Source organism: Symphodus melops (genome assembly GCF_947650265.1).
Source record: "Symphodus melops genome assembly, chromosome: 16".
Lineage (NCBI taxonomy): Eukaryota > Metazoa > Chordata > Actinopteri > Labriformes > Labridae > Symphodus > Symphodus melops.
The window spans coordinates 22753832-22821802 of NC_136706.1; the positions used below are offsets into that span (position 1 = coordinate 22753832).

The following is a 67971-nucleotide window of genomic DNA, read 5'->3' on the forward strand; positions in this document are numbered from 1 at the left end:
GGAAGGCGGACACGCTGGTCTTCCCGTGCATCCTCAGCGCCCTCCAGTGGATCACGCAGGGCAGGGACTCGGTGCTGGCGGACCCCGCCAAGGCCGTCCCGCCGGTAAAACCCAGCGTCAAAAACAAGGCGGCCCCGCTCTGTGACGCAGCGGAGATCCACGTGCTCATCACGGGAAGCCTCCACCTGGTGGGCGGAGCTCTGAAACACCTGGACACGGCGTCCTCCAAGTAGAAGGATGGCGAACGGTTAGAGCGGATTAATAGACGGTTTAAACACCGCAGGGAAGAAGAAGAATAATGTCTGCCTGTTAAGAGGAGGTTTTAGATTGTAGGTCTGCACGGAGGTACCGTCATCGCCGGCGTCTCGGTGGCCTTCCTTCAGTGGCAGCCGGCGAGCTCAGATCAAGGCAGCTTCTCAACGCCAATAAAGCGCGGCCGTAACTTCACCCAGAGCCTTAAAGACGACACACGGCCAATCGGTGGCGCTTGAGTCTTAAGTCTTAAGTCTGACGCCAAAACACGTTTACACGAACTGCAGCAGCTGCGAGCGTGCTACGCGGACCTCCTTGGTGCTTGAAATAATTTAACGTTGTTTTGTTTTTTTATCTGTTTTCAACACGCTCTGTGTTAGTTCTCTCATGTCCGCACTTCAACGCCAACCTGTGAACCCGTTTAAAAAAACAAAAAAAAAAACAAGAGAGAGAGACGACAGGAGAAGCATCTCGTGGGAAGGATGCGCCTCATCTACGTCTCCATGGTAACCAAACAATGACAACTTCAGTGACAGACAGTAACTATAAAAAGGTCCTTCTCATTTCAAACACGCCGAAGTGTACCGCCTTCGTCCCGGCGTGCTGACACGGAGAGTGGGTGTCAGCACGCCACACCCTGAAGAATACTATTGTGTTGTTTTTTCCTCCTCTTGTTGTAAACGTGTCGTTTTCAGGTCACCGTGGAGACGTAACGCTCTTCTTCTGAATCTACAACAGAACAGTCTGCATTAAATTGATTTAGCAAAACAAATTAGCATCGTCCACTGACGATCGGGTCACAACGGGTGCATCCGGCGATTTAAGCTTTCTATTTTTCTCACGCAGGTTAAATCACGTCTGCTCAGAACAAACAGAGAAGTGGATTTACATGTCAGTCAGCGAGCTTTTCTGAGGGAGTCGATCCTGCTCCTCTGGTGCGCCCGGCTGCAGCTTCACCTCTCACAGCCTGCTTTTTTATTTGAAAGAGTTTTTGCACATGTTCTCCTTTTATTATTATTTTGTATTTTATTTGTTCGTCTTGGACGTTCTGCTGAACACACACACGAGAGGAACGATGTGTAAATATTCAAACTCTCGTGTTGGCATCACATGAAATCATGCGACTGTCAATCAAACTCTAAATTAATCTGGTGAACACTGGAAATAAATAAATATTTGAACGGTCCGTTATTTAAATGAGCATTAACTGACATGACGTCACTGTGCGTTTGTGAGACACGTGACGGTGAACGAGGACGACGGTGTATAAAATACACGCGACCACGTTGATCAGCACGATGATGTCATCAGCGTCCGATCAGTGGTTCGGCCTCATTGGTTCATCGTGTGACCTCCTGGTGATTTAAAAAGTTCAACTTGAGGTCATCAAATTGTCGTGAGGATGAAGTAATGAAATAATTTCTTAAAATTGTGAGTCAATAAAAAAAAGCTGAAGTTGGGACGATCTTTTTGTCTTTTTTGGCTTCTGATTCCTTTTTATTGAGCGAACTGAAAGCAAAAGATTAATTTATTTGAGCGTGTGTAAAAGTTAGCTTAAATCTGACTTTAATGTGTACATAATAAATTGTTCCTCTCGCTGCTTCATCGGCAGCACGTGATGCGTTCAGGTGCTTCTCGGAAGGACGGAGTTTTCCAGTTGAGAAAAGTTAAAATGTAACAATTAAAAAAAAAAACCCAGCGAGGATGCCACGAAGAAGAAGAAGGTTTGAATGTCTCTGTTCTGAGTTATATTTGAGCAAAAAGGTTGATGTGCAGTACGTGAATTCAAAACAAGTCTCTTAAATTTAATATTTCAAGTGCACACTAATTACATCTTTATTCACAAAAAAAGTTTATGACTCTTAACTGCAACAAAAATCCCCCAAAAAAGAAAACAAACCTGAGGGAGCATCAAGGTGCAGGGTGAGATGACCACGATGAAGAGCACGATGAAGAGCACACGGCCAGCGGTTAAGTTCACCTTCATACTGCGAGTGTTGCTGCAGCTGTTTTGGACCTTCACAGGAACACGGGTGAAGAAAAGGACACCTGAAACTAAACACACAGACACACAGGTGAAGTTCAATCAAACAGACGGGACATGGAACAGGTGTATAATATTTCGTCCTCACAGAGCGTCCCTCCTCTCTGTGCTGGATCCTGTTCAAACCTACAGGAGGCAAATATTTGTTCCTACTTCGTCTGATTAATTCAAGGTGGAAGTGCACCTGAACCGGACACGTCTGTCCTCTGTACGAAGGTTTCACAGAATCTGTCATATAAAATGTATCTGAAATGTCTTAGAATACGACATGCACAGCATATCAGGTGTTTTGTGTCCCATCATTTTGTTCCCTTTATTCTGTTTCTCTCCAAGATGACCACTTGGATTCACGCCAGCCACTGCCGCCTCTTCACTGGAGAGCCCAGTAGCCGCCCCTAATCCAGCCCCATAATGACTCTGAGGTGTTCAGAGCGTTCCTGTGTGGCCACCATTGGAGCCGTTGCCTTTACCATCTTGTGCCTCCCCTTGTGGGGGTCCCTTTGGGGAGACCCTGTCCATGCGTCTCCCTCCAAAGGTGAAAACACAAAACATTCAGGGGAGCTGCATAGTTTGTGGATTATTGCCCCATACCACTCCTAACGGCTTGCTGATTCCTTATCACGCCTCAGTACACGTTTCCACTTTGTTTTCCTACTGTGGAAAAGCAACCACACTCAACCGTTTCACTGGAAAAGAAATCAGACTCAGACTCTGACTCTTACCCCCCGGAGTAAGAATGTAACGGAAGTTATTCTGTTCTTCGTGATCCTCACACCTTCACTGCACCGACTAATGCTTTTTGTGTTCGATCTCGATCAGAGTACATGTAAAAAAAAAAAAAAAAAAGGTCTCAACCTCTTTGTTAACCCTTCTGTCTGTATTACTCGTCAAGACCCCAAAGGCACATATTTGGGTCCCACTGCAGGATGTAATATCCCTCTTAATGACTCCTGCTCTTTCTTTCTTCCTTCTATGATAAATTTGCTGTTTATTGAAGTTGTGCTGCTGATTTTGTTTTTCTCTTGTTGTGTTATTCCTGCACCAGAGCTCAGAGAATCAAACTGTTCAATATCAACTCCTTTCAATGACTTCCCCTGTTATTAAGAATTGTGAGAGTCCAGCAGCGACAGTGATGATGAAGAAGACTATAATCCGTAAATATTGATATGCTGTACCTTTATGAAGTTTTGAAGTGGTTACACATTGTCATTGGAAGTACGGGTGTTTGGTTTGCTGTGACTGCACACACATTTAAGAACATTTCCCAAGTATCATATGGTGTGATTAACATGTAATCAAAAGGGAGGAATGTTATGGAAGATTTTACTCCATTTGTACTACGAAGGTCTCATAGAATCTGTCATATAAAATGTATGTGAAATGTCTTAGGATACGACATGCATACCATGCCTTTAAGGAGAGCGATCAAGAGGTCGGTTGTTTGGGCGGGGTCATCGTCACCAACATTCCCACGGAGCTCTGGAGCTCCCACGCAAAAGAGTAGTTTGTGAGATTTGAAGACAGTGACATGAGTAATATGAAATGAATAGAGAGAGAGAAGAGTTTAAGATGTCAGGTTCCCAGGTAATCAGACAGCAGCTTAACTCTGAGCTGGACCTGTGCCAGCAGCGCCTGATACCTGAAGGCCCTGCCTCCCATAGTACATGTACAAACTGGAGGTACCAGGAGCAGGTCTGCATTCTGGGAATGTAATGTTCTTACTTAATGAACGTAAGGATTTTAAATTCTAGATTTTTTAGGGAGTCAGTGGAGAGAAACCAATACAGGAGGAACGTGGTCCATTTTTTCCTAGTTCTAGTCAGAACACGAGCTGCAGCGTTTTGGACCAGCTAGAGATTTACCAGAACACCTTGCTAAAAGAGAATTACAGTAATCCAACCTGGAGGTAGAAAAAAAAAAAGCATGAACTAGCTTTTCTGCTTGGACAGGATGTGCCTGATCTTAGAGCTAAATGAATGTGAAGGGACATCTTTATCAAACAGAAGACAGCTGGAGTCCTAACAGTGGTGCAAGAGGCAACGCTGGAGCCATTAAATAAACAAAAAATATTGTTATTATTATCATTAGTATTATTCTGGATCTCTATGCATCATTGTGCAGCAACGTTGACGCCAGGAGGCGCGGTTGTTTTAAACTTCATCGTTATGGTTCGAGGATTATTTGTGATAAACACGTGGAAAAAGTCTGAATTTATGGGAATAATGTCCTCGCTGTAAGAGCATGTCGTCGTTCCCACCACCAAAGACAGAAAGGTAAACGTAGCAGATCTTCATGTCGGGGTTAAAGGAAGGTTATATAGGAGCACAATGATGAGTTTCATGTAAGAGCTGGCAGAACCTGCAGCTACAGTTCTACTATCAGAGAACACATCAACACATGTTGACGTTCTGAGTGGTGTGTGTGTGTGTGTGTGTGTGTGTGTGTGTGTGTGTGTGTGCGTGTGTGTAACCGAGCGGTTCAAACGTATTTTCTTTCATCAAACACACCGTAGGATCCATTCAGGCAGCAGGGTGGAGTCACAGATCAGATCAGCAGGTTATTAAAGAGGATGCATCTCTGACAGAAGAGACTGCAGAAGATCTCAGCATGGAGCAGGACGGAGGAGTCTTTACAGAGCAGGACGGAGGAGTCTTTACAGAGCAGGACGGAGGAGTCTTTACAGAGCAGGACGGAGGAGTCTTTACAGAGCAGGACGGAGGAGTCTTTACAGAGCAGGACGGAGGAGTCTTTACAGAGCAGGTGATGTGTGACCTCTTCCTTCTTTCACAGGTGCTCCACACTGCCCTTCAGCTTTCATCTTATTGGCTCCTGTGTTATTTTTGCTCCTGTGTTATTATTGATGAGTCCATCCAAAAGAAAAGGAGAAAAAATACATTCACAAACGAACCAAGGACTCAGACAATGTAGATGGATCAAATCAGGGACATGGAGTTTGTGTGAAAAGCTTTTTCTGTTTGTTATTTCTATCTTAAAAAAAAGTGACTCAGTAGAGCAGGAACTTCTAGTAGAGCGTCACTTTTTAGTCACTCAGCGTCTGTGCCCAGGGACACGCGCCTGTCTTCATGTGCCGCCTTCGGAGACAGTAACAGGATCGACTGAGCCCGCATCGGAGAAGAGCACTTTGGTGTGTGTGTGTGTGTGTGTGTGTGTGTGTGTGTGTGTGTGAAGCTCCCACTAAGTCATGCTCTTAAAAATGTACAAACTTGGACTCAAATATAACACCACATTAAATCAATATGAACGATGACAGCTGAGCTTTGTGTAACTGAATTTGTGTGTTTGTCTCAAGGCAGCACCTTGGGGTGGCCAATCATATTTCAGGGAGGGGGCACCATGACACCCCGTCCAGAGACGCCCCTGGTTAAAACAGTGGATTAGAGTTCAGTTTTAATGGATGCAAACATTTCAAGCGTTGCTCTTTCTGCAGGATGTGTTTCACGCTCTGAACACCCTCCCACGTGAGACCAGCCCTCTGGACCAGGGACTCCGGGACCTGCTGCTCCTGAAAATGGAGAAGTTCATGGAGAGGGTCGGCCTCTCGGTGAGTCAGCAGCTCACAACAGTGAATGTTGTTCTGTCCTTTTTATCTCATTTTGTGGTTTCGTGTTTGTCACAGGTGGAGGATTTAGACCGTCTCAACATCATCCATGTGACGGGAACGAAGGGGAAGGTGAGCTGATGAGACACAGAAACGGCTTCAATCATTTTTCATTTCATCTTAAAATGTATTTGGAACGATTGATCTTATTTACAGATAGCTAATAAAAATCATGTCAGGACATTTGGGAAAAATCATAATTATTTGAGATTCTTCATAATTTTTAAAGTGACACAGGATTTTTGAATATTAAGATATTTGGGTTGTTGGTTCTTTTTGAATACAAAGTCACTATTTTAAGAAGGACTTTATAATGTTATGTCCTTAAAAAAACTGAGGGCAGGTTTTTTGAACTTGTTCCAACATGAAACCAAAACGCAGCGACACACCTCAAACACCGAAGAAGATAAGAAAAACATCTCGCCTTATTTAACCACAGAGTGTAAGCGGTGGAAAAACTTGTTCGTCCTTATCTCGAGCTGTGATCACCTGTGTCCTGCATTGTTGTGTTAGCGTGCTACTGTTTGTGCTCTTTAGTTAGCTGCTAGCTTCATGTAAACTGACACAGAATAATCTAAAGATTCTTCATCCTAATAATCAGTGAGTATGTTCTTCTTCTTCTTGACTCAAGCAGCTTTTATACACAAGGGGGAGGAGCCATGTAAACACAGCTCTGACAACAACACAGCCAGCAGGACTCCAGCTTCTCCCTCACTGGAGACAGTCAGGACTCACATTTACACAGGACACACTGGAGTTATGAGATAATGATGTAAAACCTGTTGCACATTCTGGCTTTAATTACAAATCATTAATTTGTTTGTTGGGCTTTTTCTTTAAGGATAGAAACGCTGACGAGATCCAGGACATGTTAGGATTAGCACGAGAGACGGCTCTCCCTTTATGTCAACATTTTCCTTCTCCTCCGTTTCCTCCTTCCTCTCCTCCTCGCTGCTCTCCCCTTCTCGAAGCGGACCATTAACTACCCAGCCAAGTAAAGTTCGTATTGCATATGGGCCATTGTCTCAGCTGTTGATGACCTCCCATGGTTCCAATACCTTAGGGGTGTTCGTGCCAATCAACAGTTCAACATCAGCATCAATGCATGGGATCTGTACACCAGAGAGATATGGCCATTTCTGCAGTTCTCCCTGTGTGATAATGTTGCTGGTGGTCACAGGCATTTTATTTTGTGTGAGCACTTCTGGGAGACTGTAGAAGCGGTTACTGCCAAGACCAGCCACCTCCAACCCATTCAGGGTGCTTGCTGAAACGACCCTTTCCTGTCCCATAGTGCGCAGAAGGAAACTAGTTCTCCTACCAGTAATATTCAGCCTTTGCATAAGTTGCTCTGAGCAGAAAGTAGCTGTACTCCCAGGATCCAGGAATGCATACGTTTGTATTATCCGACTTCCCTTGATGGATTTAACTTGAACTGGCACAATAGACAAAATGCTATTCTCCTTTCCGGCCCCTGTGTGACCACAAGTTTCTGATGAAGGTTGTTTAACATGTGCTGGCTCTTATCTTTCCAGAGATATGAAGCACCGTAGGATGAATCTTTGCAAGTTACGCGCCTGTCGCAGTACTTGCTCCTGTGTCCACTACACAGGCAGCCAAAACACATCCCCCTTTTCCATCAAAAAATCAATTTTGTCCCGATGCTTCTTCTCCTTTAGTTTTGGACACTCCTCCAGTCTGTGCCACTGAGAGCAGCAAACACATGGTTCTTGAATGCTTCCCTTTAAATCCGGCTTTTGCGTGACTGAGCTTGAAGTTTCACATTCCTGAGCTGCATCACTTACAGTAACTGTGACGAAGCTGTTACCTCTGATGTTGCTGAATTTTGAGTGTAGTTTGAACTCGTCAACACCTTTTACTGCAGGTCCCCCACATACCATGTCTTGGATGTTCCCAAAAAGTGGATCAGAAATTATCTTGACCTGGCGTTCAATAAATGAGACCATATCTTTAAAGCAAGCTCTGAGATTAGACCTTTCTAGTATTTCATGTGCCCGTATCCTCCATTTTCCTCTGTACTTATATGGCAACTTTGTCATGATTGCTCTCATGTTTGTTGGCATGTCCAGCTCTTGCACATATTGAAGTTCCTCCATTACGTTGCAACAACTTCGCAGAAACAGTGAAAAGGCTTGAAGGGCTACCACATCCTCTGTCTTCACTGCAGGCCAAGCCAAAGCCTTTTCTATATAGGCTGCACCAATCCTATATTGGTTTCCAAAGTGTTCTTGGAGAAGCTCTTTAGCCTGTTGGTAACCTCTGTCAGGACTCATGTGCTGGCAACTCCTGACCAATTCTCTGGGCTGCCCTCTTGTAAATTGTTCTAAAAAATAAAGGCAGTCAGCTTTGCTTGCTTTTGATTCCACAGTATGTTCAAATGCTCTTATGAAGGTTTTATACTGAAGAGGATCACCATCGAATGCTGTAATGTCCCGAGAAGGCAAGGACATTAGGTTCTGTTGTTGAACTAGAGCCGCTGTGATTTCATTTTGTCGGTGCATTATGGTGCACAGGTCTCCTTGTACTGGTACAGAATATAGATGCTGTTGTTCCACTGATGCAGGCTGTATATTGTGGACTGGCAGAGAGGGGCTTTGTTGTGTGTTTCCATACTGCTTCATTCCAGATGTTTCCGGTTTCCATTTTGTTTCATATTTGGATCCAAGGGTTTGCTGTGGGTTTCCCTCTGCAGAGTGTGTGTTACGTCCACTTGAATCCTTTTGGGCTACTGTGAAGCGGTCCTTTGGCAGTGCACTCCATGTGTGTGGTTTAAATGAGTTTGCTGCAGGATTAAGTCCTTTTGAATTTGGGGTTTGTTCTTTATTCCTTTGCAAGTAAGAATTCATTCCATCAGAAGGTGCTTGTGATTTACTGGAACATTCTGTGGCAGCTTGAAAAACTGCTAACTTTGCAGTGGATGCAGCTATTTCAGCATCAATCTCGAGCTGCTCTCTTTGTCTTCTCAGTTGCTCTTCCTGGGCCTCTAAAGCATGCTTTCCTTTTAAAGCTGCAGCTCTAGCGAGAAGTGCAGCCCTTTCTGCTTCCACTTTAAGGCGGGATGAAGCTGTAGATTTGCCACTTTTATTACTGCTTTTACCACTTTTGTTACTTTCTTTACCACTACCTATGCTTTTCCAATGAGAATGTCTACTGGCAACATTTGATATGCTGTCATCAGGGTTAACATCATCATCTTCACCACCATGATCATGTACCAACCATTTTTCAACCTCAGAAATGAAACCACTTTCAACAATCATTTTTGCAGCAAACCAAGTGTCTTGTTTGTCCCTTTCTTCAATGGACATTAAAGGCAACAGAGCCACATGAGCATCTTTAGCTTCCCCACACAAAAGCCCAATGTGTGTTTTATCTATTTGTATTGCCACTCTGCATAAGCTCTTGAGTTACATTTCTCAGGTTTTTAATCTTACTTAATTTATCTTTTCTTACATTTTGTAACTTTTCCACCTTTGCAACAAGAGCTTTGTGTGTTAATGTAATAGACCTTTTACTTTTTACAGTTTCTATCTCATTAACATCTCTCTCTTCCACAGAGGCTGCATCAGCCACTGGCTGCGCAGCCGCCGCGTCTGTTTTACCGTCCATAATGTCTTTAATGTCTTTAATTCACACCGCAACGCACCTCAGAGATGAAAGCAACGAGTTACAGTTCAGTTTACCAGTGTTAGTTTAGCGACCAATGCATTGGATTTACACTCGCAACAGCGTCCAGCGTCGCGTCTTCCTCCATGAACGATAGCAAACTAATCGAACTAGCTGAAGCGCAGTTTTTGACTTGTGTTGTGACTTGATTTCACTGAAACTAACAAGAAAAGAAACCTAAGCCACAGTGAGGGGCTGCTACCGGGAAATTCGTAGTTGACACGTCGTCCTTCGGCTGCTTCACGTTTTACATCACACATCTGCGGATTTGTTCAAGATGTATTTATTTAACACCACCAATAAAGTCACTGTTTACACGCACTTTGATTACCAACGAAAGGAAACGAACAAAAGAAAAGGTTCAATTATTTGCCTCCAAACGGCGGTCAAAAACTGTGTGCTTCTCCCCGGTAAGCAGCACACCTGAGGAACAATTACCTCTTCTTCTATTTATCCCCTTTCCATGTTACTGCTGTCCAATACGCCACCTACTGTGGCAATCGGGAAATGACCAGAACACACTGTACAAAATGGCTCTAACAATTTTAATGCACAATGGCTTTCCACAGCAGCCTCTACCATCAGTGTGTGAATCAAAGTCTTTAAAGCTCGTTCAGCCTCAGTTGGAGGTGAATCAGAGACTCTGAGCTCCTCCTCCTCCTCCTCCTCCTCCTCCTCCTCTTCCTCCTCCTCCTCTTCCTCCTCCTCCTCCTCTTCCTCCTCCTCCTCCTCCTCCTCCTCCTCCTCCTCCTCCTCCTCCTGCACCGTGACGACTCCACGACAGACTGTGATTCTCTTTCAGGGCTCCACTTGTGCGTACACCGAGCAGATCCTGAGAAGTTCTGGTTTCCGCACAGGATTTTTCAGGTAAAGCTGCGGTCTTGTGATACACAGGCATGATGTCGCTTTTAGGGTTGGCAAACATTTTCATTTGATTTATTGCCTCATGCTTCCAATGCAACGAACAGAATAGATCCGAAGCTTCTGCCAAAGGTTGCAGTTTGCCAAAACCTCCAACAAAACAAACAACACAGCAGACTTACTGGTTTTCTTTTCCCACCTAAACCGCCTCAGGCACAAGTTCATATGTGTGCAGATGATGATCAGTGTCATGTGGATTGAGAGAGAGCCACGCTGTGATTGGGCTTCTTGTGCTCTGAGAGCAGCAGGTGCTCTAAAGCGTACCAGCCGAGGCCTCAGGAGACGGACCAAACTAGTGATAGCCATTAAGGCAGCGACACATTGGATAATATGTCAGGCCGAAGCTGCACATCAAGTCGGCCTCGTTACCATGTGATCTGCATGATAAGAAGAAGGCCACCATCTCACCTTTGTGCTACTCACTGTTCTTGACATGTGTGTGTGTGTTCCTATATTGAACAGTGAGGGTTGTCTGCGTGTTTTGGTTGCAGTTCTCCTCATTTGGTCGACATCAAGGAGAGGATTCGCATCAACGGGCAGCCGGCCAATAAGGAGCTCTTCTGTAAACACTGCTCGCACGTTTACCGCCGCCTCAATGACACCAAGGTATGAGACATCCAACTGTTAGTACTGAACCACGCAGCTCCCAGAATGACATGTTTGAACGTTAATGTTACATAAGCATGTGTCCGTCTCTCACAGGAGGCCTGTGATTGGACGATGCCGACGTACTTTGGTTTTTTCACCCTCGTGGCCTTTCGTGTGTTTCTCGAGGAAAACGTAAGCGTGAGCACAGATCGATGTTTCGACCTTCTAAATCCTCACCGCTGTGATTCTTCTCCAGGTGGATTTAGCGATCATTGAAGTTGGGATCGGGGGACAATATGACAGCACCAATGTTATACGGTGAGACACTGAACATGCATGTGGAGGGTTGTCATGTGGAGACTGTAAAGTGGGGTCACCGACTTTATCAGGATACGCTGACCAACCGATGTCCGTACGTCTCTGTGTCATCAGGAGGCCGTGGGTGTGTGGCGTCTCCTCTCTGGGCGTCGACCACGTTCAGACTCTCGGAGACACCGTGGAAAAGATCGCCTGGCACAAAGGAGGAATCTTTAAGGTGGGACACATCGATCGGTGGAATCACGGGCGGGTTTTTAATGAACGCTGAGAAACCTGATCATCCAAAGACTACGAGACTGTGTGTGTGTGTGTGTGTGTGTGTGTGTGTGTGTGTGTGTGTGTCTGTGTGTGTGTGTGTGTGTGTGTGTGTGTGTCTCCAGCCCGGGGTTCCTGCATTCACAGTCAAACAGCCCGGAGATGCGATGTCTGTACTCGAGGACCGGGCCAAAGAGAGACGAGTAAGACGCCAGTGTCAGCTGTGTTTGTTGAGATGTCCTCTCAGGCTGCACAGGTTGATGTTCTCCTGCCTGACCTGTCCTCGTAGTGTCCTCTGTGGGTGTGTCCAGACCTGGACGACTACCAGACTCATGGTGGACCTTTGCGTCCGAGCCTCTCAGGCCAGCACCAGCACCCCAACGCCTCCCTGGCTCTCCAGCTGAGTCACGCCTGGCTCCAGAGAAGACGTCCAGGTGGGTCTAAAACGTTAAGGTCAGAGGTCATCTGGACTCTGTGACTGGTAGACTGGACCCTGGACGTGCCTCTTGCATCTTTCTCCAGATCCCCTTCTCCCCTTTTATGCCAGGACGCTGCACGACTCTTTATGTCTCAGTTCACGGGAGATTTTGTTTGGGGAGTAAGGCGATGCAGATTTAGTTTTTTAACCCTTTCAGGAACACGAACCTTTGAGCAAAAATGTCTCATCTCAGGTGAAGAATCGATGATCTGTTTTGCTGTTGTACATTGTCGATAAGCCAGTTTGAAGTTGTTTGCAGGTTTCACTCTCTGGAAGGGAAACATGGTCAAAGAGATCCTGCAGGCACTGCGACTGTTAACATCTTATGTGATGATGACTCCTTTATGTCGTCTTTCAACAGAGAAAGGTTTTCCACCCACCGCTGTTGAGGACATGGGCGGACTCCAGGGGACTTTCTTGAAGCCCAGCCCCGTCATGGTGAAAGGTGAGGAGTAGGGACAGCTGGCGTTACAAAGGGGTCGAAGGTTTCTGCTAAATTCACAGAAACTTTCCACAGGAAGATAAACTTCCAAATCGAGAACTTTCCATGGAAATTACTGGAAATTGAGGGTAATTGAATCAAACTGTATCATATCCGTGCATAAACATAAAGGTTTTGTTTTGTCCTCAGTATCCACTTACAACTTACATCACTTTATTTGATGGAGTGCACAGTGCATGTAGGGGCGTGGCATGTAGGGGCGTGGTATGCAGGGGGCGTGGCATGCAGGGGGCGTGGCATGTAAGGGGCGTGGCATGTAGGGGCGTGGCCTCGATCGCCCTGCAGTAAACCGCATGCTATGTGCGTGTGATGGAGGACAGATATTCAAGTCTGCTCACATAAAATCTGTTTGTTTTAATCAAGATTAGGAATTCTCGGTTTATATTCCCGTTTATGGAAGTTTCCAACTTTTAAAATCCCCAGGATTTTTGAACCCTCGTGACAATTAAAGGATCGCAAACGTGATGTTCTGAATAAGCCGTGTCCTTGTACCTCATGACTGTGCGTGTCTGGTCTCAGCGCTGGCAGAAACCGTGTGGGCTGGAAGGACTCAGATACTGAAACATGGAGCGCTCACTTACTTCCTGGACGGCGCCCACACCAGGCGCAGCATACAGGCCTGTGCAGGCTGGTTCAGAGAGGCCTCAGCGAAGCAGGAAGTGAACGCAAGGTGAACACCTCCTCATGTCGTACTTGTCATGTTTATCTTCATAAATCTTGACTTGTGATCAGTGCTGATGTTAAACCTCGACAGCGGTCCTGTCACCAGAGTTTTGCTGTTCAACACATCGGGAGAGAGAGACTCAGACGCCATGCTGAGGCTGCTGCTGGTGAGGAAAGCTGTCCGTTGGGACTTTCTCAATTCAATTCAATCTGAAACCTTTATTTGTCCCCGTCTCCATGAGTCCTTGTTCATAGGCTCCCGTTTGTGCATGTTGCACGACTATCAGAGTGTAAAAACAGAAATGTAGTCAAACGTAGCTTTTAGCTGTTTTTTATACACGTGCCTCCTTTGAGTCCGTACTCGTATGTGTCCTATTGTCAAGTGAAATTTAGTTTTTTTAAAAGCTATAAGTTCTATTTTTTTTGTGTCTGCTCTTTTCAGCCTTGTCATTTTGACTTCGCCGTGTTCTGCACAAACATCCCTGATATCGACACGTTCTCTCCAACAGGTGAGATCTGTGAAAGTGAGGCTCTGAAATGTTGAATGGCCAAATCCATTTAAAAAAAAAAAGAAAAATTAAAAAAGAAAGAAAGAAAACAAACTATATATATTTAGCAATCCTAGCTTTCACTTTTTCCTGAAAATTCCGGGAGGAAAAAAAAAAGGCATATCAATAAAGACGCAGAAGAAGAGCGAAATCGTCTACGAGTAGCCAGAAAACTTCACCACAGGAAAGTCTGAAAAGATAAAAAGAAAGGACTGCCTTTATTCTGTGAGAAACAGAATAAAGGGAGAGAAATGATGGAAAACAAAACACCCAATAGGCTGTGCATGTTCTAAGACATTTCACATACATTTTATATGACAGATTCTATGAGACCTTCGTACAACGCATATATAGTACACATGGAGTAACATTTTCCATAACAGGACCATCAGAATTAAAATTCTTAGCAAAATCAAGAACTTCTCTCCACAGTTGCATCCTAAACTTTTCTGATTGCTAAAGTTTCAAAGATTGATTTCCTGTCTTTTAAGGCGCCGTCGTTCCTTTCAGGGAAAGTGAACATTTTAATTATTAATCAATGTGCACGCTTGTTATTTTCTAAGAAGATGGATGTTGATACCAATCTCAAGTCTGCACATAAAGTATAGATTTGTAAGCAGGACATGTTAGCATAGCCTAGCATAAAGTCTCTAATCAGACACGGGTATAAAAATGAAGGATTGTGTTTTACGTATGAATTGTGTCTGTCTCTCAGACTTGTGGTACGTGAAATGCACAGTGGAGGAGATGAAGACTCGCTGTTTGGAAATCGAAAGAACCTGGAGATGCATCAACCTGAAGGACAACACCGCGGTTTTCCCCTGCGCCCTCAGCGCCCTCCGCTGGATCAGCCAGGGCCGCGACTCGGTCCTAACGGATCGAGCGAACGCCGCTCTGCAAGATCAACCCAACGTCAAGGCCGCAGCTCGTCTTCTCCATGACGCGGCGGAGATCCACGTCCTCGTCACGGGAAGCCTCCGTCTGGTCGGGGCAGCTCTTCAAAACCTGGAGCCAGAAGAATCCTCCGAGCAGACAGCGAGTGAGCAGAGAGGGATTCACTGAGCGTGACGGCTGGCTGCTCGGCGTGCTTCTTGACATGTTCAGACTTTATTCTTTGTTTGTCACCTGCAATCTAACAGAGACCGGGAAACATTCACCACACAGGCTCATGAGTTTAAAGAATCTTCTGTTTGTAATTCTCATCCGTCTAAAATATTAAACTGTCTTTTAAAAACTGTTTTGTCTGTTTTTATTTATGATGTATTTTATTTATGATGTTTTTATTTATGACTTGAATTTCCCTCGGGATCAATAAAGTATCTATCTATCTATGTGTTGCTGAAATGAAAAACAGCCGACTGAAGGCGATATGATTGTGTAGTATTTGAACTTTGCGGGTTGGACCTCTATTCTTTTATTCAAGTTTAGTGACTTAACTTATAAGAAAGATATTACATTTTGGCTTCATAAAATAATATATTATAGTTTGAGTGCTTCACGATGACAAATAAAGTCCTCGAAGCAGACCCGTCTCCTTCCCCTCTCTCTCGCTCTCTCCCTGATTTTTGAATCTATCCACTGTCCTGCCTCTACCCTAAGCCAAGAAATACCTTTAAAAAAAATAAAGAAAAACATCAGTGTGCATGATAAATCTTTTTTTTACTATAATGTCTATAAATCTAAAACAAGCTTCATTAAATTTATCAAGTTTAAATGATTAATTTATTTAATTACTCTGAAAAACAGAAAGGTTGAGTGATTCTTAACAGAAGAGGATCAGAGCGACACACGAGAAAGAAATGACGAGAGTAGGACGATTTTTTTATTTTCCACAATGCATTCAAGAAAACTGACTGAATGTAGAGAAAAAAGTTGCAGTAATGTTGAGATACAATTTCCAGAATAAAAGCAACATTTCAGATTTTTTTCTCAAAGCACATGAAGGCAAAACTCTTACTCTATTTATTTTCTTATTTCTGGCCCTACTTCCTTAACATGACTGTTTCCTTTCCAACACATTTTCCTTTTTTTGTGGAACAGTCTAGAAATGATCCGAGCATTGACAACTTTACATCTCTGCTTTAAACTAAAATTAATACAAGTAGAACTTTTGTTCATACTCATATTTATTTTATTTTCATTGTTTTTCACTCTGTTATTTTATTTGTTGTCTGTGGTCGTGGGTTTTCAGTGTGTTTGTACAGCACTTCACTCAACTAAGGTTGTGCTACAGAAAAAAGATTGATTAATGTTTAAGCACGTGACATTTGAGATTTAAAATATTGTATTTCTTTGAACAGAAACATTTTAAAAGTTATCCGTTTCTGTAAATAAAGGGGGCGAAAGTTTTGCGTTTCATGTCCGGAACAGGAGGTGGAGAAGCTCGCTTTTAACATTGGTTTGAAGCCCGCCAGAAGAAAAAACCACAGAAGAAGAAGACGACGAGCTGCGTGTGTGTACGCACGGCGGAAGTGACGTAGGAACACGGGGCGCTCTGCTGCTGGCGCTGAGTTTAAAGAGTCCCTGTTGGAGGTCTGCAGCTTTTTTTTATGTGCAATTCTTTGTAAAAAAATCACTTTTTAATCTGAGCCGAAGATGTCAGGAGACAGGTGAGTGTGTTTACATTTTAATAATTTGTTATTTTAAAGAAGTTTTAAGACCGATTCTGTGAACGTTAAAAAAAAGGAGCCAAAACTAACTTCAGAATAAAGCATGTCGAATTATAATTTAATTATTTAACAGCTGCAGCTTCATCTACTATTCAAATATATCGATGTGATAAAAAAGACATTTTAAGTGGATTTTGAAAAAAAAGATTAAGATCGATACCGCGCTTTCGTCTTAACGAGGCCGTCTAACTTTGCATGCTTCCTTCCTGCTTATAACCCATTTACAGTTTAGTATTAAAAGGCAGACTTAGATTACACTCATATTGCTTTAAAATGCCGTATTCTGTTTTATTTTACTGCTTTTAAATAAAGTTTGCGCGGTTTCAACGCTGCAGGCTGAATGAAAATGGCGGACAGAGGGGGATTCTTGTCTCTGCATGAGGCTCTCTCTATACATTTTATTTTATCTTATCTCTATATTTTTATCTGACATGTCGTTGTGAAAACGTGCTTTAGGACAATATATTTTATTGTGAAATTGTCTGATAAGTTCGTCCCTCCACGCAGCATGCCTCTGCAGGACCTGCAGATCTCCACCTTGTCTCAGTCCAGGAGGATCAACAAGCGCAAGTCCAGAAGCAGCCTCACGGAGGGCCTGGATACTGAATGCACCCCCTCGGACCTCATCCAGCAGTGGTCCCCGAGCCACAAGCACCAGCGGCTCATCAGCATGGGGAAAGAGAACGAGCAGAACCAGTTTGTGCTCGCCAGGAGGTCGAGGAGGAAGAAAGGTCCCACGTCGGGTAGGGAAACGCCTCCTCGCCTCCTTCGATAAGCGTGCCGCAGCCCGGCGTTCATACTTATGATGAAGTGTTTGCTCTTGCATCATGGACAGGTATTTCATGGGACCACCTGCCTGAGGAGCTTCTTCTCAGGATCCTCTTCTACCTCCCTCTGCAGGACCTCCTCAGGATGTCCAGAGTCTGCAAACGCTGGAATCGCTTAGCGTAAGTTTCAACTAACCAAGTTATCATCAGAGGGCTCGTGTCTTTGAGTTTCACCCTGCTTGAAACGCAGAGAGAGAGAGAGAGAGAGAGCATGGTCTAAACTGCACGTTAGCCTTCATGCTTGTGTTTTTCTAAATGTTCAGTCTGTGTTATCGTCTGCAGACGCCGCATGCATGTTGTGATTGTCTCTGTCTGTCTGGTCCAGGTTTGACGAGTCTCTGTGGCACAGTGTGGACCTGGACGGTCTGACTCACATGGGTCCAGCTCTGCAGCAGGTGCTGAACGTGGGAGTGTGCAGACTGCGCTGCCCTCGCTCCTTCGTGGAGGAGACGGACTTCACAGGCAGCGGGTAAGACTGGCCCATCAGTCTGTGACCGATCTGCTTTCCTTCAAAATAAAACTCAACTTTATAAAAATAAAGCGATTTACACACAAAGTGCTGAACAGTGCAGATAAAAAACATAAAATACAACATGGAGTGGAGCGATGGATTTTGTTTGCTTGATGGGTTTTTGAACATTCAAAGCAAATGAATATAAGACAGTTTTGAAAACATCAAAGAGGGATGGTTGCAGGTAGAGACGTATAACACGCGTGTGAGTGTAATTAAATGCATGCATTGTATAAACGGGACTTGATAGTTTGTGTGTTTTCCGTCTTTCAGCCCTCTGCAGATCGTTGAGTTGGATCTGTCCAGCTCCGTCATCCCCACCTCTGCTCTGGAGAGCATCATCTGTCGCTGCACACAGCTGGAGTGTCTGAGCCTGGAGGGTCTGCAGCTGTCCGACGCCATCATCAGGTAGCAGCTCGTCTCTGATCACACCACCTGGACCCACGTGTGTGTGTGTGTGTGTGTTTCTAATCTCCCGTCTCTCCCGTCAGCTCTCTGTCCGAGAACACGAACCTGCAGCAGCTGAACCTGAGCGGCTGCTCCGGCTTCTCCGCTCCTCCTCTGGCCGACATGTTGAAATCCTGCAGCAGGTGAGAAATGACTTCGTCCTTTTATTTTCACCTTCTTCTCACCATCTCTCGTCGCTCCCTCACACTCTTATTTTTCTCCGTGCAGAATCAAGCAGCTGAACATCTCGTGGTGCGACTTCAGCAGCGACCACGTGAAGAGCGTGGTGGAGAATCTGAGCTCTGCTGCCACTCAGCTCAACATCAGCGGCTACAGAGAGAGCCTGAGCCTGGACGGTGAGTGAGCCAGACACTAACCCTTTAGATCCCACTCTGATTTTTAAACAATCACTGAAACGTTCACTCCGAGGAACAACTGATGCTTCTGTCTCAGAAACAGAAAGGACAAGTCGTTTTCATCATAAAGAGAACTCAAATCCACATCTCATTCTAAACTAAAGATTTGTGTTTTGAACTGAAGCTGTGAAAAAAAAATTGAGCATGATCTGTAAAATATTCCTCGTATGAAAAACGACTGAATCCACTCAGGGATGATCAAACAAGTTGTGGGATTTGATTTCTTTAGTCTGTGAATCCTTCGACCTGAGATGACGGTTCTCCGTGTGTGTGTGTGTTTACAGACGTGACGGTGCTGGTAACAAGATGCCCCCAAATCCAGACCCTGGATTTAAGGTGAGACCCTGGATTTAAGGAGGGGGGGTACAGGGAAAGCTGCTCTTCAGACTTCAGTAGTCAAAGTTAAAATCCAACATGGCCGCCACATGCTGTAACGTTTGTGTTTATCAGCAGCGTGGTCTTTGTCTGTGATCAAGTCGAGACGCATGACCCACCTGTGGACACGAGCGGTCACAGTGTGTCGTTATCGGCTGGGATTATTTTATTAAAAACAAACACTCCTGGAGGCGTCCATGTTGCTCCTCTAACGTGCAGCTAGAAGTCCGTTAACTCGGATGTGACGTCATTCCCATCTCCAAGGTCACACCGTTACCCGTGCTGCAGCAAATATGTAGATTTAAGATACTTCAGCGTTAACTCGACTTCAAATTATTATTTTTCCCAATATGTCATTTGTTTTGTGATGAATGTGCTGCCCCCTGGTGGTGTTCACGAGTAATTCACCCTGCTTGCTTTGGTCACAGCGACAGCACGCTGCTGATGGCCGACAGCTTCCACGTCCTCAAACAGCTGAAGAGTCTGATCCACCTGTCTCTGAGCCGCTGCTACCACATCCACCTGGCTGCTCTCACGTAAGTTTACCGCCCATAAAATATCCACTTCACGTGTCAAACTGGGATCAATACTGAAGAAAAATAAAGAGAGGCGAGAACACAGGAAGAAGTTTAACTTAGACTGCAGTACCCGTTTTAAACACTGGGTGTCAGAGTTACATACTGCTCCTTTAATGTAGAGAGACGTATTCAAAGGTTGCGTTAAGCTAGTTAGCTCGTTAAGCTAGTTAGCTCGTTAAGCTAGTTAGCTCGTCCCGGCCGGTGTTGAACTATTGTCATATGAAGAAGTTATTTTGTGTTTTTGCAGCGACCTCGGTCAGATGTTCCCCTCGCTCTGCCACCTGGAGGTTTTCGGCCTCGTACACGACTCCCAGCTCTCCTCCCTGAAGAAGGAGCTGCCTCGCATCAGCATCAACACCCGCCTGTTCTCCAGCATCGCCAGGCCCACGCCGGCCTGCAGACCCCCGGGCCCCGCCGGCGACCGCGCCATGTGGAACAGAACGTGTCGTCTGAGGGTCAAGCTGTGAAGCACGGCGCCGCGTTTCACTGTTTGTTGCTGCTACGGACGTGTCTTTTAATGTTGGCGGGCATCAAGGTTACTCAAGGTCAAGTCCTGCCTGCTTTTAGGGAAATGTTGAATTTAGGAAACGTCTGATTTTGGATGTTGAATCCAGTTTTTCTTGAATGTGTTATGAATTTTGAGAGATGTTTTTTGACTCTGTTTGCGGTTCTAATAATGTGTTAATTTAAATATTTTCTGACGGAAACAAGGTTTTTAAAAGGATGGGCTGAATGTTGTCGTCCGTCAGCTGATCTCTGTGACATTTTAAAAGATACTCGTGTTCTCAGCTGTAATAATGAGAAAAGAGTCGCTCTGAATCAGTGAGAAGGTTTTAATGTAAAACAAAAGAAGCAGTGGGACCAGCTGTGAATGATCCTTTTAAACCACTTTGTTACATTAAACACACGCTACGTTTCCCCGGAGCGGGTTGTCATTCATGTACCTGAGACTCTAATGATGACTTTGTGTCGTGTTCCTGAATTTATGTGCTGTACGCTTGGTGCTCTCATCCGTTTCATTCCAAATGTCGCTCAGTGTTTTGACCTGTGAATTGTTAATTTTTCAGTAAATTACAGATAAAAAAAGTTTTTGTCTGCGCTCGTTTTTCATCTCCTGCATTCAAAGTTAGTTATGTTGTTGTTTTAAAGGTCTCCTCTCTTCAGGTGAAATCAGTGTCCTCGCTCCTCTTCATGTGTGTGAAGTGTGTTGTAAATCCACTCTGATCCTGTATTTGATCATGTCTATAAACCCCTCTATTTCAGCCCTGCTCAGAACAGGCTGTTTCTGTGTCTGTAGCTTTAAATATGTAAATGAGCGGTGTCTGGCCACGCCCCCTCTCTGGAAGGGCTCGGGTGTACTCGCTGCTTTCTGGCTCCATGTCCTATTGTTTACGGTGAGAAGGCAGACTCAGGGCAGAACAAACACCTAGCTGTGGGAGTGTCACATATTTCTTCTGAATCTCTGATTCAAACCAACGATTGCTGCTGTTTCTTTCCCTAAGATGGTGACCTTCCATCGTCCCTACTCTAATTGGCTCTTACACACGAACTGAAGACGCACATTTTTCAAAATAAAACACTGAATATAACTCAAATTTCATATGCCTTGTTTAAAACTTAGCGGAATTCACCTTTTTCTCAAAAATTATACAGTAAAATCTGCTGAAAATCACAAATGTAATAGTCAGGGCTCTTGGGCACCAGGGTCCACTGAAAGATCTTTGTCAACTCTCTCAGATTTTTCAAAATGAAATACTGAATATAACTCAAATTTCTTATCTCTCAATGAAAAATTGGCAGAATTCCCCTTTAATTTTCTCCAAAACTATACAGTAAACTCTGCTGAGAATAGTCAGGGCCCAAGGTACAAGAATCCATCAAAAGATCTTTGTCACTGTTCACAGATTTTGCATTAAAACAATTCAATATGACCAGAATATCAAAGCTCTCATTGAAATTTGAGCTGAATTAAACTTCAAATACCTCAACAACCTATGAAGCGCTATGATAATTGTCGTGAATGACAATGAACAGTGAATTGTTCATTTTATTGGTATTTCATATTGAATAAACGTTTTCCTGCTTTTTGGGCACTCCAAGCACCCGTACCATAAAACCCTGAATAGACCATAGTAGACGTGCATCGTATTTCGATCGGGCGGCTGCCTTGACAGGGCTCACCTGACCGCAGTAGCGAACTGCGGCGTTATCTTCAGCGTATGAAAGGGTTTATTTGTGTAGCTCACAAAAACTATATTGTGTTTAATATTTAACTTAAAGTTATTTTAAAGAGGACGCCTCGAAGTAAAAGTGTCTCAACGTGGGAGCTGACCAAAACAATCTGTTAGAGACCATTTTAACAGGTCTGACAAAGGAGAGTCGGTGTAATATATCAGAAATACCATTTATTTGGAATTCTTGTTTTGCATTAGGCTTTTATTTTGAAGGTTTGTACTGCCTTAAGCTCAGAGTACATTGCTTGCTGTGTGCTTTTATTTTGAAATAAAGTAAGGCCCTTCTGCTAGATGAAAGGAAAGTACAGAAACAGGAAGTGTCCTTCTATTACATCACTGAGACTACAGGGAGCCTGAAGGGACAAAATAAATACAGTACTCTTCCACGATTTTAAAAATTATTTATTGAACTTTATGCGAATCAAAAACATAACAGGATGTTCACAAGGAACCGTTCTTTTGGCACGCTTTGATGTACAATGTCCTGACTCATAAACTCATCAAGAAAAATAAAAACTTCTGTCATTCAGAGTCCGGGGCGGGGAGGCGTGACAACAAACATTTCATGACGCGTGTGTTCACAACAAGTTTCACTGAGTTTGTTTTTAATCGACCTGACCGCCATCGCTCCGGCGTCACATCACATTTAGAGTCGAGCTGATTTTAAATCAGCCACACGCTGCTGTTTAAATATCGCCGTGAGACGTTTCACACCTGTGACCTAAATCACGAAGCAACGTGTCTAAAAATGGCGTCCGGCTGTTTGTGCACTTATCTCCTCTCAGACTCCAGTGTTTCAAACGGCTACAAAAAATATCCACGCTGCGTTTCAAAAATATCTTCAGTCACTGTTCGTTCAGTTCACCGTATAAAAACACTTCCCTCCAGCACTCATCGGAAAATCACTTCTGTTCAGCAAACTGGGATTCATCCGCCGCTGAAAATAGTCCCTAAGAAATGCAACTTTATAAGAAATTTTAAGATTTCTTTTGGGGGTTTTCTGCCTTTATTGGAGAGGCGGGACTTCAGCGAGAGTTGGAAATTGGGTGCAAAATTCAGATTCATTCACATTGTCTCGGCCTCATGAGCGCCTATATTTACTTCAATGTCATGTTCACGACGGCGTGCTCGCCCCGTGTCACGAGTTCCAACAGCTGGCGGCTCTTTCCTGTGTAGGTCAGAGTGCGTTCCTCCGCCTGCGTGGAGAGAGCTGAAGCTGATTGGACGCTCGTCACCCCGTTAGGTTCGATGAACGAGCGCTGGGGAAGAAAAAGTTAAAAAATATAATCTGGGACATTTCAGGCCACATTCGATTACAAATACTGATTGATTTTCTTCTGCTTTAAGGAACACTTTCTGATGATAGATCTCTCTCAAAACCCGCCGTGCGCCCGCCTCCCGGTCAGCCGCCTCCGGGTCAGCCGTGCGCCTTGTTTTTAAGATGCAGGTATGAATGAGCTCTGTAGACTTCAAAGAATCATGACGGTTAGCTGCAGTGCGGAGGCAAAAAAAAAAAGCGTATTTTACATGACGTGGTTGTTAGTCCTAGTGACCTTTGACCTATGAACTACAGGAACTGGTAGCTGAAGTTCTTGCTGTTCTTTGACTTCAGCAGAGAGAAACTCTGACTGGTGCGTTCCCAACCTGAAGCAGAATCACGTCCACTAACGGGGGAAAAAAAAAAAAAATGTTGGGAAAAAGTAAAACAAAAGTAATAAATGACACCGTTCTGCTCAGGTAAAACAACACGTGAGGAAAATAAAACCTAAAACGCTGAAACTTCCCTTTGAACTCAGTTTGCTGTAGAAAAAAAAAAAAACAAAAAAAAAGGTTGAATTTAGTTTTCCAGAAGAACGGTCCGGAGCTGATCCTCCTCGCTCATGCTGATCGTAGCAAAGGCGCCATCATTAAACTCGAAAGAAGTCCCGCCGTCGACCACCATGCAGGCGTCCCAGCACCGCGAGCGAACGCACACCCTGAAGACACATGAAAAAAAAACCTTCAGAAAGGTTCACCGCTTCATGACCGCTTCGTGCGGTCGCTCATGTCGTCACTCACCGGCTGGCGAAGCCTCTCTGGCGGCTGTTGGAGAACACGCGGTTGACGATGGGCTCCCTGACGCTGTAGAATAAACGCTTGTCGTGCGGACTGAACACCAGGGACTCGTTGTATTCCTCGGTAACTAAAAGAGACGCAGAAACACAACCGTCACAGGAAGCAGAGCGTCGAACAGGTCGAACATGACACAGCACGACGCTCCGCTCACCTTTTTCAATAACGTCACGATTAAGAGGGATCTCTAGACCGGACTGGGATTTCCCTGGAAAGAAAAAGAAAAGTCAACAAGGTGTTTTTTTTCCTGTGAGGTTCAAACTAAAACGTTCACACACGCTCACCGATCTTCAGCACCTCCTCCACCGCCTGCTCGGCCAGTTTGTTGATGTTATACGACCTGAGGAGGGAGGGAGGGAGGGAGGGAGGGAGGGAGAGAGAGAGACGGGAGGATGGCGATAAGATGAGCCTTTATTCATCTCACAAACGGAGGAACGTGCAGCAAAGCAGGAGAAAAATCACATGAGATAAAACATATCCACGCGTGTTAGTTGGATATCTCAGGTGGAGCTGCGAGCCGAGTACCAGGCTTTGGATCCGGTTCCCGTGCAGATGCTGAGTCCTGAACTCTTCTGTTTCTCCCACGGGCCGTCGTCCACGGAGATCTCGTAGTATGAAGCCCTGTGGAGGCGAGCTCGGAGTTTACATGTGTGCTGGACCGGTTTGATTTGAGCGATACGGCGACGTGATGAAGGTACCTGGAGGACAGAGACTCTCCGATGAAGATCTCGTTCAGGCTCCTGATGGGGAGCAGACTCGGCTTGCAGAAGCTCTCCTCCACGTTTCCTTTCCCTGAGAGAGAGAGAAAAAAAAGAGATGAGTGAGTTGGTACCAGATTAAAGACGGACAGACGGGAGGACGGGGACACATGTGGAGGAGTCGTACTCCGCTGGCTGTCCTTGGTGGTGATGCGATGAGCCTGACTGTGCTGCTCCAGGCTCAGCTGCAGCTCGTGCAGGTCCACCGGGGTGGGGTTGATCCCCGTCCCCTCGAGGTGCAGACGGATCCTCTGACGCCACAGCCACCTGAACGCAGCACAGGAGAAGTCGAGGCGTTAAAAAAAAGAGCATCACGCACTTTACGACTCGCACACTAAACTCGTCAGAAAAGAGTGAATGGACTCGAGTCCTACGAGTGGTCACATGATCAGAAAAGTGCCACACAAGCTAAACTCCATTCATCATCGGGTGGAGGAGCTGGGGATTGAACCCCCAACCTTTAGAGGGAGTGATGCGTCAGTGATCTAACGGCTCTCAGACCGTACGCTCACACTGCTCCAGTCCAATCAGAACGGATCATAAACAACTTCCTATCAAGTTTCCATTAAAAAAAAAAAGTTTAAAAACTTCCCACAGAGAGAAGTGGAAGTCAGACGTCTCGTTTGCACAAACTAAAGGCTGCGAGCTCAGGAGAGTTACTAACTTCCATTTATAGAGTGGCTTGAATTATTGCATCCTCTCGTGCTAAACATAGCAGGCATGTGAAATGTAACCTCCGAGAGCTCGCCTGCACCGAGCCGAGCCGCCGCTTCGATTCAACACAGGAGGAGGAAGGCCGAGTGTCCTGGAACACGACTTCATGTGTTAATCTGTCCGACATCAGATCATACCGCTCACTCATTGGAGACTGGAGGGCGACGCCCCTCCAATCACCTGCAGACACACCTGAGTGACATGACTCCTTCAGGACACAATACGTAGATTAAAGTCATCTTAAGCCTGATAAAGGACACAGCGGGGGGGAGGGGGGGGCGGCGGCGTTGGCACCGTGTGACTTTTACCTGAGAACAGGTTTAAACCCGTCTTGACCTTTAATCCTCTGAGTTTGTTTTTACAGAACGCAGTGAAACGCTTCGGGACGACTCGTCTGACACATTTCTAGTTTTTTTTTGTGTCAGCAGAAGTTCAAAGGCTCAGATTGTTCGTGGGGGGGGGGATACGCACCTGAACTCACCACGGCAGAGTTTCTGCAGAGCCTCGGGGAAGGCACGAGTGTACCGCACGGGCAGGCACAGGTGACCTTCTGACCTTGAAATGACAAAACAAAGAGCGCTGAAACACAAACAGAGAAATGAGACGTGAAAAAAATCAACAGACTGTTGAAGCCAGCGGCCGTGAAACAGGCTGTAACTGCCTCAACGTGATCTTCAGAGCGTCCAATCAAAATGCTCCGTGAGGTCTGACATCATAACCGAGACAAAGCCGGAGTAGCAGAGAAGAGAATCACTCCCATGATTCCCCGCCAGCCTCGACGTCATCTTCAGTTATCGTTTAGATTGAGAGCCCCCTGGTGGACGGATTTAAAACTGCACCTCTGTGATGATGTCACACCCTCAGATTTAAAGGGACAGGAACGACAGACGTCCAGCTTTTCCTTCAACTCTCCTTTAATTTGACCTTTTTTTAATTTTTCCTCCTGAGGAGTTCAAACGCAAATCAGTTTTTTTTAAACATTCACGAAAAAGTGCTGTTCAGGGTTTTTACCTCTCAGGGTCCGTGTTCACACCAACGACCGGTTTGTCCTTGCTTAAAACCTTACTGGCAACAAGTAGCATTGTCCCGTCACCTGACAAAACAAACTGCAGTTAGAGAACTTGTATTGTGTGTTTTTTGTTCCTTTGTTCACGTGACTTTTGGCCCCCTGTCGAGTCTATTCAGTGCGTCACGCCTGGACACAAACGTTTGTGTTTAAGGAAGATTTTTGTTTTTGTTTTCGTCAAACAAAAAGAAGAAAAAAAACAAAACGAATTTGGACTTCTGAGTAACAACAACAACAAAAAAATGCTGAATGCAAATAAGAACTCGAACCTCCAGCGGAGATGATCGCATCCGCCCATCGCACGACCTCTTCGTCATACTCTCCTCTCTTCACCACTCGCACGTCGATGCCTTCTTTCCTACAAAACACACAAGCGTGAACATTTCTTTACAGACAGAGGCGACAATAAACTTTCCCTTTGTGCATCTGCAGAGTTTTCGTAAATCGACCTTTTGACTTTGAAGAGAAATCTCGACTTTCTAGGCCAAATACGGTCATGATGACTTTGGACTGCTCAGCTGTCTGAGAGTTTGCTCAATTCAAATGAGACATTTAAAGACGCAGCAGAGTCCTTCTTTACTTTACTGAGACTACAGGGAGACACTGAGGACCACTATCTACGGGGAGCCTGAAGGGACAAAAATAACACGAGGTTAATGTATTAATGAATGGTGATGTAGTATCTGGTTTCTATCTTTTAAAAACGGATGAAAAAACTCAAACCTATAGTAACATTGATCATTTAAACGTGTGTGTGTATGATGATCTTGTGTGTGTGCCGTGATCATAGTAACATTGATCTTTGTATGCGTGTTGTGATCTCACCTCAGACTCTTCACTATATGATCCACATTGTTGGTGTGGATGTTGTGTCTCTCCAGCAGGCCGCTGTAGCTGGAGCCTTTCAGGGCGAGCTGTAAACAAACAAACAAACAGTGAAGCTGAGGAGTGTGGAGGTAAAGGTGTGTGTGTGTGTGTGTGTGTAGTCCTCACCAGCTGTTTCAGGTCGTCTTCAGAGAGTCCTGCATAGCGGTACCTCTGCTGCTCGAACTCGTACCTGGTGGTTTTTGTCACCACCGCCACTTTCTCGGGTTTGAACCCACCTGTCGGGTTCAGGGAGGAGTTGGCACGCGCTGAGGTGTGCAGGGGCCGATGGTAGTGTCCGTGCAGCCGGCTGACGGCTCGGCTCCCCAGGCACACGAAGTTCACCACAGAGCGGCGACTCATTCTCACAACTAGTGCGCGCACGAGCGTGAAACGTCAAATATGAAGTCACATGACCGGTGAGAGCGCAGGTGTGAGACTCTCAGCCAGCCGTCAGGGAAGGTCACCTGGTCGACAGAGATCCTGTGTTAGCAGTAAATCTGAAGCTAACGCTCCGCTTTATCGCACATCCGGTCCGGATTTAATCTCCAGCACGAGCTACGGCAACACCTCAGGTCCGCGAGACTTTTAAAATAACGGTCACTGGCACGTGCAGGTCAAGAATTAAACGACAGCACACGAGAAGCCAAAGCGACACAGCACATACCACCCATGCGACCTGGCACGTAGGGCGTTAAGTACGTTACGTAGAGTCACTTCTGATTGGCTGCGTGACTGACGCTTTGTTTTGGCTGCCAGTGATGCGTTCACGGACATACAAAGGCTCGGAGAAAGCCAAACACAAGTTCAAATAGAAATTTAATAACAGAAAATAAGATTTGTGGCCTATTTTTCATTTAGTATGTTATATTTATTTTATCAAGCTTTTATATAGTCGATGATCTCGTTCTTTGAAGGAAAATACAATTAATATATATAATAAAAACAAATAAAATGTAATGTTGGACTGTACATAATATGTATAATGAAATACAAATACTTTTAAAGGGGATATATGATGAAAAATGTACTTTAGCAGTGTTTATTTATTCATTTACAGAACATTTGGGTAACCTGAGTGTCTGTCGACCCACAAAAAGTGAAATATATCGATGAAGTCGTTTGTTTGTGGTCTGCATTAGTCTCACAACACAGAGAGAAATGCTCCGTTTTGTATCGCCTCCAACTAAAAAAAACCAATCCATTAGCTTTAACAACAAAACAGGCTGAAGGTTTCTTTTCTGTTTATTTATTTGTAGTTATAATAAACAAAAATTAAGACAACCGTTCTCCACAAAACATTAAATACATTTCATGATCATGATCTGAGGCTTTAGCATAAATCCAGACATAGTCACTCATCTCATATCTACATTACATGAGCAGAGCGGGTATAAAAAAAAAAAAAAATCAGCAGCTCATAACATAGACTTGAAATGTAAACATACACACACACACATACACACTTGTGTTTGCAACTCTAGAGCTTGAACAGAAAAATAATAGAACATCTGTTATATTCATAAAGTCAACGATGGAGATGAAGTCTGACTTCGAGTTGAGTTCATCATATCTGACTGCGTAAACACATCAGAGATCCTCTAACGAGCCTCCATGCCTGCAGCACTGGATCGTATCCAGCTGATAACTTCCTGCTTCTGCCTTTAACGTGCAGATTTTTTGGCACATGGCCCCTGTTAGACTTGCTTCACAAGTTTGTTCCAGATTGTTTTTTTCATGCAAAGCTGCTCTGAAGGTTTCTTGTCATGGTTTGTTTCTGTTTCATCTTGTTTTAGTTTTCATTCTGTCCTTTTAGTGTTCTGTTTGGGTTTCCTAGTATGATTGTTTCCCTGTATCCTTGTGTCCTTCTATGTTGGCTGTAAGTCTGTTTCCTGTTTTATTTGTGTGTACTAGGATCCTGGTGTGGTTGCTTTGTTCCCTAAGTGTTTCCCTGTGTCTAAGTGTTTTCTGATTTTTATATGTAGTCTTGTTGTAAGTGTTTCCCTTGTGTGTTTTAATACTTCATAGTCCGGCGTCTACGTTAGTCTTTAGTGTGTTTAGTAGGTTTTTGTTTGTGTTTTTGCCCTTTTGATTAAAATAAATAATTGTGGTATTTATCTGCACTTGTGTCCTCCTCCCTGTTTTCTGCCTCGCATACGTGACGGGTGAACATGAAGAGAATGAGGGAGCTTTAAACGCAGACTTCTGATTGAACACAATACAGAAACTTCCCGTCCTATTTGTAGATGCTTATAATAAATTATGTCTGGAGGTGAATTTAATAAATATACTCATGGATATATAAAGAAATGCTAACATATCAAAAGTGTGAAAAAATGGCGGACAGCGACACCACTCATGTAGGTCCCTACTCCCCCAAACAGAACCAGCTGTCGGTGTTTGAATGAGTTAACTGATGGCGGAGCAGATGTTCGGGGAGGAGGAACTACATGTGTGATTCAGTGTGAGCACGCTTGTCATTTTCAAAATCGCTATCCTGAGAGATGAGCTTGTATGGTTTCTTCCTCTCCTTCTCCTCCAGCACAGAGTTTCCCATCTCCACGTCTTTGCTGCGAAGCTCGTGCCGAGACAGGAACTCCACGATGCCGGCTCCGATCGAATCCCCCAAGACGTTGGTGGTTGTGCGAAGACGGTCCCTAAATGGCACCAAATGAACAGAGAATAAATCTTGTTTTCACTCCTGGTTAAATTGAGGAAACTCTGCGGAGTGACAGGAAATGTGTGGACAGAGAGCTACCGATGCAACGAGGACTGAAGCCTCTGCTCACCTCGGCTCAGCTGACCAGCAACTCACCTATTACAAACCGTTGCGTTCACACATGCAGCTCGTCACGATGTTTTCAGGAAGTTTGTGAAACAATGACTTTAAAGAGAAGTACGGGAGGAAGAGTCGACTAAGACTGGGAGGGTGTGAGGATGCATGGCTCGCTCGGCCTTGAGACTACATTTGAATTACTCTTGCATGTTTCCGTCTCATTACGTGGAAGGATTTTATCCTCATTTATCTACCTGATTTAAACAACTTTTAACCCCTTGATGCCTGTCGTAGCGAATTTTCATCAAACTGCTTCTGCTCCAAATGCTGGTTGATGCACTTTCAATACAAACCGAGGAAACTTTAGCAAGCATTAGATTGTCATAGGACCAGTCGGAGACAGAACATCTGTTTGATGTGCTATTTTTTATGTAATATCTATTTATGTGCTGTTTTCAAATGAATGTTCTCAAGTTAATTTAGCGTCTACTTTAAAGCAGAAACACATATTTAAAAAAAAAAATGTTTTAATACTTGGAAACAAGTTCAGGCATCGAGGGGTTAAAAAGCAAAATTGTTTGACATCTTGCAGAGTTAATCTGTCAGACTGCGAGGTATTAAAAAAAAAAAAAAAAAAAAAAAAATGCCAACACCGCCTCACAGTGAAAGACGTAGATTTGAGCGGAGCGATGATCGGCTGACGATGAGGGAGGAACGCTACGCGACAGGCGAGACAGCTGATCAGCCAATGAGAGGACCCGATCGTGAAGGCAAATCAAGAGTCTTCCTGAACTGACGCTCGAGCTTCAAATCCAGCAAAACAATCAGAAAATTATCTGTGAGCGTGAAATGCTTAGAAAGTGTTTTTGTCATCACGAGGGGGAGTAAGCTGAGTTTAACGTGCACTTTATACCAAACGACCTTTCATCCATCGGGCTCCGGCGTTCACACACTTCATGTGCGGCCCATCCCAGTTAAAGGAGAGGAGGGGGTTTTCTTATTACCCCAGTTAGCTGAGTAATTTCTGGGCAGGGTATTCTAATTGAAATGATTAATTTGGGAAACCTAATTATGTTTCTATGTTAAAACTCATCGCGGAAAATATTGAATAGAAAAAGTGGAGATGTGGAGCGCGGCTCGGGGGAGCGAGGAGAAGTGTGTCACTAGGTGGTAGTAGACTCGGAGCTGCTTCTGACCTTTCAGAGAGCTCCTGTGTCTGTTTGGACGTCCACGATACTCACAGGAACCAATCGACCGCAATGATGAGAGTGATGTCATCAGTGGGGAGTCCGACAGAGGTCAGAACGATCACCATGGTGACCAGGCCGGCCTGCGGGATGCCTGCAGCTCCGATGCTCGCCGCAGTCGCTGTGATGCTGGAGTGACGAGAGAAACTTTATGTTTCAGCAGCGTTAAGTTACATCGTTCTGTTTTTTTGTTGTTTTGTTTTTTACCTGATGGTGATGATCTGCCCGAAGTTCATCTCCATGTTGTTGACCTGGGCGATAAAGATGGCCGCCAGCGCCTCGTACAGAGCGGTGCCGTCCATGTTGATGGTGGCACCGACGGGAAGTATAAAACGCGTGATCCGCTTGTCGATTCTGTTGTTTTCCTCCAGACATTTAAAGGTGACGGGGAGAGTGGCCGAGCTGGGAGGAGGAAATATGAAATGTGTTCTGATTGGTCAGGAGTCGTTCGTCGGGGCGCTGATGCAAAGTGACACCAGGACTTTAAATGACTTGGTTCTGAATCACTTCATTAACCAAACTAAAGATGAGATTTGTCTCGCGTGATCAGACGGGTATCAGAACGCTCGGACCTCTGATCACATGATCCAATCACAGGGCTGTATCGGAGCTAGGGGGCTCTATGACCCCATTACAAATCTGTCTCGCCCCCCGATGAAGCCCCCCTCACCTACATCAAGAGTGAGCTTTAAAAGTCAACATGAATGGGGCGCTGGTGGCCAAGTGGTTGGTGCACGTGCTCCCGTCTCTCTCGACCTGCTGCCTCTAACTACCTCTCCAATAAAGGCCCCAAACAAACGGTCGAGCTCCCGCTCAGCAGCTTACCTGTCCCCGTTACAAAGAGGGATGTTCAGGAGGTGAACGAGCACCTAGACCAATCTCTGGACTTGATCCACACTGGGACTTGAACCGACAACCCTCCAGTTCCCGACTAAATTCCCTACAGACTCAACTACTGCCGCCTGCTTTTTCCTTCACTCCACTTGGACGCTCCCTCTCTGCCTCCCTGCTCCGGTGATCAGCTGATTATGGGCGTTCACTCTTTTACCGTAATGAGCCAATCAGATTCTGCCACAACGTCTCTGCACCAATCGTCCTGCTGCTTTGCCCACGTTTAGTCAGAGCATCCAGCACTGTAACACGACAGCATCATGGGTCAACACTCACACACTACAGCGACGAGACGGACCCACCTTGACGACGTCCCCAGAGCGGTGACCAGAGCTTGGAGGAGCCCGGCGATGAAGATGAAAGGGTTTTGCCGAGTGATGGCAAAATACAGAGTGGGCAGGATAATGAAGGCGTGGATGGATAAGCCGATGATGACCGTGATGGTGTACATCCCCAGCTGGCCTCCCATCTGAGTCAGATCATCCATCTCCACGATCTTTCCAGCAATCAGGAAGAGGATACCGATCGGAGCGTACCTGGGAGGAGAACACGGATCAGAAGGTTTCAGCTGGGGGGTGGGGGGGGGGTTTGTTCCACAGGGGACACGCCCACTCGGACATGAAGTCTCACCACATGATGATGGCAACCAGGCGCATGATGGCTTCGTTGAGGCTGTCGAAGAAGTCCCTCAGGAGCTGACCCTGCTCCTTCATGTTGCCAATTATCAGACCGAAGCACATGGAGAAGACCACCAGGCCGAGGGCGTTGACCCCGTTCACCTGACCCGGCACGGGGATCCGCTCCTCCCGTGTGATCTCCATGACCTCCTGGGTGCCGTTGGTGGAGTTGAAGAAGGTGTCGTTCACTGTCACCGTCATGTGGACGACACGCTTTCCATATTTGGTTTTGAACTGCAGAGCGGGAGAAATAAATTGTCATCATGGCGAGAAGAGAACGTCAGTGTGAACACGGCTCCAACGCTGGTGGGACACGACGATGCGTTTTGTCCTCATATTTATAAAAAAAGGAATTTATTAATCTTTGGGGGGATTTAGAAAGTTTAAAAAGAAAAGATCTCTTATTTATTATTTCATTCTCTGAGCTCGTGCTTTATATTTATTTAGTTTGGTTCATACAAGTTCACGCACATTTGTTGTTTTTTTTAAAAGCCGTCTTTGCACAGTATCTTGAAATTTTGCTAAATCTGTATCTTTATTTTCATCCTTTATATTTTTGTATATATTTTTAAAATCTTTCTACTGTGAGTTTACGGCGAGGCTCAGAGAGAAACTTTTTTTAAAATTATTTTTCTGTCCAGCACGTGTTGAAAAACGGACAATAAAGATGACTTAGACGTTGATCATTAAGACTCTTATCTGGACATTTAGACTAATACAAATAAAAACAGATGTTGGACACCAGCAATCATTTTTTACAATCTCTGAACTAACGATAATATGTGAAGCCAATAAAGACTCCTGTTTCTGTGTTTTATGATTGTTTACAGTTCAACGAACAATCAGAGAACGGAGCAAATGATGCATTCAGGTTTCCATTTATACAGATGTCGTTGCATATTGTATGAGCCAATTTGAACCAGGCTGTAAAAATGTTCACGTCTGCTGCAAACACTAACTTTTGTTGAATGACCTCCACTGTTCCTGCAGCCAGCCTCTAGTGGACACTCCGGGAACTGCAGGAGGCAGGTAGCTGCTCGTTCTCAACTTGAAGGTCAGGACGAGTGTGTGTCTTTCATTTTTTGTTTATGTTTTTTTGTCTTGTTGCAAATGGTTGTCCTTGTGTGTTTTGTCCTGCTCTGTCAGGATTTCTCTGTTCTACAATTTTGAAAAGCTAAATAAAATGTAAAGTAAAAAAAAAAAACAGAAGAAGGTCAGGACTGGGGACCCAAAAGTAGGTCTTGGAGCCGCGTTCAGTTGGTTACAAAGGTGAGAGTGGATTCAGAAGGGGTCAAAAAGTCTGTGAAGCTTATTCTTTTCTTTGTGCTGTCACGCGTTTTTAACCGCCTGAGGTCCTTCATTAAATCAATCTGACTGGTTGAAAAATATTTGAAAGATGGGTCATGATTTTCATGAAGCTGTTAGCGGTGGGTCCTTAGGCCAGAGCAGTTAAAAACCTCTTTGACTTTTGTTTTTTCGGGGCTGTAATAAACAGTGCAGGGACTGAGGAGGAGAGCTGAACTCACCTGCTGTGTGCACGCTTGGACCAGGTTTGGAGGAAACATGTTTCTGAAAGGAGAAAAACGCAGAGATTGAGAGATGTTGTCGGCCAGTTAACCTCTGTGAGCATCTGTGTTCTATAAGAGGTCTACCTGATCAGATCTAAGAAGGCGTCAGCAGGACTGACTTGCTCTATCGTCTGCTGCTTGCCGAACTCTTCCTTCGATCCTTTCCCTGGATGGATGACGAGGACGACGAGGATCCCGATGAAGACTGCGATAAATGTTGTGGTCATGTAGTAAATCACGGCTCTCATCCCCATCTTTCCCGAAGCTTTGCTGTCCAGAGCTGCCATTCCTGATCAACAGAGAGTCACAGTGTTTAGACTTCTGCAGAAATAAACATTTTAAAGGTCACATATTCTGATAAATCCTCTTCACCTTGTTCCTCTAACATGTGCCTCTAATCTGTCTACAAATCCCCCAACAATGAGAAAAGTCCATCCTCTCTGTCCTCTCTGAAAATATGTGCTCAAACAGGCCGTTTGGAGATGTTCCCTTCATGACATCACAAAGGGCAGTAGCCCCTCCCCCAGCCGGGTGACACTCCCACAGCTAGGTGTTTGTTCTGCCCTCTGAGTCTGCCTTCTCACCGTAATCAATAGGACATGGAGCCAGAAAGCAGCGAGTACACCCGAGCCCTTCCAGAGAGGGTGGGCAAAGGAAAGCCACAGGAATATTTTTAAGGAATCTCCGAGACGTATTTAATTAAACTAGCTTAAAATGATCATAAGCTACAACCATGAAAATAAAATTTCTGGAGTTGGCATTTCTGTGAACATTCGTTCTGTCCAAGCAACACGTAAACCCAGATTATCAAATGTTGAGCTTTCCACAATTTGAGAAGTACTTTGTGTTTGTGTCTCTCAACAAAGTCTCCAGTTTGAATTATGCATTCTTTTAAAGGTCCTGCAGGGGGCGACCACGTGCATTTATTTCCTCAGTAAACATTTTCACACTGAGTTCATGGTCTCGTTCTATAATTTCAAGTTTTCTCCAACACAGCCGGATGTTCATTTGGTAAATAATGGTCCCATTTAGAGTCGAGCACACTCGACAGGAAGCAGCGGGGGATTTAGGGCGGAGCTACCTGTGATTGACGAGATACTTACACACCCACCTGAGTGGCGGTTTGTTGAAGACGCAGTTAAAAGACATCGCTTCTTTCAGGGAATGCCTTTTGTTTTGACGCGCATCTTTAGCTGTCCAGAAGTCAATGAAACAGTTAGCGTACGTTATGGATGCGACTTGCTAACTAATGCGCTAGCTCATAACTTGATGCAGCTCTGCAGCTCTTCCTTTTATCCCAAAATATCTGCCACCAAAAAAAGTCAACTGAGCTGCATACACTTTGTGTTTCTGGAGGTTAGTGAGGCACCGGTAGCCTAGTGGTTAGTGCGCGTGCCTTGTGTACGGAGGCTGTCGTAGCCTGGGTTAGAGTCTGACCTGTAGTCCTCTCTCTCTCTCTCTCTCTCTCTCTCTTTCAGATTTCTGACTGTCCTCTCTTACATCCCTCAAAGAAGCAGTTTCTTCCAGAACCTACAAACTCTCTCATTGTGTTGCACCCTTCTTTTGCAGAGTCTTGTTAACTTTGTACATTTTTAGACCAAATAAGAAAACTTTCATCGCGTTACTTCTGTGTATGTTCGAATAACTTTTTGATATTTTGCATTTCCACGATGCAAAAAATATTCTTCGGCTGTGTAAAAAGTCAGAAAGGACAAATGTATCTCTGTTGATTCATGAAGACAGTAAACATGGAGGATGAGTGTGACCTGTTATCAGGCTGGAGATGAGTAAAGGGAGAACCAACATCTGGAGCATCCTCATCAGCAGCTCTCCAGGGAAGGAGAAGTACTTCACCTCTCGAAAAGTCATCTTGTAGGGACGGAGAGCAAACCCCAGAACGATCCCTGCAGAGAGAGAGAGCAGCGGGGCGTGTGAGCAGAGCGGTGTGTGTGTGTTTATCACATGTCAGCGTTTACCTTTCAGACAGACACACACCTACGATAACCGCGCCGACTGTAAAGAGCACGAAAGCGTTCTTCTTGAGGAAAGCCTGGACGTCCTCTTTGGAGATCTCCTCCACTTTCCTCTTCGCCTTCATGGTGCGGATGTGAATACCTTCTCTGAAACGCTGCATCCTGCTGCAAAGAGAACAAAATCCACATCCTTTGGTCTGCGCAAAAAAACCCCCCATGTAATCAAAGTACAGCTGGAGATATTTGAGGCATCAACAGTTTAAGACAAATCACAGACGCTTCAGTCTTTTTTTATGACAAATGTTTCTGCAGAGAGTTGTTTTGTTTCTGTGGTCGAGGTGGTCATCTGTCGGCAACCTTTTTACGTTTCTGTCTTGCGACCCTCCAGGGAGTCCCGACACCTACTTTGGGAACCACTGATAATAAACAAAACCTGGAAAATACATCAAACACAACGCAAAAAGAAATGACAGAAAAACACAGAGAGCTGTTGATCATTTAGTCCTTCAGGAGCAAACAGGCGGTTTTCCTGTTGAAGGTCGAGTTCTGTAACGATGCCGTTTGTTTGTGTGTTGAGTTTGGTGGAAACTTAGTTCTTCTTGAACTATGTGGACTCAAAGCACTTTGTCACATTCACACACTGACGTATGAGAGAGTCCATCAAAAGTCATCACATTCATACTTGAGGTTGAATGCTTTGCCCAAGGACATATCGGACATGTTGCTGCAGGAGCTGGGGATCGAACCCCCGACCTTCCAGTTGAGAGACAACTGAACTCATCTGAGCCACGGTCGCCCCGGCGTAACCTGTTCAGATGTGTTTGTTGGTATTTAACGAGCTGCTCTCATTGGACGCTTTAACACTGGTTCTACCAGAATTCTGCGAATACTAGAATGACCAAGCAGCCATTTTGACTGCTCGCACGTAATTTGAATTGTCATTAAAAAGGTCGAGGAATAATTGGTGGAACAGGTAAATACACATCAGGACATTAAATGAAAACTATAATGATTGAGTGTTTTATTTATTGTATTTATTGACACCAAGAGTCATCACTCTCTGAAGCTGCTCCTCCGTCTGAATCTTCCCCATCAAGGCTCTGAAGCCTCCATAGATAGATAGATAGATAGATACTTTATTGATCCCGAGGGAAATTCAGGATTCATAGCTGTCGTTGTCTTTCTACTTTCATTTTTGTCTCTCTTGGCTTTAGAGTAAAACTAGAACTAGGTTTTAGCTTCACAGGACATAAAGAACAAACAGAACAACAGAGCAGGAAAAAGAGCGGGAAACTGAACTATGACCCCCCTGTAAGAAGCATGCAGTCAGTTTGACTGCTAATGGTAGTTCAAGATAGTTTTACTCATATCTCATTTGTGTTTGTAAATGTTAATAATAAAACAATGTTAGAATGAAATATACACACATTTAGGAAAAGTCAGGGTCCTATTGGTACACAGGGTTTTTTTTCAAACCAAGTTATGACGCTGCAAATTTTGAAAACAGTCAAAATGACTGCGTTGGTAGTTCGAGTGGATGTTGAAGGACACAGAGACGTCAGGCTGTCGATGTTCTCCCTGATGTGTTTCATCCTGATCCGTTTAATGTCTAATAATTTATTTATTTTGTGTGGAAACTCTAAATTGTGCCGCTGCCTGTCTCGGTCAGGACTCTTCAGAAAAAGAGATCTTTCAATCTCTGCGAGTTTCTTTCCTGCTCAAATAAATATAATAAAAACATTTTATTGTGCTGCTTTGTTTTGAGATGAGTTTTTGGGGTCTCATCACCTAAAAACATAATTAATATTTTCTTACCAGTCCAGATGTCTTTCGAATCATTTTAAACTTCAAATTAAACTGCATTTAAAGACAGACGTTGAGCACGTTTATTAATTTGATTTATATATTATGCGTCAGCTGAAATGCTCAACAAAATAAAGATTAATAACCCTGTGCATTTTCAGCACAACAAAAAGAGACGTACCTTTTCTGAAGTGCTCTCTGGCCGTCAGAGATTCAGTGTTGTCGAGAAGCAGCAGCAGCAGGGTGCGATGAGGACAGAAGCGCAGGTTTGCTCCTCGTAATCACAAGAATGAGTCGATACCCAATGATGGATCTACAAGTCGAAGCGCTCCAAAAGTGTGAAAGGAATGGGAGCTCACAGACACCTGCTGTAAGTGAAAAGGCAAGGGAGGGGGAGGCATCCAGGAGAGAGACAGAGGGAGGGAGGGGGAGAAGGAGGACAGAAAATGGTCCTCCCATAATAACACTGATAGCCCTGTGACACAGTTTCAAGTAAAACCCAGATGTAAGAAAACTTTGTTGAGAGTTGTTTAATTATCTGATTTTGGGAACGATCCATCTTCACCTCCCTCCCTCCTTTCTTTACCTTAAAATAAAAAAAACACTGCTCTCATGGAGTTCACACACTTTACAGGGAACCTATCAGAAGATCGCTCCCGGCATCAAACAATAACCAGGTTTAAGTGATACACAGGGTCTCACAGGGGAGCTGTTATAGTTCGAGGTAATCCCGCAGAGTAAACCACGCACCACATTTAGCAGAGAGAAGTGGAGCTGGTGCAGTAATAAGTGACCTCAGCGTATGGAAACATATCCCCTGATGGAGGTGAACATAATTAGTGAAGAATCCCCCTCCAATCAGGTCACAGAGTCTCTTACAAACATCATTCCCAGGTCACAGACGCCCTAATGAATGAAACACATCCTGCAGGTGATTGTGAGTGATGTGATCGATCTCTCTGATGTCCTGTGAAGTCAATTTAAGGGTTAAACTTTCAAAAGCTGGACTAAAGTCACTGTGCATGTGATAAAACTCATTAAAATGGACGCTCAAATATAAGCTTTCCAGTAGATATGTTATCAGGGCTGGGAATATTTGGGTGTCTCTCGATTCGATTTGGATTCTTGGGGTCTGGAATCAATTCAGAAGCTTTTGTTAATTTAAAACTATATTGGATTCATGATTTTTTTTTTTGCCAAAATCATCATCATCCATTTTAATGTTTTAACTTTGCAGAGACGTCTAGGCTTCTTGCATTAACATAAACCTCATCTTTTTTTTTTTTTTAGTTCTTACAAACTGCTTTACAAAAAACATCTTCAGCTAAGATAACAGCAGAACGTGCAGGAGCAACAATGTTCTCGTGTTTTAAAGATCACTTCATGTGTCTCTAGTCTGAAAAGTCCATCCTCTCCGTCTTCTGCCTGCTCCACTTTTCAGAAAATGTGTGCTCAAACAGGCCGTTTGGAGATGTTCCCTTCATGACATCACAAAGGGCAGTAGCCCCTCCCCCAGGTGGGTGACACTCCCACAGCTAGGTGTTTGTTCTGCCCTCTGAGTCTGCCTTCTGACTGTAAACAATAGGACATGGAGCCAGAAAGCAGCGAGTACACCCGAGCCCTTCCAGAGAGGGGGCGTGGTCAGACACAGCTCATTTACATATTTAAAGCTACAGACACAGAAACAGCCTGTTCTGATCAGGGCAGGAAATGAACGGGCAACTTTTCAGACCAAGACTTTCAAGACTTCCCCGGGATACCAGCGAGCCCAGCAGAGGTCTGACTCATGCTGGGTTGCAGTGAACAAAACAAGAAACTGCTGCTGCATTTCTAAAAGAGAGTTTATCCTTTAACAAATATGTTTAATATGTTTTGCACAAACGTGTTTTGTGCAAAACAAAAAATAGTAAACTAAGGTTTTAAAACAATACATGTTTCTTTATAAACTATTCCACCAAAAAGCGTATTTAACAAACAAATATTCCTTTAAGGCAGCTATGAAAAATCATCTAGGATAAATGTGGCGCCCCCTGTGGACAAAGTAATGTAGTGTGAAGTCCCCTTTAGAGCACTAGTAATCCGGAGTGATGATCCTAAAGAAGTCTGTACCTGTGTCAGGGTGATCCCATCCAGTTTTTCTTTAAATAACCAGGATCACAGTGATCCGGATTCTTTTTTACCTGGTTAAACCTTTTGAAAAAACCGGGCCCGGATGTTAGATTATTGTGAAGCCAGGAGATGGCGACACGTCACCCCATGACGAGTAATGAGAAACATCTGTGCACTGTGTGTTTCGCAACAATCACTCCTCTAAAAGGTCTTGATTAGTCCTGTAGTTAATCTGCTCTGTTTCTGCACCATGTCGTCCACAGACCTGGGCCGTGCGCTCTGCATCATCACCGGGGCCTCCAGAGGCTTCGGCCGGGCTGTGGCGCTGCAGATGTCCCGCTTGGTGAAGCCGGGCTCTGCGCTCGTGCTGGTGGCTCGCTCCGGTGACGACCTCCGGGCTCTGCAGGTGGAGCTGTCCGGGTCAGAGGCAGGCAGAGCCGGACTGAAGGCTGTGTGTGTGGTGGCGGATCTTGGAGAGAAAGAGGGACCGGAGAGCGTCGTGAAGGCAGCTGCAGAGGCTTTTTCTGAGGACATGGAGCACATTATACTGATCAACAACGCAGGTAAGAAGAACACCTGTAGAGCTGCCAACTTTGCAACAGTCAGTGAAGTGAAAAACGCTGCAGAAAAATCCTCAGTCATCGATTTGTAACTGGAAAAACAAGCCAGGTGAACTATTAAATAAGTGCTGGGGCGTTAATATTATATTTTATTATATTTAACACAGGATTTCACGATGCTTGGTTTCTCTCTCTGCCATGCTGAAGGTGTATTTCGCTTCTTTAGATGTTTTTTCTGCCCTGGCTCTTTTCGCCTTCTACTTTTTCTGCCTAAGATCAGGACGTCTTTGATTGATTGATTGATTGATTGATTATTCTTTATTATCCCCGGGGAGCAATTCGTTTTACAGCAGCCATTGGCAGACATATTCAAAGAGAAGAAAAGAAAAGAAACAACCCAATTAACCCAGAGATGTCATCCTGGAAAGTGACAAATTGCAAATATTTAACGGCTAATGGTCCAAATGATTTTATATACCGGTTTGACTTTGCTTTCCTAGAGAAGGGAAACCTTCTCCCTGATGGTAGAGGCCGAAACTCTGCGTGGAGAGGGTGAAGAGGGTCTGCCAAAATGGCCTTTGCCCTCTGGACACACCTAACCTGGTAGATCTGGCTCAGATCATTAAGATCAGTCTTAATGATCTCACTGATGACCTTTTGGCACTGTTTAACCATTCTTCCCAGCCTATTTCTGTTAATCAATCTAAGATTATCAAACCAGCATATCAATGAAAATGTGAGAATAGACTCGACAAATGATGAATAAAACATTTATATAAGTGAACTTTCAACATTAAAACATTAAAAGGAACAGTTACTCATACACTTTAGATGTGTATGAGTAACTGTTCCTTTTTAAAGGGATTTCACTTTTCATTAGACTGGACAGCTGAAGAGAGACAGAGGACGTTGGGAGGAGGCCACGATCGGATTTGAACCGCTGTGATGAGGACCGTAGCCGCTGTAGGCTAACCAGCACCCCAGTGTAGTTCTAGATGTCGGGTAGCCTGGGCCTGGTCAGGCGGGTCTTTAACCTTCTTGCAAAGAGCAACAACTGCTCACCTGCCAATCAACACGGCCCCGCCCCTAATTATGCAAATATAATCACAACTCTTAGGCTTCGTGTAATCAAAAGAAATAAGTTAAACAAAATCAGCCACCATGTAGTTTTTGATGACAAAGAGATTAGTCATACAGATCCAAACTGTGTTTTTGTACCAGGCTGTGTTTATATGGAAACTGATGAGAGAGCCTCAAGTGGACACTCCAGGAACTGCAGTTTTCTCACTTCATGGGTTTTGTTTTAGCGTTGGTTGTCTCTTGGTTGAAGCAGAACGTTGACCTTCAGGATTGACATTGTTTGTGATTAAATGTCCTGAGGATGTTTACTTTCACAAACAAAGGATCATAGTTTACTCTTAAGAATATAAAAAACTAAAACTCTTAACTCCTCTCGTCTCTCCTTTCAGGCTCTCTTGGTGACATCACCCGCTACATCAGAGACTTCACCAACATGGCCGAAGTCAACTCGTACCTGTCTTTCAACGTCAGCTCCTTCCTCTGCCTCACAGGCGGCGTCCTGCAGCGTTTCCCTCAGCGCCCGGGTCTGAAGAGGACCGTGGTGAACATATCCTCGGGGACCGCCCTGCAGCCGTTCTCCTCCTGGGTGCTGTACTGCAGCGGGAAGGCCGCCCGACACATGATGTACAGGGTGCTGGCTGAGGAGGAGCCGGACCTCAGGGTGCTCAACTACTCTCCAGGTGAGGAAGGGAATCAAACCTTTTAGATTATTGTGACGGAGGAGGCGTGGCCAAACAGCAGTTTGTTTTGGTTTTATACTGGAGCTCAAGGGCGACATCTGCTGGATCAATAAGATTCAAACGTTCTTCCTTTAATTTATTAGATTTCATCATTTAATGACTCAAGAAGATGATTGGTCACGACTTGTTCCGAAACTTTTCTTCAAAGTGGGGTTGTATGAGCTGTGTCAATGGTGCGTTAATTAATCCCCACCGGAGAGGTTGGTAAGCTCCGCCCCCTGAGTCAGGGAACGGCAGCAGTGACGGGAACTCTTGCTACATGTAGTTTTGACAATTTTAAGAAAAAGCAAGTAAAAAACCCCATCAGGTTAATGTATGCTGTATTAAAAAAAAAAAAATCACAGCTCTTTACTCTTCATTGACTAAGTGCCGACTTGTTGAAGCCGTACTACAGCACGCCACATCGCCTACAGGCCGCCCCCCCTCACAGGTAGACCAAGGTGAATCACTGAAATGTCAGCTTAGGGCTTCCGTAGTCGAGTCCTTCCAGTATCCTCTTCTTCCTCTAACCCCTGAGTCTCGTCTCGGTGTGCGTGTGTGTTCCAGGTCCGATGCCTACAACCATGCTGGAAGACGGTCGGACCAGAAGTGCCAACCCCGGCATGAAAAAGCTGATCTCTGATTTGTACTCTGACGGGAAGCTGGTCACCTGCGAGGACTCCTGCGCTGAAATGATGAAGCTGCTGCTGGAGGAGAAATACAAGTCGGGAGATCATATCGGCTTCTTTGACCCTTAGAGAGAAACATGGAGTCTGATTTAATGTGCCTTGATTTTTAATTCAAACTCTGTTCAGGACATTTTTACTTTATTCATTGTCCTCAGAGGATTGCTTTGCTCTTTACTCACCACGACCATCCCGCCACGTCAAGTAAATCTTTACTTGTATATCACTTTTAAAACACTTGGTGCTTCACATGTGCAACAGTCAAACAAGTCATCCAGTGAAAGTAATGGAACCTGAATAGATCAGCAAATAAAAATAATGAAAACAAGGGGCACAGGTAAGGCTCGTTAGGTCACATGAAGGCGTGCAGGCTTCTTGAACATGTTGATGGATTCTGCAGATGTGAATGTGAGTGTTGATTCCAGAGAGTGGGAGCCAAAGCAGAAAAGGAATGGTTTTGTAATCAGAGTGCAGGACGGAAAGAAGGCCAAGACGAGGGGTGGGATAGGGTACGAGGAGGTCAGGAATGCAAGGTTGTGCAAGAGGTGTGCGAGGTGTGTCAGCAACAGGATTTTGTAAAGTGGATTCTGAATTTTACTGGAAGCCAGAGGAGGGAGAGAGGGATGAATGAGACTTCTTGGGTTGTAATTACTGGCTGCATAAAAAGATGGCCAACATGACAGCTTCCCTAAAGAGAAGCCAAAACTCTCTCACATTTTTACAATCTTTGAGTGCCTGACTGGAATCAGACATAAATCGAACTAAAGGACTAATAAAAGAGTCAAACTGGTTGTGTTGTCTGTTCATTTTGTCAAATCTTTCCTCGTGTTTCATCTTGTCTTTAGTGTTTCCTGTTTTATTTTGAAGTTCTTGTCCCCAGTGTCTCTTTGTCTCAGCGGTTGTCTTCTGCCTTTTTGGTGTGGTTTTCATTTCCCAGCTGATTTTATTCCCCACAATAAAAAGGAAAAAAAAAAACCAACCCGAGCAGACTCTTCTGGAGCGATGTTGTGCAACAAATAAATAAATTGTGAAGTCGATCATGTCGTAACTTGTCTAAATGTTCCCAACGTTAAAACTTGTTGATTCCACAGTTAAGGATGCGATCTTGGTTATTTTAAAGATGGAAAGTTGTTTAGACACGATCTTCTGTGCTGCAAAAGAGAACGAGAAGGAGAGCATGGTCTTCATTTCAAATATATGATGGCAATGTTTCTCCCACATTGTGTGCAGTTCAGACCGTGTGCACGAGACTGCATGAGATCATTTGTTTAAGATCTGGTATCGTGACAACAGAAGACGATTGAAGAAATGGGAAATACATATTAAGCCTATTTCAAAAATGAATTGCAAATGTAAAAAAAACTATTAGATTTAATGGTAGTATCAGATGTAACTCAAACAAAACAAAATGTTTTTAATCTCCTGTGGCAAAAAATTAATTAAAATTTCTCCAAAGAAAATCTATATTTTCTATTGGCCAATTGAAAAGTGTAATTTTCATAACATCTTATTACGTGAGGGTCTTAAGTTTAATGACGTATACTTCTTATATGAATGTGATGCCGTTTCTGATCAATATTTGCAGCTTTTTAAAACACTGCGGGTCATGAGTGTGTTTAAACCGGCAGATGGCGTCCAGACTCAGCTGCCCTGCAGCTTTAAATCCGTGAAGAAGAGAGAGAGAGAGAGAGAGAGAGAGAGAGAGAGAGAGAGAGAGAGAGAGAGAGAGGCCCTCTGTGCTCCGAGCTTATCTCCACATCGACTACTGTAAAGGTCTACGTTGAACCTTTCCTGCTCTGTTTCTGCACCATGTCGTCCACAGACCTGGGCCGTGCGCTCTGCATCATCACCGGGGCCTCCAGAGGCTTCGGCCGGGCTGTGGCGCTGCAGATGTCCCGCTTGGTGAAGCCGGGCTCTGCGCTCGTGCTGGTGGCTCGCTCCGGTGACGACCTCCGGGCTCTGCAGGTGGAGCTGTCCGCGTCAGAGGCAGGCAGAGCCGGACTGAAGGCTGTGTGTGTGGTGGCGGATCTGGGACAGAAGGAGGGACTGGAGAGCGTCGTGAAGGCAGCTGCAGAGGCTTTTTCTGAGGACATGGAGCACATTATACTGATCAACAACGCAGGTAAGAAGAACACCTGTAGAGCTGTCAACTGAACCTGCACGGTAGAGAACCAGTTTAAAGCTGGAAAACATCATCTGCTGCCATGTGACTCAGAAGGGGAGACCGGGATTTGGTTGCAACACTTACTGCATTTCTGCAGGGGGAGACTGTAGACACTCCAGATAATCGCTTATTAATGTGCTATAAATGTTTAATCGCGAGGCTCCGCCCAGTCTGCATCACCTTACCTGACTTCATTGCCACACCCCTGACATTAAAAAAAGTGTATCGCAACACAACACAACATAATGCAACACAACACAACATAATGCAACACAACACAACATAATGCAACACAACACAACATAGTGCAACACAACACAACACAATGCAACACAACACAACATAATGCAACACAACACAACATAATGCAACACAACATAGTGCAACACAACATAGTGCAACACAACACAACATAATGCAACACAACATAATGCAACACAACATAGTGCAACACAACACAACATAATGCAACACAACATAATGCAACACAACATAATGCAACACAACACAACATAGTGCAACACAACACAACATAATGCAACACAACACAACACAATGCAACACAACACAACATAATGCAACACAACACAACATAATGCAACACAACACAACATAGTGCAACACAACACAACATAATGCAACACAACACAACATAATGCAACACAACACAACATAGTGCAACACAACACAACATAATGCAACACAACACAACACAATGCAACACAACACAACACAATGCAACACAACACAACATAGTGCAACACAACATAGTGCAACACAACATAGTGCAACACAACACAACATAATGCAACACAACATAATGCAATGCGACGTACATTGCATTATGTTGCGTTGCATTGTGTTGTGTTGTGTTGCGTTGCATTATGTTGTACTGTAGCCCTGAGTGTTTTTTATCTAACTCCCGTCTGAAGGATTTGAAGTCATGTGAAATCTTTCTGTCGATCAGCCCGGTCACGAGGCCGACACATGTTGTTGACGAATCTGAAGAAATGTGTTTTAATTGATTAACTCTGATTTTAATCTGTCTTAATCTCTCTGCTCACATGTGACATGTTTTCTTTAGGGTATTGAAAGTGTTTTATCTCTCCATTTCCAGTTCAGAATTAGATTGTTTGCGGTGCCACAGTTATGAGCAGTGTTTCACAGATTGAAGGGTGATGAACTTCCTGTCGGACACAGAGTCACCTGCTCGTCTCACCTTATTCAAGTCGATTCAGCGTGCTCAAACTCAATGTTTAACACGCATGTGCAGGTCGAATGACCTTTAGTGACCCATTTTAAACATGTTCTGACCTGTGGAGTGAACTCTGTGACTGAACCTGTATTATATTACTCATTAACAAGACGCTCTTCCAGAATCGGTTCCAGAAGTTGAGATTTATATCTTATCATTTGTTTAATGTTTCACAACATGAGGCACGATTGGGAGGAGCATTTTGTGACTCTCCTCATCCTCCTGTTTCTCTCTCTACTTTCAGGCTCTCTTGGGGACATTTCCCGCTTCGCCAAAGACTTCACCAACATGGCCGAAGTCAACTCGTACCTGTCTTTCAACGTCAGCTCCTTCCTCTGCCTCACAGGCGGCGTCCTGCAGCGTTTCCCTCATCGCCCGGGTCTGAAGAGGACCGTGGTGAACATATCCTCGCTGTGCGCCCTGCAGCCATTCCCCTCCTGGGTGCTGTACTGCAGCGGGAAGGCCGCCCGACACATGATGTACAGGGTGCTGGCTCAGGAGGAGCCGGACCTCAGGGTGCTCAACTACTCTCCAGGTGAGGAAGGGAATGGAGCTTCGTGCAGAAGCCTGAACGTGGAGGAATTAGAGAGATTCTTGAATACAATATTTCAGTAAACAGAAATAAGAAGATGAATAAAAAGGATCAGTTCAAATTATTTGCATTATTTTTCAAACCCTTGGATCTGTCGCGTGTCTCTGCTGTTGATGCAGGTCCTCTGGACACGGCCATGCAGCAGGAGGCTCGATCCAGCTCGGGCGACTCCAATCTCAGGAAGGCTTTCTCCGACATGTTCTCCGAGGGGAAGCTGCTCACCTGTGAGGAGTCCTGCGGCAAAATGATGAAGGTGCTGCTGGAGGACGAATACACGTCAGGAGATCATATCGACGTCTACGACATTTAAGACGGTTGATTCAGACGATACATGTTTGTGTGCCTTCGTTTATTCCGTTAAGTTCAGTGTTAGAAGTCGTAATCAGCGTCATTATTTTAAATACGTTTGGGTCAGTTAATCTTTGTCTGATCATTTCAAACTGTGGTGAAGTCTAAAGGTTGTAACCGTAGCGTGCCTTACTTTAATTCAGGTCCAAATCTCGACATCTGAGTGCACAGTATTTAAATTCTACATATCGTGTTAGACAGGAAGTGACTGCCCTCTACAGGTTGAAACCCGGCCACTGCACCCGGCCACTGCAATTAGCTAATCTGGAGGCAGGCGACGTATGCGTTACCAACTTTCGTTACCAAACCAGATAAACACTAAGTCACCTGACTCAACAAACTATGGAGGAGTCGAGGAGAGGGAGAGAATTGTGTGGATTTTTTATCAATGATTCGAAGTCGCTCGCTGTGAAATATGGCGCCCGTGAAAAGTGTAAAGATGAAGCTATTTGTTTAAAGGTCCCATATTCTTCTTTTTCTGGTTTTAGATGCTCTTTAGTGTTCTCCAGGTGTCTTCTGCACGTTTAGGCACATCTACATGCAAAAATTAAAAGTCTGCAGAAACGTGTCTTCTCCTACCTCCTCCTGTTAGCATTAGCATTAGCTGCATGTAACGCTCGGTCACTAGCCAAAAATGGCAGAATATGGGACCTTTAAAGATCTTAAAGCCACATCATTCAGATCCTCCAGGAGGCATCGTCTACGATTCAGAGACGTCCCTCGTCCTCTCCTTCCTCTCTCTATCTTCTCCTCATCGTCTGTTTGAGCGCTCGCTGTCTGTATGCTAACGATTCAAACTGATCCGGCTGTGGACCGCCGTGGTCGTGGCCTACAGGAGACTCCGGTACTGCAGGAGATAAGTTCTCGACTTTGAACCTCATTTGTGTCATAAAAGTGTCACTGCTGCTTCTCGCGTAGCCTAGCTTAACATGCTAATCAGTTTGCACAGAAACTGTAAGATGTTAGTGAGTGGGCGTGGCTTAGCTAACACAACCCCGCCCAGGCTTCAGGTTAGAAGCACTTAAGCCAAAACACTAGGTTTAGTTACCGTTTAAGAAATCTGTTGATTTCCTGTTAGTCGGTCTTCAGTATTTAATTCCTCTTTAACAATGACCTCGGGCATTTTGTGATACAAAAAACAAATTTGAGATTTTTCCGTTACTGATTTTTCCAAATCTCAAATATTGTTTACACATTCCTAAACATATGACACCATATATTTTTCCACTGTTAATGCTTTATAAAATGAATACCTCAGATCTGTTTGTAACTCTAAACGTGATTCAACTGAATTTATTGATGTTCTTTATTTCATTACACTTTCTGTTGACGTCGTTCACTCGTTAACAACATAAACATACTGTACATTTTGTTGTAACTTTTTACATTTCTAAAATATCTCCTCTTGTTTGTTTATGAATCATTTTGTTTTTGCTATTCGGGATTAATTAATAATAAAATTAATCAAACTATAAAAACTGTTGTGTGTGCTTCTTTTTAATCACTTTGTTTAAACGTGTTTAAACGTGAAGTCCGACCTGAAGATGGTCATAGATAAAAAATGAAAAAGAGTCGACTGAATGTTTCCGTCATTGCACCTCGATCACTTCACTGTTCAGTCTTTGTCTTCCTCCTCAGAGCTCTGGATACGTTTGGATTCATGGTGTCATTTTTGCACCATCGTCACTTTACTCTTCCACTCTTTTAACGATTTTGTATTTTTACTTTTATTTAAATTCACACTTTATATTTGTGTATTACATTTTTAGCTTAAGTGCTCTGTCCTTCATTTGCTGCTCTGTGAGCCTTTGAATGTCCTCTTTTGTTTGTCACCACATGACACCTCATTACTTTCTTGGCCACGTGGCTTAGAATTGTCCAAACAGAGACCTTAAATGTGCAGAGTGCAGAGTCTATGTGAGGTTGAAAATTAGATTATTGTGGAAGAAACTACCCAAGAAAATAACATAATCAAACAGAAGCCGTCTTCACAGACGTTCTACTGCAGATGTCTTGGAGGAGACGACCTGGAGAGGAGGCGGAGGCGTCTCAGATGGAAAGAAAATAATGTGAAAAGAACGACTGAGAAAGAGAGTCCGAGGATATGATGAGAATTTCTGGCTTTACATCAATGCTTTGTAAAGTTTGACACATGCAAAACATCAACAAAAAAGATAAGAACAAACTGGTGAAGAGAAAACATCATGAAACATTACATGCACAGAGGTCACAACAAGGCGCGTTCAGTCTATGGTCGTGTGCCGGCACATCCCCAAAATGTCAGGACGTTTTGTGCAAGTGTGAAAGCGCCGAGAGTGAATTAAAACAAATGTGTAGAGGGAGTGATCAGAAATAGGCCCACCATATTCAGTCAATCAATGGATAAAATATCAGAATTGATCAAAGTCCCATTTTTACGAACGTAGCATCATTACAACCTGCAAAAGGCAGCAAACAGGCAGCGAACCAGGGGCGTGTCCAGAGGTGTCCCCAGGGCCCCAGTTGGGCCACCCTAGCCCAAAAGGTTTGGCCACGCCCCTGAAGGGAACATTTAGCATCTCACGAGTGAAGAGGTGGAGAACAAAGTTAAGCTAAAGAAAGATTATCAGATTCAAAAAGGTGTAAAACACAAAATTCTCGGTGTCCTCTTTTCATTGGTACTTGCCTGATTGATGATATGTCATTTTATAAAACGTGCTCTGCTGCCCCCCGGTGGCAGAAAAGACACAGATTTAAAGGGCCGTGTGGCTGAGTGTCCACCTTTACTGTACAGTTCAACAAAATACAGCACAGAGAGTCTTCATGTGTCTGACTGACGGTCACAGCTGCCCCAGACCAAAATACCCCCAAGGAACCAACCCAAAGAAGGGGACGACACCCACCAAGACCCGCTCAGACTCCCTCTACCTCACCCCCTCTCCTCTCCCTCTCTGGGGAGGGGGTTCAATCTCAGAGGGTGCAGATTTATTTTTAGCTCCTTCAGGGGTCGGGCGAGTGCTCCTGAATGTTTGTGAGGATTTCTCCCTGCAGCTCGTCGAGTCTCTCGTCCCTCCCTCAGACACACCGTCCTTCCTCTCTGTCTCTGTGTTTTGTTCTGTCGGGACAATGACCGTGGGGAACATGGAGAACGCCCAGCTGTTCGATGCCGGGAAGAAAGGTCGAGGCCTGAGGGCCACCAAGGAGCTCAGTGTTGGGGATGTGGTCTTCGCCGAGCCCAGTTTCTCTGCCGTGGTCTTCGACAGGTACAAAAATGATGTCTTTTGTTTTTCTTTAGATTTTGAGAACATGTCGGAGGACGATCTTCTCACCTCTGACCCTCTGCAGGTGTGTTGTGGACAGCAGGTTTTCTCTCCGCCATGACCTCATTTACGGAAGGTCCAAATTCTCGTGACGCCAGCAGTGAGAGCTTTCAGGGTGTCATGTGAACTTATGCATGGCGTCCTCTTGGATTCAGTTTCAAATGATCCTGAAACCTTTTAAAAGATTTCTTAAAACATGATCAAACATGAGTCAGAAAGATCCCGGTGAATTTAAACTCAGTGTGAAGCAGAAGGTGTAAGACGCTCTGAGATATCCGTCATACCTCCTCATTTTCCATTTGTTTATATGTCACATGCTCGACAAGAAAAAGAGGTTTGATCAAAGTCCAAAAAAAAAGTTTGTGTTGCTTTGTTGGAGATATTTGTTGCATGGAAACTAAAGGCTGCTGTCAGTGTTTAGTTTGGACTGTGAGGACAGAAAGCAGACCTGCAGAGTCCTGACAGTTCGTGATGAAGCTGCGGATCAGCAATCACATTATTTCTGCTGAAACCTTTCAAGAAGACGCAGCTTCAGATGAAGTTTACATTTCTTCTGTATTTTAAACCTGGGGGGGGGGGGGGGGGGGGGATGGTTTATACATGTTTGTGGGTCTAAGTTACTTAATGGTACAAAACATTTTGGAACCGCTCCAGGAGATTACTCCATCTTAAAGCCAGGACTCAGGCTGTGATGGCTGAAACGTTAGCCTTTGTATGAAACTTTCTCCTCTTTAAGTTTTTGGCTCAGACTGTGTTTCTAATTTTCTGACATCATCCCAGAGACAGATCTCTATGTTCCAGAGGAAGATGCTTTTTACCATCCTGGAACAGATGCAAACACGCCAGACTCCACTGACAAAAGCTCTAACTTTATCTTGCAGATCCTGAAGCCTGCATCTGTTTGTTTTGTTTACTGTTTTGTTTACTGTTTTCTGATGCATGTGTGGCACAATAATCCCCAGAAAACTGACCAATAAGAGCTGTGAAAAAACAGAAACTCTAAGAACTTAGATTGGGGTGCAAAAATTTAGATTTTTGTCAATGCAGTCTGGTTGGTTCAAAAGGAGCAAGTTAAGAGGCCATTTTCAGTTTAAAAAAAAAGGCTTAATCTCGTAATGTTTTAAAGAAAGAAGAAGAGATTTCTTGATTTTAATGCTAAGTTGTGTTTCAACGCAATTTTTGTCCAATACAAAATAAAACACACACACAGACACACACACGAGGTACACCAGCAACTCCTGTGTTCTGTGTTGTAAAATCAGTGTTTTCTTCAGTGGCGTTTGGTGGCTTTGGAGAGATTAACATAAGTCTGTCCGAGGTCTGCTCTCTGTCCCTTTGGACTCTGCAGAATAAACTTTAAATAAACACAGACACACTGTCGGGGCTGAAAGGTGTCTCTGTTGTTGGGTCCAAACTCATGAATAATGTCACAATCAATTATGGTAGGGGTAGCTTGTGTGGCACAACCATGACCATGACCAAACATGACCATGACCAATCATGACCACGACCAATCATGGAAACACCCAACCATGGACACGCCCAAACATGACCACGACCAACCATGACCACGCCCAACCATGACCATGACCAACCATGGACACGCCCAACCATGACCATGACCAACCATGGACACGCCCAATCATGGACACGCCCAAACATGACCACGACCAAACATGACCATGACCAACCATGGACACGCCCAACCATGACCATGACCAACCATGGACACGCCCAACCATGACCACGACCAACCATGACCACGACCAATTATGGACATGCACAACCATGACCACGACCAATTAGGGACATGCACAACCACGACCACGACCAATTATGGACATGCACAACCATGACCACGACCAAACATGACCACGACCAACCATGACCATGACCAACCATGACCACGACCAACCATGACCACGACCAAACATGACCACGACCAACCATGACCACGACCAAACATGACCACGACCAACCATGACCACGACCAACCATGACCACGACCAAACATGACCATGACCACGACCAACCATGACCATGACAACCATGGACACACCCAACCATGACCACGACCAAACATGACCACGACCAACCATGACCACGACCAACCATGACCACGACCAACCATGACCACGACCAACCATGGACACGCCCAAACATGACCACGACCAACCATGACCACGACCAACCATGACCACGACCAAACATGACCACGACCAACCATGACCATGACAACCATGGACACACCCAACCATGACCACGACCAAACATGACCACGACTAACCATGACCACGACCAACCATGACCACGACCAACCATGACCACGACCAAACATGACCACGACCAACCATGACCATGACAACCATGGACACACCCAACCATGACCACGACCAAACATGACCACGACCAACCATGACCACGACCAAACATGACCACGACCAACCATGACCATGACAACCATGGACACACCCAACCATGACCACGACCAAACATGACCACGACTAACCATGACCACGACCAACCATGACCACGACCAACCATGGACACGCCCAAACATGACAGTAAATTATTACTCTTTTTTTTTCTATTTTTATGTGAGCGACCGGGGTTCAACTGTTCACTGGCAGCTTCTGGTAGCTACCGGATGTGCCGTGGTAATCAACCAGTTTGATTTGAAAATTTTGCTCAGAGAAAAATCCTTAGCATGGATTATTCACCCCTCCTACCTTAGATCATAAACGTTTGATTAAAAAAGTCACTATACAACTTTGAGACATTACAAGTGCTGTGTACGAATTCCCCAGAACTTCTTTTGTAATGCTCTTGTTTGTTTTCAGTTTGTTCACTCAGGTGTGTCACAGCTGTTTCCGGCGTCAGGCCAACCTGCACCGTTGCGGTCAGTGTAAGTTTGCCCACTACTGCGACCGCACCTGCCAGACGGCATGCTGGGACGAACACAAGCAGGAGTGTGGAGCCATCAGGAAGACCGGCAAGGCGCCCAGCGAGAGCGTTCGGTGAGACATTTCCGTTATGCAGGAAGCCGAGAAACAGTAAACAGTAACCATGGTTACCAATCTGTTCCTTTATAGGGAATCTTTTAGTCCAAGAAAGAACAATGAATTTGTTCCTGTCTGAAGAGAGAGATTTTGTTTATACAGGTTCAGGGGTTAATCTCAGGGGCTAATTCTCACATTTCTCCCTTACTCAGGATGGAAAACTAGCATCATTGCTTTTAACTTGTCCAGTATCCGTATGTTTTCATAACGGTACTTTGTGTTCAGTGCTAACTACAGGACAACAAACTATCAATCAATCTCATTGACTGACATGAAGTTGGATCAGCATGCTGCTTTTAAAGTACATAAAAGTATTTAAAGCCCTGAAGAAAGTGGAGCTCAGAGGCACCGCATGTCAACAGGCAAGGCATTCAACTGCTTGGGGCCCCAGACCAGTAGGGGGCCCCCAAATGGCTGACAAACTTTAAACCACAGAATTGCCTCCATATATGCAAATTTAGCAATGACACACAGTAGGTGTTTATTTCTGCTGTAGAGTTTGAGATTGTTATCATAGGGCTCTATGGAGACTGACTCACGTTCAGAGGCAGCCTCTAGTGGACATTAAAGGAACTGTAGTTTTGGTTGCAGAGGAACAGTTCAGTTTTTTTTTTTAGTTTATCATTCAGAGATTAAAAACAAGTTTGGTAACACCTGACACAAACTCTGTCGGTGATTTCTCTCTCTCGCTTTCTGTCTCCTATCCAGCCTGGCAGCTCGGGTGATGTGGCGTATTCACAAGAACACGGGCGTCGCATCGGACAGTCAGCTGGTTTCTGTGGACCAGCTGGAGGACCACGTGTCCGACCTGTCTGAAGAGGACCAGAAGCAGATGAAGACTAACGTGCAGAACTTCCAGGACTACTGGTCCTACGGCCGGAAGAAACACTCTCTGGACGAAATCTCTCACATCTTTGGCATCGTAAGAATCACCGAGGCGTGAAGGACCGCAGGTTTTAATTTGACGAGCACGCACACACCTTCTGCTCCCTTCTGTGTGTCTGCAGATTAAGTGTAACGGATTCACTCTGAGTGATCAGAGAGGCCTGCAGGCTGTTGGAGTCGGTCTTTTCCCAAATCTTTGTCTGGTCAACCACGACTGTTGGCCAAACTGCACCGTCATCCTCAACAATGGCAAGTAGGTATCCAAACTACGCAAAGACGCAGGAACCACCCGTGTGCTTGTAATGGAGGAACACAACCTGGCTGCAATAGTACAACACCAGGTTTACTTACCAGGATTTGTGCGCCTTGTCGATGCTTCACGTCGTAGTAAAGAAAGACTAATGTGACGTCTGAGATGTTTTTCTCTGTTTTTCAGCCAGTCAGCGTTGAGTCCTGCTCTTCACTCTCAGCGGAGGTACGTAAATATTCAATCCTCTACATCCCGTTCACGAGAAGGTGACTGAACCCCCCCCCCTCTCTCTTCACTTTAGGATTGAGCTGCGAGCCGTGGAGAAAATCCCCGAGGGCCAGGAGCTGACGGTCAGCTACGTGGACTTCCTGAACCTTTCGGCCGACCGTCAGAAGAAACTGAAGGAGCATTTCTTCTTTGAGTGCAGCTGTGATCACTGCAGCAATCACACGAAGGACGACCTGATGATGGCGCCCGCAGAGAGCAAAGTCAGGGAGGAGGGCAGCTTGTTTTTTTGTTTTTTTTATAAATATACACTCTTACTTATATTTGATCGTCATAATGATCCTGCCGATCCCTGTTTGCTTTCAGCCGTCTGCTGACAAGGTGAAGGAGGTGACGGCCTTCAGTAAAGACAGTCTTGAAAAGATCGAGATGGCCCGCGTGAACATGGAGTACCACGAGGTTTGAAACACTCATGTCAGAGCTTCTCTCTCATCGTCCCAACGAGTCCTTTCACCGCGTTTCGTCTTTTTGTGCCTCAGGTGGTGAAGCTGTGCCGTGAGTGTCTGGAGAAGCAAAAGGACGTCCTGGCCGACACTCACCTGTATACGCTGCGTGTGCTCAGCATGGCCAGCGAGGTTCTGTCCTACCAGCAGCAGTTCTCCGAGGCTGCAGCCTTCGCCCGCAGGATGGTGGACGGATACATGTGAGTGAAGGCAGCAACAGGTCACTCTCAGCAGCAGGAATCAAACAAAATAAAAAAAAGTCAAATTCATATTTAGCTTCTGTTAAATTTATTGATTAAATAAAATTTAACAAAAAATTTAATTAAAATTAAAAAAAATATTATTTTTGCTCAAATGAATTGCTTCAGCCTGCAGCCGTGAGACGGGCAGTAATGGCTGCACTGTAACACTGTTTCAATATTGAAATGGTTGGTTCCAGTTCATGCACTGTTTCTGTGTAAACACGCACATACATGTAAAGGAAGTCGAGGCAGTGCAGAGGTAGACGAATCTTTTAACAGCTGATTTCTTCCTCTTCAACAGAAAGCTCTCTCTCTGTGGGGATCCTTTCTGTAACGCTGTCACACACACACACTCAACCTGTCAGGGTCAAAATCCTTTATGGGATATTCTTTGATCAGCTGCATTTTCCCCAAAGAGAAAGTTGCTGCCATTATAGCCTGTTTCACTGCTGCAGGCTGAAGAGATCTATCGGTTCATTTTACCCATCAGCCATTTGGACCCCAATATATTTACAAAGATGGCCAGGATAGCAAAAAAAAGTGTGAAATAAATAAAGAAATACCAGAATTATTTTGTTGTCTGATTCTTCACTGGATCCTTTTTGTCCTCTTGAAAAGGAAGTTGCTCCACCCCAACAACGCCCTGCTCGGGATGGCCATCATGAAGTCGGGGGTCACGCACTGGCACGCGGGTCAGATCGAGGAGGGTCACAGCCTGCTCTGTCAGGCCTTCGGGATCCTCATGGTGACGCACGGGCCGAACCACGCCATCACCAGAGACCTGGAGGTACACCACAGTCACCATATGAGCCGAGACAATTCTGAATAATCCAGAATGTTTACAACCTGATATTTCCGTTTTGTTCTGCGTTCAGTCGATGCGGCAGCAGACGGAGGTGGAGCTGAAGATGTTCAGGCAGAATAAGGACGGGTACCACAGCATGAGGGAAGCGGCTCTGAAGAGTCCGGCAGTCGACGAGAAGGTCAAAGGAGTGTGATCATCAAAGCGCTCTGAGGATCTCGTGCATATCTCAGTGTGATAATGAAGCACTCTGCATGTGTCTGTTGAGGCACAGCAGGGTGCATGTCCAGGAAATCTGCAATAAAACAGGAGATGCAACAGACTGTATGTTGTGATCACTTCCATGATAACCCAGGTTTAGACGTAAACTCTGCACGCTGTGATGAGGCGTCTCAACTTGGTTCTCTCGTGTCCTTCAAGTTTCAAAAGTACAAAACAAACACGAGGCGTTTTCAAACATACACACCCGAAATCCTGCTCCTGAAATCCTCCTGATCTGGTTCACAAATGCACCTCACAGCAGAAAGACTCTCCTCGTCTCCTGAAGTCAGACATGACCTGAAATGAACGAAGCACAAGTGGTTCTCAAAGGGGAGTCTCGGACCATAGCTTTGGAGGTCTGCGAAATAATTTACTTGCACCAATAAAATCAGCTATTGTGCCCAATAATGCTGCCCAAATTAATTTTGTGCCAATAGATCGGCTCTGATATGATCTTGACATGTTTGTCACTTCATAGTCCCAATGAGTAAAACAAATAAAAACTCAAAAAACGAAAATAAGAAACATCTCGGAGCCAAAATTTGCTCAACATTTAAAAAATTAATAATTAGAAAAGAATAAAAAGCCTAATTCTATCGAGGCAAAATCTTCCATAGTACATGAAAACGTTTTCATATGTGCTTATCGACGTCATGATAATGAAGGAGGTCCGTGGAAACATTTCTCATCTGAAAGGATCCATGTTCTAAAGAGAGTCAGTGTGTTTGTAAGAGTGCCCCCTGTTGGCCTTTAGAAGAATTGCAGATTAAACACACCTCTGCACTGGCTTCACCTTTCAGCTCTGTATGTACACTTCTTGATCAAAGTCCATGTTTTTGACATGGTCCACTAACAGCTGTGCTCCTCTAAATCCAGCATTGCACTCGTTTAAACTCGCTTACGTCACAGTCGATGTGCTTTAAAGCTGGACCTTCAACTTAAACCTTTATTTTGTCTGCACACAGAAACCTGTAGAAGAAGACAAAGTCCAGGCTGAAGGTACGTGTGTAAAGGTTACAAAGTTACCTGATGTTTTTAACTTCTGACGCAAAGAAAAACAGAAATGCAGAGAAATCAATCTGGAGATTTAATAGAAGACAGAGACATCGCCATCGTCATCATTTTAAAAAGAGGCTGCGACGTGTCGGACAAATCTATTTTAAAAAGGAGGACAGGAAAGAGTTTTGTTGCTGACACGGAGACGAGAGAGAGAAAGAGGATCGAAACAGGAAAGGTCAAAGGTCATACAAACGGTATCAAAAAGCTGGAAAAGATTCTCATCGCCTCACGGAGAAGCTTCTGCACAGAAGTCAAACTCCCATGATGGCGTGTGCGCTCACAGCTGTCGTGCGTGTTTTATTGCTTTTAGCTGGAAAAATTAAAGACGTTGAATAAAGTATTTTTGCAGTGCTACAACTTCAATGTTTTTAACAGCCCACAGACAGAAACACAGAAATCCCTCATTGAATAAAAAATATTCTAAATGATATCAAGAATTGAGTAAACACAACAAAGGGAAAAGTATTTTCCAAAGCCACTGCATGTCAGATATATTAAGAGTTTTTTTTGAAATTGTAGGAGTCTGTTTGAAATCACATCCAAAAGAGATGAGATGAGATTTCAGATTTCGTACAAATTTCAGCTCATCAAGATACAGGTGTTGGTTTTCCTGCAGGGCATTGCTGCCTGACACACCTCCTCCAGTGCCTTTTGAACAGGTGTGCCATGACACCTCACTGAACACCTCTGCGGGTCTAAACGGGTCATCAGCTGGGGACCACCACTCATCAATGTTTCGCTCCTTTAACCCCAGTACATCTCGTGGTGGTGGAGCGATGGCAGGGATCTCTCCCTGCCACCCCCTGCTGATGCCCTAGGTGTTTACCCCCCAACCCTTCTGCTTCCTTTTTAGCCACAGCCAGAAGCTGCCTTTCTCCGCCTCCTCTGCCAGCTCTTTCATAGCTTTCCGATGCCTCGGTCCTGTGCATCCCATGTCGTGGAGTAGGCGAGCAGTTGAGGAACCCACGAAGCCCCTACACCCCACTTCCACAGGGCAGATAACAGCTTTCCAGCCCGCCTCCCTGCACTCTGCCGCCAGATCAGCATACTTGGTTGGCTTCCGCTCATAAGCAGCCTCCATACCTCCCTCCCATGGTACGGTGAGTTCCACCAGGAGGACTGTCTTGCTAGCCTCTGACCACAAGACAAGGTCTGGCCGCAGGGATGTTTCCACAATCTCCCTGGGGAACTGGAGCTGCTTTCCCAAGTCGACCCTCATGGTCCACTCGCTTCCCGGTGAGAGGAGCCTTGCTGTATTTCTCTGGCGGGAGGGTCTGACACTCTCTCCAGCCATTGCAAGGGGACAAGGCAAGGTGTCATCTGTTGCTCTGATCAGGAAGGTGAGCCTAGCTTGGGGGATCTTCCATAGATCGGACCAAGACATTATTCTCACCGCCTGCGACAAAGATGGTGTTGTCATTTCTGACTCCTTTCCTGATCGACAGGCTGCGTGACTTGGGGGGTTTGATGTTCATCCTCGCCCAGCCCACAAGCTCGTCGATCCTCTCCAGCAGTCTTGTTGTGCATGCTGCTGTCTGGAGTATGGTGGTGATATCATCCATGTAGCCTCTCACTGCTGGTAGCCTTTGTAATGACGGCAGTTTCACTCCTCCGACCATCTTCCTAGCCCCTTATGAGGATGATCTCAAAGGCTGCAATGAACAGGATGGGTGAGATTGAGCATCCCATGGCAATGCCTACTTCCAGCTTTTGCCAGCCTGTTGTGAAGTCCTGATGGGTGCAGCACATCTGGAGGTCTCCAAAGTACTTGACCACCAGGGTTCTTATTCCGACTGGGACATGGAAGAAGTCCAAGGCGTACTCAATGAATTGGTGGGGGACTGACCCTTATGCGTTGGCAAGGTCGAGCCACACAACATGCAGGTCGCCTCTCTCTCTTTTCGCCCTTTGGATCTGCTCCCATATGACTGCAGAGTGTTCCACACACCCTGGGAAGCCTGGCACACCTACCTTCTGGCAGCTGGTGTCGATGTACCCGTTTCCTGTGAGGTCAACCTCTTGGCCAGGATGGAGAAGAAAATCTTCCCTTCGACATTCAGGAGGGCGATACTCCTAAACTGGCCGATCGTGCTGGAGTTCTGCTCCTTTGGGATGAAAATTGTGACAGGTTTTTGCCACTCTGACGGGATGACTTGGTTTTTCCAGGCCACTCTCAGCAGATTCCAGAGGTGTCTCTGGACCCCTGGGCAGTACTTGTACAGCTTGTATGGGATCCCGTTAGGGCCTGGGACTGAGGTAGCTCTTGCCTTCCGGACCACCTCTGCCACCTCGCTGCGTTTGGGGAGGGCAGCATCAAAGAGGGAGGTTTGGGGAGCTGGGCGAGGAACATGACATGGGGGTTCCCAGCGGAGTTGACTTCGCTGGGTTGCTGTACTGCTCCTTAATGTAATCCTCCAGCTCAGACTTGGTAATCTCCAGCTTTCCACTCCTCTTGTCCTCTAGCAGCTGTCTGGCATGCTTGAAGGGATTTTTGAAGAATCTACTCCTCTCTTTCTCCTTCCGCCTTCTGCGCTTGCGGATGCGCTCTGCCCTCCGTAGGCCGGCAAGATCTTTTCTCACCTCGTCCCACAGTGGCTTCATGCCCTCCTTCTCCTCTCTGCTTGCCTTCCTCCACTGTTTTTGGAGTTGACGCCACCTCTTCACCGACTGCCTCCTCTCCCTCCTCCCCTTCTGCACTGGGCAAGCTCTCCGCTTTTCCGCAGTTACTCCGCAGTTCATTTTCATAGTTAATAAAACGTGGAAAATAGTCAAAGCTCTTAAAAAAAACAAAAAAACAATAACAAAAAAGGGGCCAAAATCTTCTGATTCTTCGATCAAGTTCAGGGGCCACAAAAATCAAAAAATCGCCTCGAGGGAGACAAATGTCCCCCACGTTGGACACCCCTGCATTTCTGATATCGGCAACAACTTAATATCACTTAACATAACAACAAAAACAATCAGTATATCGATGGGACTGTTATCCTTTTTTACTTTGTTTAAACCAAGCAGAGAGAAATGAAAATGTTGTTGGCCTCCATGAATCAAAATGAAGGTTTCAGTCACATTATGTGAGTGTTTGACGTTAATATTTAAAAATGTTGTTCACAGGATGACTCCAGCTGTGGTCTTTGTACTTTTGGCTGTTTTAGGAGCAACATGCAGCGCAAATGGTAAAAATAAATTTGAGTCTTTGTTGAAAAACAAAATGTGTATATATGTTATAGAAAAAATACAGTGTCTTAATTTATTTTAAGTTCCAGTTTAATAAATGTGCAAGACGTCCTTTATTTAGCAATTTTGATGTTAAGTTAATTTTCATATTATTTCTGTATCTATCTTCAACATTTCATCGTCAAGGTAATAATATTGCTGATTAACCCATTAACATACTGAAGAAACGTCAACAAGACTACTTTTGTTTATCTCTATCCAGCTACTAATATTGCTCGACGTGGGAAAGTTGCTCAGTCTTCCTTGTATGGGGATTGTGTCCCAGAAAGGGCCATTGATGGAAATCGTGCAAGCGGGTGGGGGGGGTTCTCCTGTACCCACACAGAGAACGACAAAACTTCCTGGTGGAGACTGGACCTACAGAACAGCTACAAGATCACCAGTGTCACCATCACCAACAGGAGAGACTGCTGCGAAGAGAGGATCAACGGTGCTGAGATCCGCATCGGAAATTCACTTGATGACAATGGAAACACTAATCCCAGGTAGACCAAGAGAACTTCATGTTTCATGTCCTTTTAACACAGACACTGAAAACTAAAGAACTGATGATACCTGTTTCATAACTGATCTGCAATTTTATTTCTTCACTTTAATTATAAAATACAACAACCTGTGAAATTGATTCCTCTGCAACAACATATGACCCACAATGTTGTTTTCATGTTTTCTTTAGATGCACAGTGATTTCAACAATAGGAGCTGGAGTCTCTGAAACCTTTCAGTGCAATGGCATGGAAGGCCGCTATGTCAACATTTTGCTGCCAGACAAGAACCAGTACCTGACTCTGTGTGAGGTGGAAGTTGATGGTGAACCCTCAGATAACATCTGTGTCACAGGTGAGTTGAACCATACTTTGTGTCAAACCATGCATCGATAGTTATTGAAGGTTCAATCATACAATGCTAACTGCCGTTTTTTTTAAACCTTAGTTCAGATGAACATATATTAAAGGAGACATATTATCCCCCTATTCAAACAGTCCCTCTGTGCTCTAAATGAAACATCTGTGTTTCTGTGCTTTGGTCCAAATATAACATGAATCAAGCAGCAGAGGAGGTTTGTGACCCTGTAGTAACCTGTTCTCTCAGAATGCTCTGTTTTGGTGTGTGTGTCTCTTTAAATAAGCCTCGCCCCCCTGTGTTTTCCCAGTAGACATCACTCCTCTGTAGAGAAAATAAAAATGGCGGACCTGTGCAAAAGTGTAGCTTTCGTCTGGAGGTGGAGTCCATGGGTGGAGACACCAGGGTAAGGGGAGGGGCTTTTCTTACCAGAATCCCACTGTGACATCACAAACTGAGAGCATTTGAAACAAAGCATTTTTTGCTCGGTGGTAAGACTTATGCAGACAACAAACAAAGGAGTGGTAGAATTTATTTCAAATCTTTTGGGTCAACAGACACTTAGATTACCCAAATAAAGGTTGAAAAACACTCTAAGAGTGGATTTTTCAGAATATGTCCCCTTTAATATACTTCTAAAACTTCCTGAAATGCCCCTTAATAAGTAATTGTTTATCTCTATCCAGATACTAATATTGCTCGAGGTGGGAAAGTTGTTCAGTCTTCCCCATATGGGGATGCTGTCCCAGAAAGGGCCATTGATGGAAATCGTGCAAGCGTGTGGGAGGAGGGCTCCTGTACCCACACACAGAACGACACAACTTCCTGGTGGAGACTGGACCTACAGAACAGCTACAAGATCACCAGTGTCACCATCACCAACAGGAAAGACTGCTGCCACAAGAGGATCAACGGTGCTGAGATCCGCATCGGAGATTCACTTGATGACAATGGAAACACTAATCCCAGGTAGACCAAGAGAACTTCATGTTTCATGTCCTTTTAACACAGACACTGAAAACTAAAGAACTGATGATACCTGTTTCATAACTGATCTGTCATTTTATTTCTTACTTTAATTATAAAATACAACAACCTGTGAAATCCCCCCTGAACTGCTACCTTATCGTGGTGGGGGAGTTTGAGCACCCGAATGACCCTAGGATCTATGTTGTCGGGGGCTTTGAGCCCCCAGCAGGGTCACCCAAGGCAAACAGGTCCTAGGTGACGGGTCAGACCAAAAGCAGTTCACAAAACCCCTATGACAGGAAGAAGATCAAGGACCGTGACATCGCCCGGCATGGCGGAGCCGGGGCCCCACCCTGGAGCCAGGCCTGGGGTTGGGGCCAGCAGGAGAGCGCCTGGTGGCCGGGACTTTGCCCGTGGGGCCCGGCCGGGTTCAGCCCGAAAGGACGACGCGGGCCCGTCCTCCTGTGGACCCACCATCCACAGAGGAAGCCGTAGGGGTCGGGTGTAGTGTGGATCGGGTGGCAGTCGACGGCGGGGGCCTCGGCGACCCGATCCCTGGACTCAGCTTCTGGCGTTTGGGACGTGGAACGTCACCTCACTGGGGGGGAAGGAGCCTGAGCTTGTGCAGGAGGTTGAGAGGTACCGGCTAGATATAGTCGGGCTCACCTCCACGCACTGCTTGGGCTCTGGAACCCAGCTCCTTGAGAGGGGCTGGACTCTCTACTTCTCTGGAGTTGCCCGCGGTGAGAGGCGGCGGGCTGGTGTGGGCTTGCTCATAGCCCCACAGCTCAGCCGCCAGGTGTTGGAGTTCACTCCGGTGAACGAGAGGGTCGTGTCCCTACGCCTTCGGGTAGGGGACAGGTCTCTAACAGTCGTTTCGGCCTACGGCCCGAACGGCAGTGTGGAGTACCCGGCCTTCTTGGAGTCCCTGGGAGGGGTGCTGGACAGTGCTCTGACTGGGGACTCCATTGTTCTACTGGGGGACTTCAATGCTCACGTGGGCAGCGACAGTGAGATCTGGAGTGGGGTGATTGGGAGGAACGGCCTCCCTGATCTGAACCAGAGTGGTGTTCTGTTATTGGACTTCTGTGCTAGTCACAGTTTGTCCATAACGAACACCATGTTGGAGCACAGGGATGTTCATAAGTGCACGTGGCACCAGGACTCCCTAGGCCGGAGGTCGATGATAGACTTTGTGGTCGTGTCATCTGACCTCCGGCCGTGTGTCTTGGACACTCGGGTGAAGAGAGGGGCTGAGCTGTCAACTGATCACCACCTGGTGGTGAGTTGGATGCGCTGGCAGGGGAGGAAGCCGGTCAGACTCGGCAGGCCCAAACGTGTAGTGAGGGTCTGCTGGGAAAGTCTGGCTGAACCCTCTGTTAGCGAGGTCTTCAACTCCCACCTCCGGACGAGCTTTTCACAGATCCTGGGGGAGGCTGGGTGCATTGAGTCCGAGTGGACCATGTTCTCCACCTCCATTGTCAAAGCAGCTGCTCTGAGCTGTGGTCGCAGGGTCTCTGGTGCCTGTCGTGGCGGCAATCCCCGAACCCGGTGGTGGACACCGGAAGTAAGGGAGGCCGTCAAGCTGAAGAAGGAGTCCTATCGGGCGTTGCTAGCGCATAGGACTCCTGAGGCAGCTGATGGGTACCAGCAGGCCAGGCGTTCTGCAGCCCGGGCGGTCGTGGAGGCAAAAACTCGGGCCTGGGAGGAGTTCGGGGAGGCCATGGAGGAGGACTTTCGGTCGGCCTCGAGGAAATTCTGGCAAACCATCCGTCGCCTCAGGAGGGGGAAGCAGTGCTTCACCAACACTGTTTACAGTGGAGGTGGGGAGCTGCTGACCTCAACTGGGGATGTAGTCGGACGGTGGAAGGAATACTTCGAGGATCTCCTCAATCCCACCTTTACGTCTTCCACTGAGGAAGCAGAGGCGGAGTGCTCAGAGGTGGATTCGTCCATCACCCAAGCCGAAGTCACCGAGGTAGTTGGCAAGCTCCTTGGTGGCAAGGCACCAGGGGTGGATGAGATTTGCCCTGAGTATCTGAAGTCTCTGGATTTGCAGGGGCTGTCATGGTTGACACGCCTCTGTAATATCGCGTGGAGGTCGGGGACAGTGCCTCTGGACTGGCAGACCGGGGTGGTGGTCCCTCTTTTCAAGAAGGGGGACCGGAGGGTGTGTTCCAACTACCGGGGAATCACACTCCTCGGCCTCCCTGGGAAAGTCTATTCCAGGGTTCTGGAGAGGAGGTTCCGGCTGTTAGTCGAACCTCGGATTCAAGAGGAACAATGCGGTTTTCGTCCTGGCCGAGGAACACTGGACCAGCTCTACACTCTCCAGCGGGTGCTCGAGGGTTCATGGGAGTTTGCCCAACCAGTCCACATGTGCTTTGTGGATTTGGAGAAGGCATTCGACCGTGTCCCTCGCGGCGCCCTCTGGGGGGTGCTCCGTGAGTATGGGGTTCGGGGCCCTTTGCTAAGGGCGGTCCGGTCCTTGTACGACCGGAGCAGGAGCATGGTTCGCATTGCCGGTATTAAGTCGTACCTGTTCCCGGTGCGCGTTGGCCCCCGGCAGGGCTGCCCTTTGTCACCGGTTCTGTTCATTACTTTTATGGACAGAATTTCTAGGCGCAGTCAGGGGCCGGAGGGGGTCCAGTTCGGGGACCACAGGATCTCGTCTCTGCTTTTTGCAGATGATGTGGTCTTGTTGGCTCCATCGAACCCGGACCTTCAGTGCGCACTGGGGTGGTTCGCGACCGAGTGTGAGGCGGCTGGGATGAGGATCAGCACCTCTAAATCTGAGGCCATGGTTCTCGACCGGAAAAAGGTGGCTTGCCCCCTTCAGGTCGGTGGGGAGTCCTTGCCCCAGGTGGAGGAGTTTAAGTATCTTGGGGTCTTGTTCACGAGTGGGGGGAAGATGGAGCGTGAGATCGACAGACGGATCGGTGCGGCGTCTGCAGTCATGCGGTCGCTGTATCGGTCCGTCGTGGTGAAGAAGGAGCTAAGCCGAAAGGCGAAGCTCTCGATTTACCGGTCGATCTTCGTTCCTACCCTCACCTATGGTCATGAGCTTTGGGTCATTACCGAAAGAACGAGATCTCGGATACAAGCGACCGAAATGGGCTTCCTCCGTAGGGTGGCTGGGCGACCCGGCCCCGGATAAGCGGTAGAAAATGGATGGATGGATGGAACAACCTGTGAAATCGATTCCTCTGCAACAACATGACCCACAATGTTGTTTTCATGTTTTCTTTAGATGCACAGTGATTTCAAGAATAGGAGCTGGAGTCACTAAAACCTTTCTGTGCAATGGCATGGAAGGCCGCTATGTCAACATTGTGCTGCCAGACAAGAACCAGTACCTGACTCTGTGTGAGGTGGAAGTTGCTGGTGAACCCTCAGATAACAGCTGTGTCCCAGGTGAGTTGAACCATACTTTGTGTCAAACCATGCATCGATAGTTAATGAAGGTTCAATCATACAATGCTGACTACCGTTTTGTTGCAACCTTAGTTCAGATGAACATATATTAAAGGAGACATATTGTCCCCCTTTTCAAACAGTCCCTCTGTGCTCTATATGAAACATCTGTGTTTCTGTGCTTTGGTCCAAATATAACATGAATCAAGCAGCAGAGGAGGTTTGTGACCCTGTAGAAACCTGCTCTCTCAGAATGCTCTGTTTTGGTGTGTGTGTCTCTTTAAATACAATAAGCCCTGCCCCCCTGTGTTTTCCCAGTAGACATCACTCCTCTGTAGAGAGAATAAAAATGGCGGACCTGTGCAAAAGTTTAGCTCTCGTCTGGAGGTGGAGTCCATGGGGGGAGATACCGGGGGGGAGGGGCTTTTCTTACCAGAATCTCACTGTGACATCACAAACTGAGAGCATTTGAAATGCAGCATTTTTTGCTCGGAGGTAAGACTTATGCAGACAATAAACAAAGGAGTGGTAGAATTTATTTCAAATCTTTTGGGTCAACAGACACTTAGATTACCCAAATAAAGGTTGAAAAACACTCTAAGAGTGGATTTTTCAGAATATGTCCCCTTTAATATACTTCTAAAACTTCCTGAAATGCCCCTTAATAAGTAATTGTTTATCTCTATTTAGATAATAATGTTGCTCTAGGTGGGAAAGTTGTTCAGTCTTCTATGCATGGGGATGCTGTCCCAGAAAGGGCCATTGATGGAAATCGAGCAAGCGTGTGGGGGGAGGGCTCCTGTACCCACACAGAGAACGACAAAACTTCCTGGTGGAGACTGGACCTACAGAACAGCTACAAGATCACCAGTGTCACCATCACCAACAGGGGAGACTGCTGCGAAGAGAGGATCAACGGTGCTGAGATCCGCATCGGAGATTCACTTGATGACAATGGAAACACTAATCCCAGGTAGACCAAGAGAACTTCATGTTTCATGTCCTTTTAACACAGACACTGAAAACTAAAGA

At 45.3% G+C, this 67971-nt stretch overlaps 9 protein-coding genes across 10 annotated transcripts in view; 7 read left to right on the top strand and 2 right to left on the bottom strand.

Moving 5' to 3' along the window:
* The window catches only part of LOC306837071 (folylpolyglutamate synthase, mitochondrial-like), a 10000-nt gene extending 8290 nt beyond the window's left edge, over nucleotides 1–1710 (top strand). The window contains exon 15 of the mRNA XM_079364551.1: nucleotides 1–1710. This exon is cut by the window's left edge and continues 144 nt beyond it. Coding sequence (XP_079220677.1) covers nucleotides 1–233 — 233 coding nt within the window. The 3' untranslated portion in view covers nucleotides 234–1710.
* A 3165-nt stretch (nucleotides 1711–4875) lies between these two features.
* LOC306837073 (folylpolyglutamate synthase, mitochondrial-like) lies at nucleotides 4876–15110 on the top strand. The gene is made up of 15 exons (XM_079364553.1): nucleotides 4876–5056; nucleotides 5745–5858; nucleotides 5934–5987; nucleotides 10405–10469; nucleotides 11015–11129; nucleotides 11226–11303; nucleotides 11368–11429; nucleotides 11544–11646; nucleotides 11810–11887; nucleotides 11974–12118; nucleotides 12524–12607; nucleotides 13184–13334; nucleotides 13419–13494; nucleotides 13770–13836; nucleotides 14591–15110. The coding sequence occupies exons 1-15, from the start codon at nucleotides 4904–4906 to the stop codon at nucleotides 14935–14937; spliced, it is 1692 nt and encodes a 563-aa protein (XP_079220679.1). The 5' UTR covers nucleotides 4876–4903; the 3' UTR covers nucleotides 14938–15110.
* Nucleotides 15111–16270: 1160 nt separating this feature from the next.
* Nucleotides 16271–20828, top strand: skp2 (S-phase kinase-associated protein 2, E3 ubiquitin protein ligase). The gene is made up of 10 exons (XM_079365012.1): nucleotides 16271–16484; nucleotides 17052–17287; nucleotides 17380–17491; nucleotides 17697–17840; nucleotides 18156–18290; nucleotides 18374–18472; nucleotides 18558–18685; nucleotides 19030–19081; nucleotides 19549–19656; nucleotides 19946–20828. Exons 1-10 carry the CDS (start codon nucleotides 16471–16473, stop codon nucleotides 20163–20165), a joined length of 1248 nt encoding a protein of 415 aa, XP_079221138.1. The 5' UTR covers nucleotides 16271–16470; the 3' UTR covers nucleotides 20166–20828.
* Nucleotides 20829–22318: 1490 nt separating this feature from the next.
* On the bottom strand, nucleotides 22319–28166 carry nadk2 (NAD kinase 2, mitochondrial). The gene is made up of 12 exons (XM_079364935.1): nucleotides 27576–28166; nucleotides 27408–27496; nucleotides 26852–26940; nucleotides 26528–26609; nucleotides 25988–26071; nucleotides 24930–25069; nucleotides 24743–24836; nucleotides 24570–24665; nucleotides 24329–24384; nucleotides 24199–24252; nucleotides 23991–24114; nucleotides 22319–23908 (listed from the first exon to the last, which is right to left on the bottom strand). Exons 1-12 carry the CDS (start codon nucleotides 27807–27809, stop codon nucleotides 23770–23772), a joined length of 1281 nt encoding a protein of 426 aa, XP_079221061.1. The 5' UTR covers nucleotides 27810–28166; the 3' UTR covers nucleotides 22319–23769.
* A 1498-nt stretch (nucleotides 28167–29664) lies between these two features.
* On the bottom strand, nucleotides 29665–39190 carry LOC306837024 (excitatory amino acid transporter 1-like). 2 transcript variants are annotated; one of them, XM_079364459.1, is made up of 10 exons: nucleotides 38563–39190; nucleotides 36601–36740; nucleotides 36372–36509; nucleotides 34690–34894; nucleotides 34564–34606; nucleotides 32991–33271; nucleotides 32663–32896; nucleotides 31677–31871; nucleotides 31464–31598; nucleotides 29665–30103 (listed from the first exon to the last, which is right to left on the bottom strand). In XM_079364459.1, exons 2-10 carry the CDS (start codon nucleotides 36737–36739, stop codon nucleotides 29893–29895), a joined length of 1581 nt encoding a protein of 526 aa, XP_079220585.1. In that variant the 5' UTR covers nucleotide 36740; nucleotides 38563–39190; the 3' UTR covers nucleotides 29665–29892. The 2 variants fall into 2 exon arrangements, with proteins under 2 accessions (XP_079220585.1, XP_079220584.1); XM_079364458.1 differs by having other exon boundaries at nucleotides 36601–36743.
* A 1486-nt stretch (nucleotides 39191–40676) lies between these two features.
* Nucleotides 40677–43863, top strand: LOC306837358 (sepiapterin reductase-like). Its single transcript, XM_079365008.1, has 3 exons — nucleotides 40677–41053; nucleotides 42520–42810; nucleotides 43417–43863. Exons 1-3 carry the CDS (start codon nucleotides 40741–40743, stop codon nucleotides 43605–43607), a joined length of 795 nt encoding a protein of 264 aa, XP_079221134.1. The 5' UTR covers nucleotides 40677–40740; the 3' UTR covers nucleotides 43608–43863.
* A 1374-nt stretch (nucleotides 43864–45237) lies between these two features.
* On the top strand, nucleotides 45238–49372 carry spra (sepiapterin reductase a). Its single transcript, XM_079364394.1, has 3 exons — nucleotides 45238–45657; nucleotides 47199–47489; nucleotides 47666–49372. Exons 1-3 carry the CDS (start codon nucleotides 45345–45347, stop codon nucleotides 47854–47856), a joined length of 795 nt encoding a protein of 264 aa, XP_079220520.1. The 5' UTR covers nucleotides 45238–45344; the 3' UTR covers nucleotides 47857–49372.
* Nucleotides 49373–50868: 1496 nt separating this feature from the next.
* smyd1a (SET and MYND domain containing 1a) lies at nucleotides 50869–57481 on the top strand. Its single transcript, XM_079365013.1, has 10 exons — nucleotides 50869–51136; nucleotides 54034–54210; nucleotides 54961–55174; nucleotides 55260–55390; nucleotides 55574–55612; nucleotides 55689–55875; nucleotides 55979–56071; nucleotides 56152–56315; nucleotides 56976–57144; nucleotides 57233–57481. The coding sequence occupies exons 1-10, from the start codon at nucleotides 51000–51002 to the stop codon at nucleotides 57353–57355; spliced, it is 1434 nt and encodes a 477-aa protein (XP_079221139.1). The 5' UTR covers nucleotides 50869–50999; the 3' UTR covers nucleotides 57356–57481.
* Nucleotides 57482–61591: 4110 nt separating this feature from the next.
* The window catches only part of LOC306836624 (uncharacterized protein), a gene marked incomplete at both ends in the record, with an annotated part of 23838 nt that continues 17458 nt past the window's right edge, over nucleotides 61592–67971 (top strand). Inside the window, 5 exons of the mRNA XM_079363800.1 lie at nucleotides 61592–61652; nucleotides 61979–62198; nucleotides 62390–62553; nucleotides 63243–63525; nucleotides 66776–66939. Of these exons, the coding sequence (XP_079219926.1) occupies nucleotides 61592–61652; nucleotides 61979–62198; nucleotides 62390–62553; nucleotides 63243–63525; nucleotides 66776–66939 (892 nt within the window). The remainder of the gene's footprint in view (nucleotides 61653–61978; nucleotides 62199–62389; nucleotides 62554–63242; nucleotides 63526–66775; nucleotides 66940–67971) is intronic.

Coding starts and splice junctions, on each gene's coding strand:
- spra (XM_079364394.1), top strand. CDS start 45,345: ATGTCGTCCACAGACCTGGGCCGTGCGCTCTGCATCATCACCGGGGCC. Junction 45,658..47,198: donor TATACTGATCAACAACGCAG/GTAAGAAGAACA, acceptor CTCTACTTTCAG/GCTCTCTTGGGGACATTTCC. Junction 47,490..47,665: donor GGTGCTCAACTACTCTCCAG/GTGAGGAAGGGA, acceptor CTGTTGATGCAG/GTCCTCTGGACACGGCCATG.
- skp2 (XM_079365012.1), top strand. Junction 17,841..18,155: donor ACGGACTTCACAGGCAGCGG/GTAAGACTGGCC, acceptor TCCGTCTTTCAG/CCCTCTGCAGATCGTTGAGT. Junction 18,686..19,029: donor AGAGAGCCTGAGCCTGGACG/GTGAGTGAGCCA, acceptor GTGTGTTTACAG/ACGTGACGGTGCTGGTAACA.
- LOC306837024 (XM_079364459.1), bottom strand. CDS start 36,739: ATGCAGCGTTTCAGAGAAGGTATTCACATCCGCACCATGAAGGCGAAG. Junction 36,510..36,600: donor AGTCGGCGCGGTTATCGTAG/GTGTGTGTCTGT, acceptor CTCTCTCTGCAG/GGATCGTTCTGGGGTTTGCT. Junction 30,104..31,463: donor ATTGCGGTCGATTGGTTCCT/GTGAGTATCGTG, acceptor GGTGCCATTTAG/GGACCGTCTTCGCACAACCA.
- smyd1a (XM_079365013.1), top strand. CDS start 51,000: ATGACCGTGGGGAACATGGAGAACGCCCAGCTGTTCGATGCCGGGAAG. Junction 55,175..55,259: donor TCTCTCACATCTTTGGCATC/GTAAGAATCACC, acceptor GTGTGTCTGCAG/ATTAAGTGTAACGGATTCAC. Junction 56,072..56,151: donor TGAACATGGAGTACCACGAG/GTTTGAAACACT, acceptor TTTGTGCCTCAG/GTGGTGAAGCTGTGCCGTGA.
- nadk2 (XM_079364935.1), bottom strand. CDS start 27,809: ATGAGTCGCCGCTCTGTGGTGAACTTCGTGTGCCTGGGGAGCCGAGCC. Junction 24,666..24,742: donor GGAGAGTCTCTGTCCTCCAG/GTACCTTCATCA, acceptor TCGCCTCCACAG/GGCTTCATACTACGAGATCT. Junction 24,385..24,569: donor GGAACCGGATCCAAAGCCTG/GTACTCGGCTCG, acceptor CTCCCTCCTCAG/GTCGTATAACATCAACAAAC.
- LOC306837073 (XM_079364553.1), top strand. CDS start 4,904: ATGGAGCAGGACGGAGGAGTCTTTACAGAGCAGGACGGAGGAGTCTTT. Junction 11,304..11,367: donor GTGTGTTTCTCGAGGAAAAC/GTAAGCGTGAGC, acceptor ATTCTTCTCCAG/GTGGATTTAGCGATCATTGA. Junction 13,335..13,418: donor AAGCAGGAAGTGAACGCAAG/GTGAACACCTCC, acceptor AAACCTCGACAG/CGGTCCTGTCACCAGAGTTT.
- LOC306837358 (XM_079365008.1), top strand. CDS start 40,741: ATGTCGTCCACAGACCTGGGCCGTGCGCTCTGCATCATCACCGGGGCC. Junction 41,054..42,519: donor TATACTGATCAACAACGCAG/GTAAGAAGAACA, acceptor CTCTCCTTTCAG/GCTCTCTTGGTGACATCACC. Junction 42,811..43,416: donor GGTGCTCAACTACTCTCCAG/GTGAGGAAGGGA, acceptor TGTGTGTTCCAG/GTCCGATGCCTACAACCATG.